This window comes from Cervus elaphus, chromosome X (genome assembly GCF_910594005.1).
Source record: "Cervus elaphus chromosome X, mCerEla1.1, whole genome shotgun sequence".
Classification (NCBI taxonomy): domain Eukaryota; kingdom Metazoa; phylum Chordata; class Mammalia; order Artiodactyla; family Cervidae; genus Cervus; species Cervus elaphus.
In genome coordinates, this window is record NC_057848.1 from 111,050,296 (window position 1) to 111,108,777 (window position 58,482).

Genomic DNA, 58,482 nt, shown 5'->3' on the forward strand with positions numbered 1-58,482 from the left:
ACCCCATTGTGAGACATCATCAGACTAGTTTGGTTTTAGTTTTATTGATTGCTTTGAATCTATTCAGGAATGGGGTTTGAGGGCAAAGGGGGCCACTTGCTGTTCTACTCTCATTTGCCCTCCCCTAACCATTTAGAAGGGCTGTAGGAAGTCTAAGGAGCTTCTCAGGTGGCTAAGTGGTAAAGAATCCGCCTGCCAAAGCAGGAGATGCCGTTCGATCCCTGGGTCAGGAAGATCCTCTGGAGAAGGAAATAGCAACCCACTCCTGTATTCTTGCCTGGAAAATTCCACGGACAGAAGAACCTGGTGGGCTACAGTCCATGGGGTCACAAAGAGTCTGACACGACTAATCACACATGCACATGAAGCAAAGTGTAACCTCAGGGAGCTGATTTCTTATGGAAGAGTTTGAGCTCAGTCATTCTAGACCAGTATAACTCACGCAGGAGGAAACCCTTAGGCCCGAGCTCAAGGGGGAACCAGACCTTTTCACTGTTCCTCCCTTGGCCACCCTAGAGGCTCACAGCAGTGTCTCTTGGTCAGATCTGAAAGAGAGCTCTTGTAGCGTCTGTTACAGATATTTAAGCCATTGTAAGAAAGCGTGAGTGGGAGGGGGGTGGAAAGAGGAGGACACAGCAAACATAAACCTATAGTCCTTGGGAAATGCACACATCTCCAGGGTTACTCTGAGGAAAATAGAAGCTTTAATGACAGAAAAAATGATGGCCAAGAGGCTTGACTGGAGCAGCACTTTCTCTTCCTCCATCTTTTTTTATGTTAACGCAGACCCCAGAGCGACTCTACCCTACTGGAAGGGAGCTAGCTTCCTCCTATAGATGCTGCGCGGCGCTCCGGCGCTCTCAACTTAGGAAGGAGGCTGCTATATTCCATCTCGGACACCAGGTGGCACCAAATCATAAGCATAACTCCAAAGAAAACTGGCAGGAAATGGACCTTGAGAGTCCTTGAACTATTTTTCTCTCCCTCCCTATTCCCCACATGGAATTGAAAATAAGTAACCTTTCAGATATGGTGGATAACTCTAATTCAGTAAAAACACTTAAATCTTTAATCTTCCAGCGGAAGGTTCCTAGGATTTAAATGGCGCCTTAGCCCCCACCCTTCCGGGAGACCTAGTCCTCAGCTGCAGATAAGGAAAATGGTGACTTTCCTGGAACCATTTCAGATGCCTCCAGCCTCCAGAAGAGTTGTTTTTCTCCAAGGTGGAAAGCTGAGAAGTAGCAGACATCAGACCTCAGAGGCTCTGCTCAAATCCTGGGCCCCCTTCTGAAGGGCCAAGTGCTCTGTCATGGATGTGCTAGGAATGACTATGTCTAAACAAATTGCAATGTGGCCAACCAGCCTCATGGCCTCTTGCGGCCAAACAGGACCGCTTCCAGCCCCCACAAATACGCTCCATAAACCCCCATTCCCAGGTTCCTCCACCTGGAATGCTGTCCTCTTTCAGCCATTTCTGTCAGATTCAAGCTACACGTTGAGGTGCAGATGGAAATCCATGAAGCCTTCCTTCATTTCCCCCAGTCTGAAGGGACCTCTGCTTTTCTAAATTACCATAGTGACTTGTGCCATTTGCCCTATTTGTTGTTGTTCAGTTGCTAAGTCGTGTCCGACTCTTTGTGACCCCATACTGCAGCACCCCAGGCTTTTCTCTCCTTCACTATCTTCCAGAGTTTGCTCAAACTCATGTCCATTGTGTCAATGATGCCATCCAACTGTCTCATTCTCTGTTGCCCCCTTCTCCTCCTGCCCTCAGTCTTTCCCAGCATCAGGGTCTTTTCCAATAAGCTGGCTCTTCACAACAGGTGGCCAAAGTATTGTAGCTTCAGCTTCAGCATCAGTCCTTCCAATGAATATTCAGAGTTGATTTCCCCATTTGCTCTATGCTTCTACTTCATGTCTCCCCTACAAAACTGTGACCTCCTCAAGGGCAAGGACCATAGCCTATGTATCTTTTTATACCCTATATCGATGAACACAGTAGGCACTCAATATATAATGATGATGGTATCTTACATTTGTATAGTGCTTGTGCTATGCTAAGTCACTTCAGTTGTGTCCGACTCTTTGCGACCCTGTGAGTATAGCCTACCAGGTTTCTCTGTCAATGGGATTCTCCAGGCAAGAATACTGGAGTGGGTTGCCATGCTCTCCTCCAGGGGATCTTTTCAACCCGGGGATCAAACCCACGTCTCTTATGTCTCTTGCACTCACAGGTGGGTTCTTTACCACTAGTGCCACCTGGGAAGCCCTTGTATGGTGCTTATAATTTACAAAATACATTCACATCCATTTTCCCATTTAATCCTAACTACAACCCTGTGAGGTAGACCATGAGCATCCTTATTTTACAGATGAGCAGACAGACTCAGAGAAGTTAATGAACTTGCTCAAGGTTGTACAGCTGGGAAGAAGCAGAGATGGATCTGAATGCAGGTTTTCTGACCCTAAATTCAGTTCTTCCAATTTCTCTACCTGAGCTGGTGGCTGGGAATTCTTTCGTGGAGACTGAGGTCATGGAATTCATCATGGGACTGGGGGAAAGGGAGGAGGGGAAGATCTAAAGGTTAAACTCCTTTCATCTCTGCTCCTTTTGTACCCCTTCCCCTCCCTTGCTTCCTTGTTTCCAAAGAGGATTTCAGAATGCAATCTTACTTTGTTTAAGAATGTCCTGGTTTGAGATGTCCTTGTGGATAAGAAGAAAATATGTAAAAAAAAAAAAAAAAAAGAAGAAGAAGAAAATATGTGAGGTGAAGATAGGACAGTAAAGGTGTATTCACAGCTGGTGACTAATGGATCTTTGGGGGCTTGAAGGGAGGTCCTTGGCCTGTCCAATAATTTAACTAATGACTTGGATCAGGACATTGACTGCATGTTTATCAAATTTGTAAATGATGCTGGTTTTAGGAAGATCCCAAGAGGCCATAATGAACCAGGGAAATGAAATGTAAAGTTTCATAGTCAACTTCATCAAAACCAAATGCTTAAGTGTAAGGTAGGAGAGACATGGCTCTGTGAAAAGGTTTCATGTGTTTGAGGTGCCTGTAAGCTCATTATTTTTGACACTAGCTGCCTGAAATGCTAATGAATTCAGGGCTAGAATGTGGAAGATTACATTTGTGCCTTTTTCTCTGCTTATTAGACCACAGTGGAGGACTGTCTTTACCCTTGGACACCACACAAGAACAGGAGCATTAGCAACCTGGAGCATGCACGAAGCACAGAGACCAGGAGTATGAGAGGACTTCAGAATCATTGTATGTGAACTTGAAGAAGGGATCAAAAAGGGGGTGGTGGAGGTTTGGGATCAAGTTTTCATATGTCGGAACCATCATCACATAGAAGATGGATTCATCTTGTTTTGCTCTGTAAGAGGGACAAAGGGCATGTGCTCTGGGAAAACATATTTTGACTCAACCTAAGGAAGAACTTTATGATGGTTCAAGATGACCAAATATTGTGCAATGGTCAGCTTTGAAAGGACAAGATAGTCCCATCACTGGAGGTATTTAAACAGAGACAAGATAACTATTTGGCAAAGGCCGCAGAAGGAATCAAGCAGCAGATCATAGGGGTGAGGAATTAGGCAACCATTAAGTTGGCTTCTGACACTGTAATTTGGGGATTCAAGTCAGGGGTAGGGGTTGGGGCCAGAGGTGAACATAGTTGTACCTCAAAGTAGGTACCTCTCAACTAGTTATTATCTCTGCCTCCAGGTTGCCCTGCACAGAGGCTTAAGAAATATTTTCCTGAATACTTTATCATGAGACTTTCCAGCTGACCATAGAATCTCAGTAACGCTAGAGGTCACTGGGCTCAGTCCTTTATCAGATGCTTTCTTTGCCTTTGAATCGCCCACAAGGAGTGATTATCCAGTCACTGCTTAAATATCTCTGGTGATGGCGAGCTGCCTACCATTTGAGTTAGTCCATTCTAATTTCAGAGAGTATTATTAGTCATTAGAAGGTTCTTCTTAAACATAGCAAAATGTTTATATCAGGATGTTGAGATTAGGAAGTTTTTTTATTCTCTGTTTTTGAAGTTGTTGGTAATAAATTTTAAAAGGACTTCAAAAGGCTGGAATCATGAGCCAAAACTTTTATTATCATTTTTTCATTATAAAAAAGAAAAAAAAAAAAACCTCTTCCTTCTATTCAGCCCAAATCTACTTTCCTGTAACTTCCACCCCATTAGATCTCAGAGCCCTTGGAGTCACACACAGAATAAATGTCCAGCTTCCTCTTCACTATGAGCCCAGTAATGATTTGCTGATAGTAGAGAAATTTCTCTGGGGATTTGCTAGTTCCCTCACTATTCTCACCATTCTTTCTCTGGCTGTACCTTTGTTGACATGTCCCTTGAAGTATGATGCCTGCATTGAACAGAGGGCCTCAAGTGTGGTCTGACCAGTACAGAGTAACACAAGACAGTCACTTCCTTTATTCTGGACGTTATGCTCTTATTAATATAGCTTAAGGTCATGATACTTTTGGTTACAACCAAATCACATTTTTGATTCGTGGATCATGATGAGCTTCCATTTACTCTAAAACCCTCTAAGTCACATCTCACACTTCTTAACAGTTACACTGTTACATTTTGAAAATAAAAAAGGTGACATCATCTTTGTCTTTGTAAACTCTGATTTTGCTATAGCGAGTCCATCATACCAGCCTCTTGACATCTGTACAAGTTCTTATTCTGTCATCTCACATTTTGGCACTTCCTCCCAGCTATGTGTAATTTTCAAAGTTGATCTAGTGACATGAAAGCCAGAAATCGCCTAGAATTCCCACATTTCTTCATATTGTCCTAAGAGTGTGGTGAGAGAATGTTTCTTTGAGCTCCAGATACACTGCAGCGGTAACATTCTAATCTACCCATCGAGTCAGCCTATCAAAGGAAATGAGCTTGAGTGGGAAATGGTTTTTCCAGAATCCATGCAGGGGCTAAGTGTTCTCTTCCTTTTTAAGTGCTCACCAACCCTCATTTGTTCTAGAATCTTGCCCTCAATCAATATTTAACTCATTGATCTCAGTGATGCAGCAGTGTGCATCCCTTTCACCCTCCATGGGGTTTTCAAAGCCATCACCAGTTGTCCTGCAACTGAAGCTGCAGGTCGTCACAATGCCCTGGGCTGTTATTGACTCAGACTAGGAGATGGAGTTGCTCAGAGCAGCTAAAGGCTCTCTGGGACAAGACTCCCTTGAGGAGCCTCTTTCTGGGGCTCACTTTGTCCTTTTGACTCTGAAAATCCTTCTCCTTGCAGAAAAGAAGCAGCACAGGAGTTGCCAAGGAGATTTTGTTTCCTGTCTGTGAAACCATTAGCAAATGAAAGAAAAATCAGGGCCCCCCATTATTCATCTGGCAACACCCAAACTCTTCTGCTGTTATGAAGACCTCCACAACCTGCCTTTCCAATCTTTTCAAATGATTTCCCATCATTTGACTTGAACCTTTTACTTCTGTCAAGCCAGTTCCCTCACTGCTCCTCAAACACATTTAGACTCTTACCTCCATGCTCTGGCTGAGGACTTTCCCCCAATTTGGAATGCCCATTATTCCACCACCCACCCAGATCTTACCATAGCTTTTCTTGCAATTTCTCCAGCTCTTTTTATCTTTAACATACAATTGAAGTCACAGAGATTATGCATTTTACTCATCTGATCACAGTTCAGTTTTGTCTTCCTGACACTATGCACCCCAAAGTGGGTATATTTTAAACCAGCACAGGGCCTGGCTTACAGTCCTGATAACCATCCTTGCTTCCCATGGAAATTTTCCAGTGACTGACCTCTGGCCCTTCACACACACCACGAGTTCAGATCCCAAGATATCTGCGTCCAGCTCCTCAAAGGACTAATATAGAAACTAGATAAATCTAGAAATGCAGGCTGGATCCGGTTTAGGCCCTAATGATTTTTGCCACCTGAAATCAAATCCAAGTATACCCTCAGTCCTTCAAACAAGAACCTGGGCTTTTTTTTTTTTTTTTTTTTTTGCTGGACTCGGGGCTGGCAGTCAACAAAGGGGCCAAGAATACTCAAACCACCCAGGCACAGCACTGACTGTCAATTAGACTGAAACTCTGCCTGCATTAGAGGTCACGCAGACTTTTTTTTAGGTGTGAAGACCAACTATGATCTCTCACTGATGAGTCCCAAATAGGGTTGGAGCTGGGTTTGCTATGGCACCTTTTGTTCTTAGAGGAGAGACAATGTTAACATCCTCCCCAACTAGAAAGCCTCCTAATTTGGAGACACACATACCCTCAGAAGAGGAGGCTCATTTTGGTATATCTGACATGGAGTAATCAAAGGATCATAATAACAAAGACTGAATTGATCTAAAATGGTCACATAACCCAGCCCTTTGCATTCAGAAAGATGAACACCGTTGCTTACCTTAGTCACTCACTCAATTTGGCAACTGTTATTAAGGACTTACTACATGCCATGATCAACTCCTATCTACAGCAAAGTTTTGCCTTGTGTCTAACTTAATCTTTCCCCCCATCACTCTCCGAAGAAACGGAGAACAGATCATCAGTTCTGTCCTGATTTAGGATATGATATATCTCTAGTTTTTTGATGATGATATGTCACACTTGTCATATAGTAGGTGCTCCACAATTATTGAATGTTATGTCATCAGCTTCCTCCTTTCTAAATTAAAAAAAAAATTAGTCCTTTGGCACATTGTTTTTGCTCTTCTCCAGATCCTCTCTAGCTTTTCCACATATGCTGAAAATGTGTTGACCAAGGGGAGACCCATTACTGTTTTCAAAGTCCTAACCAATGTTAGGTAGAGTGGAGAAAATTGAGGACCATGAGAAAGGCCTTATGTTACTGGACTACATTCTAAGTCTGTTTCTAACACTGTGACATTGTTTTTCTGAGCCCATTTCCTCAGTTGTAAAATAAGTGGGTTGGACTACATGATTTTGAGCTTACTTCTAAAAAACTCAGACTGCGATTACTTCCCAGTGACGCCATACTGAATTTTTGTTATTATGTGCTAGTATCCAAGTTAGTTTTGGAAAGAAAGAAGGAAGGGAGGGGGGAAGAAGAGAAAGAATAGGGTGAGAGGAAGGAGAGAAGGAGGAGAAAACCAGTTCTACATTAGGGATTCATCCAACTCAAGACCCACCCTGACACCCTCCCCCCAGTTCTATTTTCTTTTTTTAACTAACCTAGGTCAAGTCAATCATTGCCCATCTCTCTTGTCCCCACATACCATATTAGTATTTAATTCTTGGTTTTGGTCTTTTTACTACCTTGTGTTTGTCCCCTCTGAACGTCATCGTGTTGTGTTGGTTCATCTCCTTCATTCCATCAGGGACACTTTGAAGAATGCTATTCCTGGTTTCTGAGGTGTCAGCAACCCCGCCTAACTGTCACACTTGATGAGCAGACTCTTGGTTTAGTCCTTCAGGTCACTGAGGATAATACGAGATAGCATAATGCTAACTCTGTGGAGCCCACTGAATCTGTCCCCCAGGGTTGACAGGGAGCCACTGATCACAGTCCTGGAGAGAAATGCTCCCAGGGCCCCACTGACTTCTCCAATTCTAATTCACAGAACAGGAAACCAGTATCCCTGGAGAGGAGAGGGCCCCTGCTCTGTCAGTCACCCAAGGCCAGGGAGTCCACATATCTGATGCTGCACTGGATTCAGACATGAAAAAGAATTTTCAGCATATTAGAGGGCAGACCTCGTCCCAGCTCCCAGTCGTCCAGGATGAGGGCAGGGTAGTGGCGATGGTGGCAGAGGCAGCAGCGGGTGGTGGCGGCAGTGGCAGCAGAAGCCGTGGCGCAGTGGAGAAGGAAGTGTTATTTTTGCAGTTTCATTAGGAGGCCCCGAGGTGCTGAGAGAAGGCTTCAGCCGCAGGAACCCAGAGCGTTGGGGGGTGAGGGTGGGGGTGGGGACAGCAACCTGATTAAGATATGAGAGGCCTTCGTGTGCAGGGGGTCAGCAGCCAGCTGCCCAGACTCGTATCGGCTTAAAGGCACAGGATGCAGAGGGAGACTGTGAGTCCTCACCCGCAGAGGTGCCCTGCCAGGAGGTCTGTCAGGGCAAGGCCTGTGCAAGGGAGGCAGTTTGGGAGTGCTAACTGGATTTTTTATTTTTATATCAAGACACTGTGTTTAAAATTTTTACAAAGGACAAACTCCATGGGTTTCCGTTAGTGTTTTAAGAACTTTTCTTTAAAAAAAAAAAAAAGCCAACAACAACAAAAAACACCGTCTTTTTGAAAGAGAAATGACATACACGAAAGAGACTCTAAAGAAAATGGGGTGAATTTCTGATAGCATTACCCCAAGGGCAGAGGTAGGACCCAGCTTACACCCAGGGCCCCCAATAATGACATGGCCTCCACAAAACCTCCTTCACCAAATCTGGGGTCCCCTGGTCTAGGGAGGCTGATACTCCTGGGGAACGCAGGTCACCTGTGGTCTCCACAGCCCTCCACAGAGATAGAGGTGACTGGTGAGTTGTCCCCTAGGCCTTCCAACCCCATCCAGCGACAGCCCCTTCCTCCTTCTCCCCCATGGTCTTGCTCGAATCTGTTTCTTTCTTGGGGCTCACGTTCCTCAGTCATTGTGTGAGCAACTGGAGTTCCAAAGCCAGAGAGACCTGGGCCTGGAGCCCCCCCTTCCGGAGCCTCTTTGCACTCATGGGTTGGAGAAACATTTGTTCCAAATTTTTTTTTTAAAAATCAACAAAAACGAGACCCAGAAAAAAGACCAAGTCTAAGGGAGAAAGAGCTACTCTGCTCTTTAAAGCTCCCAAGTCTGGAGTTGGTGGGTGGTGCAGTTCCAAGAGATGCGGAAGGTGAGCACCAAGGGGTATCCAGCTGGTGCTTCAGGCTCCCTGGGAGTGTCTGTGGTCAGGTCTGGGAGCCGGCTTCAGCTGCTGTTCCATGGGTCCTCAGTTTCCCAAGGACTCATGTGTGTCTCCATTTGAAGGACTTGTTCAGGTTTACTTCCTTATTTGTGTTGTTGCACATGCAGGTGCATGTCCATATCTGTCTATGTTTGTGCACGTGGGTCTGCTGTTGGGTGTGGGTGCGTGCGTATACATAGATGTCTGCACGTGTCTGTGTGTGTGTGTGCATGTGTGCATGTGTTTTTGTGGATCTGGGAGGGGTAGAACCAGGATATAGGCTGTGCTCTGGGCTGGAGCTACTATACCCGGGTGGTGGAGTGTGAGTGGGGCAGCCCAGTACTGTTGAACCCTGCGGCAAAGGTGTTATAGGGGTGCAATGTCTGCAGCCCCACCAGGGAGTTGGGGATCATAGTGATGGTGTTGGGGGTCATGAGTGGAATGTCATCAGGGGAGCGCCGCAGGGTCAGCGTGTAGTCAGGCAGCGTGGTGAGGCGCAGGGTGTCGTGGGGGGGACCCGCCTCACACTCATGGTGTGTGGGACCCAGCTGCAGTGCTGCCAGCTCCTCCTCGGGAGCAGCTCCCAGTTCAGGAGCCCCGGCTCCCCTCTGAGGGCTGGGCTGCCGCAGGGGCTCCTGACGTCGCTTGTCCTTCCGATAGTAGAGAGCAGCGAAGGCCAGGACATTAAGGAACAGGAGGGAGGCCCCCACAGCGATGGTGACGCTTAATTCAGTGGAGTAGTCACGCGGGTTCTCCACCAGGAGTGGCCCTGCATCCTGGTCCCCGTTCCAGGACCCCTGGGCGTTCTCGTTGCTGTAGGCGGGGGAGATGGCTGGCCGCTTGGTGCTCCAGGTCTTGCCATTGGGCCTGCGGGTGATGTGGGAGCTGTGGGTGGTATCCGGGGGCGGCACTTTGGTGGTTGTGGACGTGTAGTGGAACATGTCGTGCAGGTTGTATAGGTGGGGCACCAAGTGTTTCCAAAAAGCCACCTTAGTGGCCCGGTAATGATCGCGGACCCTTGGCTTCAGCCCGATGTGAAGGTACAGCTGGTCTCGGGGATTGTATTTGGACCAGGCCACTTCCTCAAAGCGGTTGGCCTTGGTGTGAATGAACTTGGTATCCTGGGGGACCGGCTTGTTTGGATCCCTGAAATACCACATGGAAATCTGGGGTCACCACTCTATTTAATGAGGAAAAGGCCCAGATTCTTCCTTTCACACCCAGCCCTAAACCCCTTCCCCAGTCCAGAATGTCCTACCATTTCCATCTTTTTTGGGGTCCCTCACCCTGTCCATACCCAGACCTTGAACTTCTATTGCCCATGGCATCATGGAAACCATCACATCCTCCCCTGCACCCATCCTCTGAAATCAAGCTATAGGATGCTTCTTCTCACAAGTTACAGAGCATCCATTAATCTTTTCAGCTGCCCAGTTTTTCCAAGAGCCCTTTAAAGGCTTTTTGACTGTACTTTATTCCCACTTCACCTGGCCTCTTACCATCTAAACTCAAACCCCATAGTTATGCCAGTAATTCTCATTCCTGCTTGATCCTAATGCTGACCAAGTTCTGAGCCTCAACAAAAATTTTTAACGGAAGGAAATGGCATGAAAGACTAGATAAGGGGATGTACGGAGAGGGATGAAGGGGTTACCAATCAAGATTTGGGGACTGTTTTAGGAAGGGAGATGATGGAAGAGGTTTAGGTAGAGGAGCAGAGGGGAGGGCACACTAGGGTCCCAAAGTAGAACCCCCACCTTCTCCTTACCCAGTCTTGGCAAAGTTGGTCCAGTAGGTCATGACAACAGCACTGAGCATAACATCATTCTTGGAGAAGTTGCAGGGGAAGAGGTCAGTGGGGCCTACCATAGGGACACCGAAAACATAGGGTACTTCATCCCCATGAGCTGCGTCTGACCAAGCAGGCTTCATGAGGCTCTGGCAGTGATGGTAGAAGGCGTAGAAGTAGGTAGGCGAGCCATAGCGGGCATGCAGATCAGCCGTCACCACTGAGGGCTCCACCCATTGGTGGTCAGTGAAGAGTGCCACCAGTGTCTTACGACGGGTCTCAGGATTGTCACGGTCTGCCCAGTCTGTGTACATGAACTTGATGGTTTCCCGCAGGGTGTCCTTACCCTCAGGATAGCCATACAGATTGTCCACAAAGTTGGAGACTGAATAGTCAAAGTCAGTGCCAGAGACACCATCCTCAGGGTCCACCACCCCTTCCACAAACTTGAGCCCCTCACCCTGGTTGACACCTAGCATGATGTCATAGTTGAGGAACTCGCCCTGTTCCATGAGAATCTCTGGGTCATCAGGAATGACATCACCATCAATCACTGGGCCAAAAGCCACATGGTAGCGGGCTGGCTGGATGTCTTGCTCTACCAGCTCCTTGGCACTCTTTTGCCGAAGACAGTCCACCATGTCGACTGTGTCTAGCACATTACAGCCCACCTTGTCTGCCAGCAGGCTGGTGTACTTCACTGGTTGGTAGTTCACAGCCCAGCTGGACAGAGCAGAACCGCTTTGGATGATGGCCCTCTGGAAAAGCCCTTAGAAAATAGATAGCACCAAGTCAGATCATCATGTCACTCATGGCCTAGGCCTTGTCCCTGTGGGGCAGATCAAATACCTCTTCATTCCTTTTTTACTGAGGTCGCCCTCTGGGTTGAATGGGCTGTGAAGAAGGAATAACCCTTTTGCTAGAATGATGGGTTAGGACCAGAGGAGGGGTTGTTGGGCTCCTTCCCTGACTGGTCCCCTGCCTGTTTCTTGTCTCCTCATTCTAGGATGATGGTTGGTAACTTGGGGGTTAAGGAAATGCCAGGAAGAATTAACCCCTTGGGTCCCAGACATCAGTTTCCTTAGGCTCCCTCTCTTTATCTCTCCTTTTCTTCCCCTCTTGCTTCCTGCCCAGCTGGGCCCAGCTCTGTGCCAGCACACCACCAGGGAGCTGGCGCTTCCACCACAAAGGGGTCTTTTTCATGAGGGATGAGAAATGCAGGCAGGAGAGAGTTTCACATTCTGGGAGTTTGGGGAAGGATTCCTGAGGGCAAAGGCCCTGTGGTCTGAAGGTCTCCAGGGCATGTGTCCTCCCAAACTGTAGCCTCCACAGGGACTTTCCTTTTCCTGAAGCTACTGATGCCTCAGGTCCAGATTTTCCCCTCGCTAAGAAGGAGTCAGTCCCCCAAACTCAAAACATAGATGATTCTTCCCCTCTATGGAAAAAAGGTATCATTCTTTCTCTGACCTCAACATTCCCAAGTAAGGGAAAATCTGGCCCACAGGAGCACAGTTCTATTCCTCTAAGAGAATGAGTTTATGGGACTTCTCTGGTGCTCCAGTGGTTAAGACTCTGTGTTCCCAATGTAGGGACTACGGCTTTGAGCCCAGTTCAGGGCACTAACATCCTGTATGCCATATGACATGGCCACACACATGTCATATGTGTGAGAGAGTGAAAGAGAGTTTAAGGGAGTCTGCATGGGTGAAAAAGAGAGGGAGAGAAATATAGATAACTACATAAGAAAGCCTCATTTTTTGAAAGATTATTCTCCATTAATCAATTACAGAAAGACAGAGAGAATAAATCTTTAAAGCAGCCAGGTTGCCAGGGACACAGGCCCACTATCAGAGAATTAGCACCACACCAAGAAAGGCTTTCTCCTCCCAGGGAAATAGCCCCCAATCAGAGGAGGCACTGTTCCTCTTTCCAGACAGAGGCACCCTCACCACTCGTCACTTCACTCTCCTTGATGGAAAAAAGGAATTCCTGTTCCCGTACCATCACCTAGGAACACATTCTAAGCTGCCTACTTCCCACCTTAGTCTTCACTCATGGAGTCCCTGGAGGGACGGAGGCAGAATTTCTAGGTCAGAAAAGGTGATTTTTCTCCCTCAGAGAGACAGGCCTTCTTCAAAGAGAGAACGCAAGTCTTCCTGTGAGAATATCACTAACTCATAAGGTGGATTCCAGTGAAAAACTGTGTTCTCTCGCATTGTTTTCCTTACTTTAAAGAAGGACACTTATTTTGGGAAGCTCATCTTTGCCTCTCAGAGGTAAAAAGGGCTCTTAGAGTCCAGGTGGCGCTAGTGGTAAAGAACCCGCCTGCCAATTCAGGAGATGTAAGAGACACAGGTTCTATCCCCGAGTCGGGAAGATCCCCTGGAAAAGGGCATGGCAACCCACTCTAGTATTCTTGCATGGAGAATCCCATGGACAGAGGAGCCTGGTGGGCTACAGTCCATAGGTTCACAAAGAGTTGGACATGACTGAAGCAACTTAGCATGTACTCATAGTCCACAGGTGAAGAGAACATTTCCTGCTGAACACAAAAAAGGGTCTATTCGGCCCCCTTGGGAGGGTCACTGGCAGAGGCTTCCCATCAGGCTAAAAATTAAAGTCTCCCTTAGCTGGGATCATACAGCTTGGTGGTGGGAGAGATTTGGTCTGGAGTGTGATAAGAACTTGCCATCCCTCAAACAAAGCTCACCCACAGGTTTTTAATGCTGGCTTTGGCCCCGTCTCCCCCGTCAAGGGCAGTTCCTGTCTTACACAGACTTGCTCCTCAGAGATGAAGGCTGAGAATGAGTGTTTCTTACACCTAAAAACTAATTTCCACTCTAGAGCTCTACCCGAAGTCACGTGTCCTTCCCACACAGAAAGATTTCCCCTGCCCAAAAAGAGCCAGTGTCCCTTCAGAGAGAGAGAGAGAGACATCCTACTCCCACACTCCTCAATAAGACTCCCACATCACAAAGAGAACCTTCCTTTCTCAAGATATAAATGGGATTCTCTCCTTCCCTCTCTCACACTGGGAGATATACATCTTCCCCTAAAGAAACACTTCCCATCCACTTCTCCCCAAAGAAGCCTTCCCTAGTAGCTCAGCTGGTAAAGAATCTGTCTGCAATGTGGGAGGCCTGGGTTTGATCCCTGGGTTGGGAAGATCCCCTGGAGAAGGGAACGGCTACCCACTCCAATGTTCTGGCCTAGAGAATCCCATGGACTGTATAGTCCATGGGGTCGCAAAGAGTCAGACACAACTTTCACTTTCTCCCCAAAGGGACACTGAGCTGGTAGGTGAGGGTTGCTGATTCCCCTGGGTGCTCTTGGGACATGAAGCTGGGCACCCCGGAGCCTGGAGGGCCTGGGGTCAGGGTTGGCAGCCAGCACTTGGCTAGTTCTTGTGCTGTTCCAAGAGCTACTCACCCTCAGAATGATGCGACAGCGTGAGGAGGCTGACACAGGATGCGCCAATGCCCGAGCCAAAGACGGTGATACGGCGGGGATCACCACCGAAGAAGGCGATATTCTCGCTCACCCAGCGGAGGGCCTGGATTTGGTCAAGAAGCCCATAGTTGCCCTTGGCAGCCTGATCACCAGTGCTCAGGAAACCTGAATTCAATAAAGGGCACAAGGACAGTGAAGGTGGAGGGGTGGAGCATTTGGATGATGATGACTGTCAGGGGCATGAGGATGGAGGATGAGCATGCAGTGTAGCTCTTTTCACCCAGTTAGCATTAACCATTGCTCTTTTCTGCAAGGTCCAGCACCATCACTCTAGGGAGGATCAGTTCCCTACCTCCCACTCATTCCCCAGTTTGGAAGGCAGGGTCTCCAGACTGTCTGAAAGGGATGCCTCCAGTTGGGAGACTTAAACTGCAGGAACTGTAAATGGCCAGTATCCAGCATCCTCTGCCTTGATGTGCTAACTGATACATTACTCTAGCACCTGTCAAGACAGAGTAGAAAGAGCAGGGACCTTGGCTCTACCATTTACTGGCCATGTAGTTTTAGGCAACTTATTGAAAATCCCTGGGTTCTAGTTTCCTCTCCTGTAAAATGGAGATAAAATACTTCAAAGGGTTGTATCAAGGATAAAATGAGCATAGGCATCTTAAATATGCTCAGCACACTATACATCTATAGCTACTTCTCTTTTCCCTTTGTTCTGTCTCTGGAGGAAGTGAAGATTCCAAGAGACTATAATCCCTAAGCCCTCCTGGCACCCCCTATCCAAGCTTGTCCATTTCCACTTCCTTCCAGGGCCTCAGATGCCCCCTTCTCCTCATTCTCAGGGCAGGTCCTCATTTCCCCATCCTCCAAGACCTAATGAATCAGAAACTCTGGGGGTGGGGCCCAGCAATCTCTATGTTTAACAAGCTCTCCAGGTAATTCTGATGCCTGCTAAAGTTGGAAAACCACTGGGTTAGACCATCTTTTTCGTCTGGTGGAGAAATGGGGAAGTCAGTGCAGCTCATTACCACAGAAACAGGTCTTCCCGCCCACCCACTGGGATTTGCTGCTGAGGAGACATGTCACCATGGAGACTACCTTCCCACCCACCTGCTGGGATTTGCTGCTGTGGAGACTTGTTGCCATGGCGACTACCTTCCCACCCACCTGCTGGCTATCCCACAGAGATGTCCTATATTCCCCCCACCCCACCCTGCTTCCATTTTAGTCTGATCTTGCTGCTTCATTTCATCCTCTTCCCTGGTATTTAGGCTCCTTGGAAGGCTATCATCTCCTGCCCTAGGCTTTTGGAAAGGTTCTTTCCAGGTGGATAGCTGTGGTGCTCTTACACACTGAAAACCTATACCTGGGTCAGTATTTTTTAACTCCACAGTTAAAAGCTCATCCACAGCCCCTGGGATCAACTTTGTGGGAGGCCATGTTTGAGGAGGCTCCCTCAGCTCACAGAGAGTTCTCCAATGGGCCTGGTAGACCACGGGCAGAAGCTGAATTCAAACAGACTCCAGCGGGCACAAGACCTCATCACTGTCTTTCTTGAGTCCTTCTGAATCTAGCTACTGTGAAAGAGCTCATTTCACCCTCTTCAAGTATGTTATTAATTTACCTTTGGTGCAATTAAGTATGTAAAGTACTTAGTTATTCCTCTCAGGACCTAGTCATAAGCCCTCTTTAGCCCCAGGTTCCCAATGAGGAAATGAGAAGGAATTAGAGAATGCCTGAATGAGGATGAATGGAGGAGCTCTTGTGCCTCTAGACAAGGGAACCAGCTTCTTGTTGGCCCATTCATAAGCTGAAGTTGCTCCTGCAAGTCTTGAAAAGTATGCTGACCAAGATCCAACCTGGCTGTCCAAGCCTTGAGACCCTCTAGCAAAAATCATTGTATTTCTCTTAGCCTGCCTGTCCTCCTTCCTCTCTCCTTCCCCCATTTTCTCTCTGCCTTGTCTCTTATTTAGGCAATAGCAGACTTGGCTTTGGTCTTTGCCAAGGTATCATTCAGTGAAATGTGTCAAATACACCTGTCCTAATCAGCAGGGAGAGCCTGCATTTGGATGTAGTAAAGTAGATTTCGCCAAGATGTACCAATTTCCTGGGTTGGGAACAAAGGCCTGAAAGGGCTGAGTGGAGGATTTGAGCATCACTCTCTGCTCCCTCAGGTCCCATGAACCTCAGGATAAGAGGCACTGAAGCTTGTGGATGACGTCATGTCAACCATCCTACTGCAAGCGTCCTGCTTGAAGTGCTCTATCCAACAGGCTCAGGCAGATGATACAGTAAATGTCACTGACCACAAACACACAAAAAAACCTGGCAGTTTGGAAGAGCAGTCATTTGCTGCTGGTTCCCCAGTAACTAAGTCATCCAGAGAAACCATGTGAGAATGGGGGCTGAGACACCCAACTCCATAAACTGCTAGAGCAAATCCAAGCCAGTCTCCCTGGGCCCGAGTTTATACTGCAGTACATGGTAAGCTGCTTGTCAACAGAAGACAGGGGAATCTGGTACACTGTATCAAAACCAGATACATATGTCATCCATGGCTTGATGTTTACCAGGTTTTCAGTTTGCCTGAAGGTACCTGAGCAAGGATGTAGGATTCATTTCTGAAATCTGAAAGAAAACTCAGCAAGCCCCTACTTCCTCAGCCCCAGGGATATCCACATCCTATATCCTACTGGGGTCCCTTTCTTTTGTTGGTCTCAAGCCCAGTGGGGGCTTTTCAAGTTATAGCTACCTCTCTGCCTTGGATGGGATCCATGGACTCACCTATGACATCGTCTAATAAAATATGTGCATCACCTAAGATGTCTAAAAAAGCACCTTGGAGGGAACCGTCTGTTTGGGCTCAGGGCTTGGAGAAGCTGATTGGAAGGAGAGTGAATGAATGCCTATAATTAAGGTCCAAAACTGGTCACATGTTTTGGGAAACAAAACAACAAAGCCTCAGCTATACAGCAAAATCCCCAAGAAACAGGGACAAACCCATGTTCTATATCTAGCGCCAAGAGACAAAAACATCTCCTATGTATCCAGGGTCCAATCAGTGGCTTATTGGTTACATCTGTGTTCCAGAGCAGGCACTGAAGGGCACACAGGAGGTAGTGGGAAACTTCTGGCCAAATCTTACTTTATGGCTCTTTCTGAGGTTTGAGTAGTATTATTTTGATCATTAACTATTTAAGTCCAAAGAATACAAATGTTTATTTTTTTAAAATAAACATTTAAAAAATGTGCTGTTTTTTTTTAAACCCAAGATTTGCTGTTCTGGTTATGCAAACGAGAGGAGGTTGCAAGGTGGTGGTCTGGGTCTTAACCTGAATTTCGTGGATGAGTTTCAGTGGGATCCATGAAATAATTTCTATAAGTTTGTGTGTGTGTGTGTTTGTGTGTGTGTGTATGCACGCAAGCATTTTCTGGGGTAAGAGGCCATCATTTCTATCACAATTTCAAAGGGGTCCAAGACTCCCCAAGAGGTTAAAAACTTCTGATATACAAGCTTAAGGATTAGAGCAACTGATGGGTTGTGAAGTAATCACCAAACCAGGATATCACAGGGAGCTTGCAGCCCACAGCTCCCAAGTGACACTTCAAATCCTGAGTCTCTCCTCTGCCTCCTTTCTCTGTGTCACTCTCATCCTCTTTTCTCTTTACCATCCTTTCCTTCCCTTTCTTACTTTTCTCCCCTCATTTCCCCAATTCTCCACTCTCTCTTTGCCTTCATTCCAGCTGGTCAGATAATTTGGAACTGAAGCATATTCTTAGTATTCTCTGTGCTTTCCATTGGTCCTTAGAGAATGGAGCTTTGTGTTGATCATTTTTAAAAGCAGCTGAGTCGAACATTTTCTACCACTCTAATTTAGAAAATAAAGTAACAAAATTACTTCTGGCCTTCAACAACCATGCATGTGTGCCTGCATATCTGTGTGTGATTACATTTGTATATTCATTACTCTTCAGGCACTGGGCAGCCCAAGTGTGTGGGTTTACAGCCACCTGCATGGTACCATTTTTACTGTCAAGACTCCAATCCTCTTTCTCAATGGGACAGAACAGCTTACGAGAGTCTTGCCATGATGTTAGGGGCAACTCCGAGAGCCACAGGAGCAGTGGCAGAACTATGAAACCTGAAGCCCACTAGACTGTGGAGAGATCAGGGAGATGCCCCACATACGTCACATCTAGTATCTGGATCTGCTGAAGGGGACACAGGCTCCACTTTTTTCAGGGAATATCATTTCTCCAGCCTGAACCCCCAAAAGATGTCTTGCTATCCCATGTAGTATTAAGGGGAAGTCAACAGGAGGTGGCTTTTCTGTGTATGGAACTGCACCCACAAGTGAAATGCAGCTCTGGGGCCTCTGAGGTTCGAACAGGCAAAACTACATATTCACAAGTATATGAAAATAAGGTCCCATCAGCCAACCAGCCCTGAAGAAGCCAGGCCTACTTGTTGGTTCAGCACCCAGGCCTGCAGACCTGACAAAGAGCCCTGACCCCCACTGGGACTCTGAGGACACCCCAGGCAGGAAGTTGGCTTCTTTGTGCCACTCCAAGGGTATGGGGCTGCATGCACCCTCAGAGGCCTGTGTGCTTGATTGCCCTCTCTGAGGCACTTGTTTACCTCAAGACCTTGGCCACAGTCAGGCATTAACAGTTATCAAGGAAGGCACAGGGCAGAGGGGCACCCTAAATCTCCAAAATAAGCAGGTGGGTGACAAAGTATGTGTGGGAAGGGGATAAGGGTGTGTATGAGGAGGTATTTGAGAAGTAAGTGTGTATGTGTGGGAGCACAATGGTGTAAGGGATAGGAGTATATGGAGATATGTGTAGAGTAGAAGAAATGTGTAGTGTATGTATATGGGGTATGTAAGTGTGGGGTGTGCCTGAGTGTGTATGCATGTATGGATATGGATGACCAGGTGTGGGTATATGGATGCATGTATATTTGTGGGGTAGGAATATGTATACATGTATGTATTGGACATATATATGCTAGATGTGTATAGGAAGAGTATGTGTGCATATATACGTGTGTATGTGTGGGTATGTGCATGGGGGTCTGTGGATTTGTGTATAACGGGGGATGTATAAGGGGGGGACATATATTACATGTAGAGCATGGAATGTGTGTGTACATGTGGAAGCAGGGATATGAGGGATATATGTAGTATTTATGTACTTTGGGGTGGGGAGGTGTGGACTTGCAGGTATGGCTCCTATATGTGTAGGGAGGGGAACATTAGTTCCTTATGTAGGGAAGCTGAGGGACATACGCGTGTGTGTGGATGTTAGAGGAGAGTGGATACAGAAGTGGGGTGTGTGCCCTTATACATATGTGTGGGGTTTGGGTGTGGGTATAGACCCAGGGTGTGGGTCTTTGTGTAGAGTGCATTATGGGGATAGAGGGAAGCGTGAAGTGGGCATGTGTGGTGTATATGGGCATAGATATAGTGATGTGGAGGGAAACTGTGTGTGTGTGTGTACGCATGGAAGGTGAGAAAAATCTGTGTAGATGTGGGGTATGGATATGGAGTATAGAGAGGTATGCGGGTATCTGGTTATGTGCGCTGGGGAAAATATATGTGTGGAGTGTGTATGGAGTGGTGGAAGAATGTGCATATATGTGAGGGGGTCTGTAGATGTAGGGGTGTGTGTGTGTATGTTTGTGGAAGTGAGAAATAGTTGGACACATGGGGATGGATGTGGGCCATGTGGACATGTGGACATGTGAGGGTATATGGGTGTGCAGATGTGTGATTGACTAAAAGGAATATCTATGTATGTATAGGGTGTTTAGGGATGTGAGGGTGGGAGAGTAGGGATAAGGACAGGATACCAGAAAATAAACTGATTTTACAAAACTCAGCCATGCAAAAATCTGGAAGCAGAGACCTAGCTTGAGGCCTAAGAGAAGGTGTGAAGTTTGAACTGAATTTCGAATGGCATCTCAACATTCCAGGAAAGGACCTAGGGATGTGCATAAGCTCCGAGCAGTTGGGTAAGACCATGGATAACAACCTTGTGACCACCGTCATTAGGACCAGCTAGAGAACCCAGGGGCTTGTTCTCAGCTCCTCAGCCTTTTATCCTTCCTCTTTGAGAGCTCAGGCTTCCTTCTAGGCATCCAACAGGGAACCATACCTAGCACTCCAACCCGATAGTTGAGGGTGATGACGATGACGTTGCCATAACTGGCCAGGACACTGCCGTCAATCATGTTGCCTGTCCCTTCCATGTAAGAGCCTCCATGGATGTAGACCATGACAGGCTTAGCGCCACTGTCCCGGATGTCTGCAAGGAGAAGGGTTGAGATACAGGCTGGGTAGGCTGCCCTCTCTCCCCCACCCCTGCCAGCCCTGGGGTGGGGTGCGGGCAGCAAAGCTATCCCAGGTTCCAGGACACCACTGCCATCTCTGAGGGCAGGACTCAGGGGGCTGTTCAGCCCAGAGCTTGGGCCATCGGCCAGAGAAAGTCAGATTCTGGTGATGTTTTTAAAGACTAGTTTCAAGTGCCTCCCAGCTGAAGGCAGCCAGGTGTGCCTGATACAGTGAGTTCTACAGAGGCTGTGGCTGAGCCCTGGGGGATGGGGCAGGAGGAAGAGAAAGGGCTGGTCCCTTAGCTGGATCAGTGAGTCCCTGCCCTGGGCACCCAGGAGTCCTGGGACCTGACATGGCTTTAGAGAGCAGGTGCTGGGGAGCCCTGAAACCCCCAAGGCTAGACCAGTTACATGGAAATACGGCCATTGGCAGCAGCTGGCCCCCCAGTGCAGACAGAGACAAGAGGTGTGGGGATAAGGGGTGGCACAGGAAGAGAACAAGGGAAAATGTGGGGACAGGGGAGAGAATGGCAGAGATGGGGTTGGGGGGGACCTTACTGACATGGTTTCTCAACCATGTGCTCATTCACCCCATTCTCCCTGGACATCAGGCAGACTTAGCTGCAAACACTGGGGATGGGGAAGAGGTGGGGGCAGAACTAAGAATGAGAGAGCCCACCCCCCCCAGTCAGCTCTGAGATGAAGATGGAGCCTCCGTAGAGGCCACTCAGCAAGGGATTTTTAAGCGGTTGCTCCCAAGCCGTGACCATCCCAAGTGGGGACAGAGCTGATCGCCTAGATCGGCAGCACACCCCCTACCCCCAGCCTGGGAGCTGGGCTGCACCCCGCTGCCCCAGCACACCCTACCAGCCACCAGTGGGCCCCCTTGAGCTGTGTGGCCCCCAGGGGTGGGGGCCGGGGCATGGAGGTAGAAGGGAATGCTCTCTGCTGCCGCAAACACAACCTGTTTTCCTGAGGAGGAAGGAAGACTGGTTCAACCGTCACCCAAGGATCTTATGCCATCCACTGCCTGGTCTGTGGCATACTGGCCTCAGCCTGGTGTTTCAGCCTGGTCCTCGTGGCCGTCCTGAACCTAATACAGCCCCTGACCCCAGGCCATCTCTCTCTTTCTGGGCGAAGGCCAAGGAGGTTCTAGGTGGCGCTGTTCCCCAGCCCCTGCGGTCATCACTGCCTCACTCCTCACTTCCCTCTCCCAGGAGCCAACCTCCCCACAAAAACACAGGGGCTCCTGCCATTCAGGTTCTTCTGCTCCTCTCCTCACCCCCCGCCCTCCTCAGTCCTGCTTTCTCTCCACTCTCCCTGCTGCTCAGTCGGGGCAGGTGCCCAGGAACCACAGAAGATGGGGAAGGAAGCTGTCTCCGGGCAGTGGGGGACCCCATGGCTCCGCTCGTGGTCCCCTGCTCCCGCCAGCCGTGTCCATCACCCTGGAACTCCCAGTGGCTGACCAGGCCAAAGATGGATGAACAGCCCAACGGCCTTGTACAGGAACAGAAACACACCAACGGACAGACAGACAGACAGACGGGGCTTCTCCCCATTGAGAGGGGGAGGGGCTCTGTGCCATGCACCAGCCGCCACGCCCTGCAGCCCCCAAATACCTTCATCTTCATCCCCGTCATTATCCGCTAAGTCCTCGCCCTGTTTCTTAGCGCCGGATCCTGGGGACCAGACACGGGGAGACACAACAGCACAGAACAGAGAACAAAACAGAGAGAGAATTCAAAAACAGCATGACTGCAGTGTGGCCCAGCAAGCCAGCTCTGGGCCTGGGCCCAGGACAGGCAGGAGGGATGGCAAGAACTGAGGGAATGGGTGGGCTGAGGCCCAGACCTTCATCAGGATGATGGTGTTGCAGGCCCCTGCTGTGCTGGCCTCACTGCACCTCCCTACCTGCCTCTCTGTCCCCAAAAGCCTGTCTCAGCCAACCACCTTCCCAGTTAGGAAGGAGGCAGCAGCAGGTGGGCCAGGGCATGGAGCTGGAGACCATCTCAGGGGAAGGCCTTCTACCAGGTGGAAGGGGCTGCGCATGCGTACACAGGCCAGCTGAGCTGGAGCATGGGGGCAGGTGCCAAGGGTGAGAGGCAGCATCACCACCGTGTAGCTACAGACATGAGCTGTCAGGGCAGAGACAGGGACCCTAGCCCTAAGCTATTTGGGCCCAGTGGGGCAGGCTCAAGCTGGGTCTCAACTGATTCTGATTCCCACAGGAGAAAATGGGAGATGAAGCTTTCCCTCTGCTCTTCCTCGCTGGGACCTGCTCTGGGTAATGGCAAATGGGGTTCCTGCCCACAGGAACCAGGCCTGAGAGCAGCAAGCATTGCTCTGAGATCGAAAGAGAGCCAGAGAGGGAGGGAGGGAAGAGAAGGAAGGGGAAAAGGAGAAAGGGACATGAGAGAGAGAGAGGAAGAGAGAGGGAGAGAGAGAGAAACAGAGATAGGAATGATGGTAGCAGCTCCTACCATGTACCGAATGGTTACCATGTGCCAGACACTCTACTTCTGCCATATTGTTTGATCCTTACACCCCAGTGAGGGAGGGACTATCTTTATTCCTGTTTCACTGATGGGGAAACTGAGGATCAGAGAAGCAAAGTGACTTGCTTAAGATCACACAGCTAGGAAGTGCTAGAGGTGAGATCCAAACCCAGGTCTGCTTGATTCCAAAGCCCATGGTCTTTCCACTGCACCATGCCACCTTTCTGGGATGGGGAAAGGGAAGGGAAAAAATAAGTCAGGAAAAGAGGTGGAGCATGGGGAAGGGGGAAGGGAAGGAATAAGAGAAAAGAAGAAACTAGAGGAGAGAAGTTTAGGACCTGGCTGAGCTGGCGCCAACTCTCCTTCCCATTCTAAGGAGACAAGAAGTTCATCTTGAAAATGGCTTTGAGAAAGAAGACCCACTGCCCGGGTGCTGATCAGTGTGTGGAAACAGAGGTCATTCTATGGTACCCCAGGGCTTATCCTCTTGTCTAAGACATCAGATACTCTTGGCCCGGAGGCAGCAAATAGCTTTCTTTCTCAGCTGGTCTGGATTCCCTTACAGCTATTAATCAAAACAGGAGCCGCCCTCAAATTATAAAATAACTTTTCAACTAGGGCAAGAGCCCAGCCTGAGGGGCAGAAACTGCCTCTGGCTTTCTGAACTTCCAGTGGTGCCTATCGTCTTAACACCTGACGACAGCACTGCCCTCAGAAACCCTGTGGGGCCTGGGGCATCATCACGCAGCAGAAAGCCCCACCCCATCCTCAAACAGCAAGGAATCACTCATCCTTAAACATGAATTCCCTCCAATTTGATGGAGGTGGAGGTGGGGGGACAGGGCACACCTTCCCCAGGAATTTCTTCACGTACTCTGGACCCTGACTTAAAAGATGTGTCCCTTTTGTCCCCTTCTGGGAATGTCCCTGGCTTGCTGCACTGTCCCAGCCTCCTTTGTACAGATGCTTTGCTCCCTCTGCATAGCACTCACTGAGCAACTCCTCACTGCCATGCCTGTCCCCGCCCCTCCAGGGACCAACTAGACCACCATCCCCCAGTCCAGTACTGTGCTGCTGCAGGTGCCCAACCAGCCCTGCCTGCCCTGAACACACCACTCCCATAACCATCTTTGGGGATGGGTCTCCCCCAAGAGGCAGGCTTTTAAAATCTGTTCCAAATGGCCAACAGGCCCTGGATAGGGAACTAATTTGAGCAGCTAAATGACCAGATGCCCTCTCCCATGTTGTCTGGAACCCACTTCCCAGCTTGGCCTGTGGGGCTTCACTAAACCAGCTAAGTTTCAACACTAGTCTATGAGCTTCTTCAGGGTAGCGACCGAGTCTTTAGTTATTTCTAAATCTTTCCTCTACCTCATATCCCTCCACATCCCAACAGCACCTAGTACATGGCCTTGCCCATAGTCAACAATCACGATTAGTAAATGTTTGAACTTGACTGGTGCTTCCAGGTCTGGACTCTCAGGACTGGATTGGACTGCCCTAGCCTCTTACTGGTGCTCTGGGGGATCAACTGCTCCTAGGAAATGGTTAATGTCATCGCCTTCCCCTCCATCCCCACACCCAAGTAAGCAAGTAACTACTAGAAGCAGGTTTAACAGACCCTCTTCATGAATTCCTTTACAGGTTAAAGGATTGTTAAGATTGGAATAGTCCCCTACCACCTTCAGATGCAGAAACGGAGGTTCTCAAAGGAAAAGACTTGTCTAAGGCTTCACTGTGAGTTAGCAGCTGATATGGGACCCAGGCTTGTGGCTCCCAGACCCATACTCTTTACACAGCACCACCATCTCCTATCTTCATTCATGCAAAAGCGTGTTTACTGATTGCCTTCTGAGCTCGAAGCCCTAAGCTGGGTGTGGGGAGGTGGTGGAAAGCTTATCTCTGGGGCAGGGGACATCCCTCAGAGCTTCAGTGTGCATCAAAAGCACAACACATACATTTCTGGGCTCTTCTCCTAAGAGATTCTTACTTGGTAGGGAATATCCAGTCCCTGATGACCGCACCTGGGGGAACCCTGCCCTATGATTTCAAAGGAAAACAAACTCCAAGCTTGCCAAAGGGTTGTAGGGACCAGGCTGTGATTTTCCACCTGTTCCTTAGTCTGTTACTGCTTCCAATTTGATTCACCCCATCCGTATTTCACCATTTGTTTCAGAGTCAGGGAGGTGGGAATGACCAGATGGGAGTTGCCTCGCATGCTACAGTGGAAAGAACACTTCCCTGAGGGTCAAGAGACCCAGGTTTTGGTCCAGGCCCTGCCACAGACCAGGGAAGGGGTCTTGAGCAGCAGCAAGTCACTCCCCTGGGCCTGTTTCCACATCTGTAAAATTGGGAAACCAACTCGTGCTTTATAAGCTTCCAGAGAAGGGAGGGGGGTGGCTTTTCTGAGCTAAGTATGCAAATGCTTTGCAGAAAACATAAAGTGGTATTGGAACAGGAAGAGTTATTATACAGGTGGTGGGGGGACAAATTCCTCCTGGCAAGAGTGCCAATTTGAAATTTGAGATCTTGTGCCTCCTTTAGAGTCCACAGTTCCCAGAGACCTCCCAAGGTCTGCCACCAGGCCAGCCAGGGGCACTCAGCTATGCCCTGGCCAGAGGCGGTAGACAAAGTGGCAGGGTTACTACGCCTGGGTACAGTTTGGTCTAAGCTCCAGGGCTGGAGAGTTGAATCTCAACTTTCAACCTGGGAAAGAGCACGGAAGGATGAGATGGCAGCTTCCTCACCAGGAAAATGGCAGAGCCTCTGGCTCCATTTTGGCGGCTTAGAGTTTCTCCTGGGGTGACCTGGAGGAAAGCACTGGCTCTGTCTTCGGCACACACTTTAGGGTGGAATTGGGGGCCAGGAAGATTGAAAGAAACGGGGTTTTGCTGCTTCTGCTCTGAACCTGCCTTAGGCCACCAGAGCCTCCCTGAGGGGAGCCGGGGCCCTTGGATGAGGTGGAACTTATGCCTGCTCACCAACCGCCCCCTGAGCCTGGGCTACTTGAAGGAAGGCTGGGTCCTCAGGGGCAAGGGCAGGTGGGCAGGCAGCCCTCCCTCTCTCTCTCTCTCCCTCCCCGCCGGCTGGCTACCTACCTCCTTTCCTACAAATTTTCTTGTTGGGCTTTCGGGCGCATTCCTTGGAAATCCGCTTTACTGTAAAATGAATAAAAAACTAAAAAATAACAGGAGGCCTCTGCCCAGGGGCATGCACCCCCCACCCCCCAGGCCCCATGAGCTGCTCTGCAGGCGGCACATGGCAGAGAGCCTGTCCCACCATCTCCTTGTTTCTGTCACTTACCTTAGTGTGACCCCCGCGGGAGGAGGCATCAGCTAGTGAAAGAGGAGGCACCTAAGCACTGCTCACCAGGCTTGCCCCCTTTCCCCCCACACACACCCAGCTCCCTTGGCCACACACACCTACCACCTCTCAGAGCAGGCGGAATGGCAACAGGGGGGCCCGGTGGAGCCAGCATCCTCCCGCGGGGAAGCTGCCAGCAGTGACCCATACTCCCCCAGGGAACCCCCATCCAGCATCTGGCCCTAGACCTGTCAAAGCTCTCAGGCCTGGCCAGGCCCATCCTGTGGTAACAGTGTCACTCACACATGGGAGCTCAGACAATGCTGGGAGAGGAAAGAACAGGGAGGAGGAAGAGGGAGGCCAAGCCAAGTGATGGTTAAAAGCCTTTTCACAGACAGACAGATGCATGCTTCAGGGCACACGACCACATGCCAGCCACAAACACGGTGGGGTGGGTGGGAAGCAGGGAGGGCATAGCGCCTGGCCGCACTCACCATCCTCCGTGGGCACATAGACGTTCAGGTAGAGGCAGTCCTCGTTAGGCTCCTGGATGTAAGTAGCGACGATATCCAAGTTGGCGGTGAACCAGACAGGAAGCATGACTTCGGGCACAGCTGTGTGGATGTTCTGGGGGCACACTGGGGGAAACTGTGTGGCGTTCCGGATGCCCGACCAGGATGGGGGCGGTTCAGGGGGCAGGAAACGTTTCTCGCCGATCGGGGGAGCTGCGTAGGGCACCCCAAGGTACTGGTCCACAGGCCCCAGGATCTCACTGGGCAATGGTACCCGGGCACCCCTTAGCTTCCCAAAGTGAGTGTTGACTGTGGGTGCTGGGGCCTGGGTACTGGCCCTCAGCACCAAGCTCAGGAACCACAGGGTGAGGCACAGGCTCCGGCCAACTGTGGGCTTGGGGCTCAGGGACAGCGAGGATGGGCCAAGCCACAGCCACATGTTCCGGGCCGGGGGACTGGCAGGAGAGGCAGACTCCAGGGTCACAGCATCAGCCCAACAGGCAGCCCCTTCATGGCCACACTGACTTGAACCTCAAAACTGAACTCTCGAGGGACACCTATAGGTGCCCGGCAACGTACAGAGCAGGTCGTCCGAGCACCACAGCTTCAGAAAGGGGACTCCCTCAGGGCCAGACAGGCCTGTGGAAAGAGGGAAGTATGCGTCATCCAAGATGGTTGGGAGGACCGTGGAGTGGGTCTTTGGGGCCCTACTGTGCTCGGGCTGTTCTACAGTTAAGAAACGTTTCTTCACACCTGGGATTCCAAGGACCCTCATACTGCCATTCAGAGCCATTCGCTACACCCGGGGAAGTGGTTGGAAAAGCCAAGGGGATGAAGAGATTGACAGTTGTTGCCACTGTAAGTTGCCAGCCCCCAACTTCAACTTCTCAGCCAATGGAGTTCATCGGGGTCAACTGGAGCCAGAGTAGCATGTGGGGGAACAGGAAGTGGAGCTCAAGTTCCTGGGTACTCTTCCTGGACACTGAGCTTCTAGCCTCCAAGACCCATAACCCCCATAGGGTCCTCCATGTCAGGAGAGGGTAGGATTGTGCACCTCACTCCAGGACTAAGGCAGAATAAGGGAATGTGCATTACATAAGCAAAGGGGCCTCCAGAGAGACCCCCTCTCTCTGTGGCAGGGCAGGGGGCAGGACAGACATTTACGAGAGTCCCCAGGCCCTCCTGTACATTTCTCCAAAGCCCTTACTGCTTCCAAATACTTAAGCATCAGTCCTTTCTGGCAGTTATCTCTAATTCACACGGGGTGCCAGAAACTGAGGCAGAAAGCAGTCTGCCTAGCACCCTAGGCATTGTTGATGCTCAGCCAGTGTAAAATAAACAACGGAGGGCGGGGGACACACACTCAGAGACTCACAGAAATAAACTCACAAAGACTCAAGAGAGAGTGAGAGAGAGAAAGCTGGGATCACAGACACTGTGATATTCACTCAGAGACATATATTTCAAACCCACAGAGACCCCCTCATGTAGTCCCACCTTCTGAGACAGACAACTTCACAGAGCCAGAGACTCACAGAGAGATACATTCAGAGACACACACAGAGACTCAGAGAAACCTAATCACACATACCACATAGGTAAATATCCAGAGACAGAGGCAGCATAATGGTGACACATAGGTGGAGACAGAAGCAGAAATAGCAACACACTCGAGGCACACAGGCCTTCTGACACAACAGCTGTACAGTCAACACATAGACACAGGCACACACAGACACTCCCGCATGGACACACACACACAATTGAGTTTCCCCCTATTTCTCCCGCCTTCCAAGATTGTAGGCCTGCTCCTTTAAGAACTGGCTGAAGGGGTGGGGGAGGGAGAATGGGAACGCCCGGCCACCGCCACCGAGAGGGGAATGTGAGCGTGTGTGTGTGTGTGTGTGTGTGTGTGTGTGTGTGTGTGTGTGTGTGTGTGTGTGTGAGAGAGAGAGAGAGAGAAAGAAAGAAAGAAAGAAAGAAAGAGAAGAAAGAGGGAGAAAGGAAAAGAGAGAGGAGAGGGAGGGAAAGAGAAAAAGGAGGAGGGAGGGCGGGCAAAGAGACTAAAGGGAGGGCTCAGAGGAAATGGGGATAAAAGTATGGGTGGTTAGATCCCAGACACTGCCCAGAATGCACCCGGGTGGGGGGAGGAGGGGAAGGGGTAGGAGTAGGGAGGTGGGGCAGGAGGGAGTGGGTGTGCGTGTGTGTTTGGTGGTGGGGGCTAGTCCGCAGCTGAGTTCACACAATCCCCCCATTCACCGTCTCCATGGCAACTCTGGGGCACAGACCGCTCATTCACACGGCTTCCCCGCCAGCAACCCCCCCCACACCATTAACCCCCTCAGTGCTGCCCCTCCCCGCAAATTCCATTAACCCTTTTGAGATGCCTCCCTCTCCAGTAACCCTTGAGCACCAAATGCTGTTCTCCTGTGAGTCAATTTCCTGCAGCCGTTCCCCCGTGAACACCTAGACAAATCAACCGACCCCCAAACGCCCTCTGTACCCTAGGACCCACTGTGAGTCCCCAAGGCCAAGATCTCCATCCTGGTCCAACTTGCAATTTGGGAGAAGACAAGGGGAGGCGGCAAAGCCGGGGCTCAGAAAGCATCTGGGGGTACTCTGGGCTGGAGCAGTATTGGGCGGGGGGCATTGTGCAGGAATGGACTGGTGTCGAGAACTGCAGTATTGGGGGCTTTGCGGGTTCTGAATGGTATTGGGGGATGGAGCTGCATTGGAATGGGGGAGGATAGGATAAAGGCCTCCGTTGGGGGGGGCTGCAGAGAGTGGGGGAGGGAGTCTGGCTGTGAGATGCTATGATGGAAGAAGGATGGGGCTGCACTGCGGGGGAGGGGGGACTGGCAATGTGCAAAACAGAAACGGGGCAGGGGGCCCTCAGGAGGGGTATTTTGATGAGCATGCAGGCCGGGCAGTGGAAATAGAGGGACCATGGGCGGGAGGATGATAAGGATGCGGGATTCAGGGAGGAAGGAGGTGGGGAGGAAATGCGGGGGAGGATTGGGTGGGGGGTCAGGGGTGCCGAAGGAGAACATGGGGTTGAGGATGGGGTGCACTGGCTGGGAAGTGGAGCACCCCAGGATTGGGAAGGGATAGGATTGGGGCAAGGTATGGGCAGCTAGAGGATGAGAGACCGGGGCAGGCGGCCTCACCTGTTCCCCGGGCTGTTGCGAGCGACTGAACCGGGCCACGGACCACCCATATCGCTTCCAGGCCAAGGGCTCCGCACCCGAATCCCCGAGATCTGCTCTCCGGCAGCCTGGCTGCTGTGCCCGCGCACCGAGGGGGCGCGCTGCGCGTGCCCGGACAAGGGGGGGCGCGGTCCCTGCCATTAACTCCTTTTGTGCCAGAGATGGCTCAAGTCCTGGGGCATGGCCCAATTCCTCCCAGGCTCAAGCACACTCCCCATCCTCTCTCTCACACATCCGTCAAATCACAGACAGATGATCTTCCAGGGCAGCTAGTTCAAACTTTACCTTCAAAGCTTGAGACCTCAAAACAAAGGGAGAAACTGAGGCACTGCCTGCAGGAGTCCTCAGTCACACTCCATGAAGACCAGCCTCCAGCCCATTTGGTATCCCTCACCTCTCCTCAGCACCAGCACCACTCATGCACTAACAATAGGTGTGTATGTGTAGGGTGCACTTTGCCCTCATCCTGTCACTCTCAAAAAGGTCAGTGTTGTTCCTTTCTGTTGGGGCATGTCAGACTCCGGCTGTCAGCATGCCAGTTGTCCAACCATGTCAGTCTCTCCCACTCCAGACCCGGCTGTCTCAGTGTCTTGTGTTTTGTGTGTAGGGCACCTGTCCAGTTCCATTAGGCTCCCATCTGAAGCCCCTCTGAGTGTCCCTTATCCCAGCCAAGCCTCTACCCGTATAGTTCCTCAGAATGTTTTTGTCAGGATAACACAGGGCAGAAGAAAGCTTCAGTCTGTTATGTTCAACTTTATCCTGTTGGACAGTTCCTCTCCTTGTGCACACTACTCTTAAATTTAGTAAGTCCCATCTGAGCAAGGGCTTCATGGACCTCAGAGGGACTTTTTTCTGTAACTTGGGTATTGACTGGTGCTCCTGGTTTTACCAGCACACCTGACATTTTCCAGTGCTAGAGTGCAACCATGGCCTGGATGGTATCCTGAAGTTGTCCAATCGTCAGGTACCACCCACCTATGAGGTTGGGACTGGCCTCTTCCAGCCCCACCAGAGGGCTCCATGATAGTAAACCAGTTTCCTCTCATGTATAGTCTTAGATCTTGAGCCCCAAACCTGAAGGCAAGGGTGCTGAAAATGGCCCTGCCACAGTTCCAAATGTGACTCTGGAGCAACATTTTTGAGTTTTCTCTACTATAAGATGGGAGTGAGGAGGTCACTCTGGGTAACTGTGAAGATGGGTCGTGTGAAAACAAGCAGTTCCAGTAACAGAGCAGAGAGAGAAAAGGGTGCTTCCTTTCACTGGTTTCTTTTCCTCCTGGAACCATTCTGTCCTTCCCCCACCTGTGTGATGGCAACACTTACCAATGAAGGATAATGTTTTGCCCCAGAAATGTGACTCAGGGAACTTCTCTATCTAGGATATCACTTGGTGCGTGATGGGGACCATACAAGGTGGCCCAAAGGATAGGCAGTGTCTGCCACCCCCACCCCCCACCCTGAAGCTTATTCAAAATCCAGCGTGTGGGGTGGGTGGAAAGAGAATCAGGTTCCAGTGATTCTTCCCCTGGTCCAGTGGCTCCTCTCGAATCCCAGCAGTGTTTCCTCCACGGAGACAAGCTATACAGAAGTCACACCATCTAGATGAGAAGATGAGCTGCCCTTATTGAGAGACTAAGGCTCCAAGTCTTAATGTGTTGCCAGGTTAGAGAAAGGAAGAGATGGTAGCAACCCAATTAGAATTCAGAAATGTAGGGGGTGGAAGGTGAACAGGAGAGATGATCTGAACAGAATGAAGGTGCTGACTTGCTGGTCCAGCCCCCACACCCTTCCAAGAGCCCACCCTTCCCAGACACGCAGATTCACACACTTCCTTTGCAAAGAAGCTCTGTGTATTGGGTGCAACAGCTCTGGGGTCTCTATATAAATAATATACAAAACCCAACAGCTCAATGCCTCACATTAACAAAAATACTAAAAACTCATTAAAAATGGAGCCTAAGGGAAGAGCCCCAACCACTACTGGTGCTAGCCCGGGAAGAGGACTGGGAATTAAGAGGAAACGGTGGGGCCACATCCAGTGCACAAGCAGTTCCTCCAGGTGGCTCAGTAGCGTCCAAATATGTTGGTACTGGGCTGTGGCTGGGTGTCTGTGAAAAACAGAGACTATCAGGGATGGGCAGCCAAGCAGGGGTGAGGGGAGCCAAGCATGAGGAGAGCCGCTCAGGCAATGCTTCCCCCCACAAGCTGGGCCTGAAGCAATCACCTCAGCTACTTTGACCTCTACCCTCCACCCCTCTCCCGCTCCCCCAGTTATTCTGTGGGGGCACTCCTTGGGCAGGAAGGCAGGCTTACTAGAGAGCTGTTGTTGGAGCTGCCGGACCAAAGCTGCTGTCTGTTGTTGTTGTTGTGTCTGCTGAAGCCCCTGGCGCTGGAACTGAGATGAAAACAGGACATGGAAGATGGAACTCGAATGTTCCCCATCCTTCTCCATCTTCACGTCCCCCCCCCCCCCGCCCTGTAGAGGGCCTGGGCTTGCCTCCTGCCTCTCCCTAGCTGCACACGCTGCCGCCCCACTGGGGGCGGGGGGTGGGGGCTGGAGCCCAGCAGCTACCTGGGGCTGGGATTGGGGTTGGGGCTGAGGCGGTGCCGCCTGCTGCTGCTGCTGCTGGTGTGCCTGTTGCTGCTGCTGCTGCTGCTGCTGCTGCTGTTGCTGCTGCTGCTGCTGCTGTTGCTGCTGCTGCTGCCGTGAAGACAGAAGAGATCCATGTAAGGAGAGCAAGGGGCTGAACCTCAGTGGTGGAGGGACAGGGAGAGCAGAGGAAGCACAGGGAACTCTGGGTCTGCTGCCTTCCGTGCTCAGGCAGCTGCAGAGAAAATCTAATCTGGAGTGCCCAGCAGATGACCCCCAACTCTCTCCAACCAGGACCCCTGGAAAAGGGGGGAGGGAGGGAACTAGCTTCTCAAGGCGCCACTACGTGCCAGCTCCCCTGCAGGTACTTAAGGTACTTGCACTGCCACTATCTTTTTGTCTTTTTTTAAAAATCTATTTAAATTGAAGAACAATTGCTTTATAATATTTGTTTGATTTCTGCCATACATCAACATGAATTAGCCACAGGTGTACATATGTCCCCTCCCTCTTGAACTTCCCTTTCACCCCCTTCCCACCCCTCTAGGTTGTCACAGAGCACCAGGTTTGAGCTCCATGAGTCATATAGCAAATTTCCACTGGCTCTAATTTTACATGTGGTAATGTATGTTTTTCAGTGCTACTCTCTCAATTCATCCCACCCTCTCAATCCCTCTGATTGTGTCCACAAGTTTGTTCTCCATGTCTGCATCTCTACTGCTGCCCTGAGAAAAGGTTCATCAGTACCATGTTTCTAGATTCCACATATACGCATTAATATATGACATTTGTTTTTCTCTTTCTGACTTACTTCACTCTGTATAATAGGAGAACCACCCAGAAGAGCTTGTGCCTCTCCTTGCCCTCTTCCCCATCCTCCTCCTCCTAGGTCTCCCTGGTCCCAGATGAAATCCCAGGGCCTTACCCGCAGGATCTGCTGCTGCTGCTGCTGCTGCTGCCGGATATGGTACTGTTGCTGCTGCTGCTGCTGCTGCTGCTGCTGTTGTTGCTGCTGTTGCTGCTGCTGCTGCTGCTGCTGCTGCTGCTGCTGCTGCTGCTCAGGCAGGATGGAAGCCGACCGGATGCCGGCCTGGACACCCTGGGGGCCCAGTGGGGTCATGGTGCCTATCATGGGTGTTTGCTGCAGTGTCTGGTGGGAAAACCTATAAAGACAAGGAAAGGCAGAGATCAAGGCATGGGCTGTGGGGGGAGAGGGGCAGATGAGCCCCAGGTCTCTGACCCCAAAGAAACACCAACAGGCCATTTCATTCACTTCTGTCACCAACCAGAAGAGCCTTTTTGGCTTCTGACAGATTACTAAGTTGGGGAATGAGAAGCAAAGACAACTCCCTACTTATAGTGTCTCCTAACCTTCATGGTCGGAGAAGGCAATGGTACCCCATTCCAGTACTCTTGCCTGGAAAACCCCATGGACAGAGGAGCCTGGTAGGCTGCAGACCATGGGGTCGCTAAGAGTCGGACATGACTGAGCGACTTCACTTTCACTTTTCACTTTCATGCATTGGAGAAGGAAATGGCAACCCACTCCAGTGTTCTTGCCTGGAGAATCCCAGGGACGGCAGAGCCTGGTGGGCTGCCGTCTATGGGGTTGCACAGAGTCGGACACGACTGAGGCGACTTAGCAGCAGCAGCAACCTTCATGGTTAGGGATTTTTCAATTCTATTGTAGCTGTTTTTCTCTTATGAAATGAAACACAGCCTGAGCATAGGCTAGCTATTCTATCAACACTCACTGAGGTTGTTCAGCTTATTACTATAGTCAGGGTCTTGAAGACTGCTGAGTTCTACTGCTCCTTACACTTTCCTGACCCCAATCTGTACTTCACCTCAATAGGTTACTGGCTGGGTTCCTGTCTAAAGTCTTCTGTCTCCTTCCCTTTGCATCCTCTCCACGTGGTGGTGGTTTAGTCGCAAAGTCATGTCCTGCTCTTGTGACCCCATGGACAATAGCCTGCCAGGCTCTTCTGTCCATGGGATTCTCTAGGTAGGAAAACTGGAGTGGGTTGCCATTTCCTTCTCCAGGGGATCTTCCCAACCCAGGAATCGAACCCAGGTCTCCTGCATTGGCAGGCAGATTCTTCACCAACTGAGCTATAAGGGAAGCCCATCCTCTCCATGAGACCCACGTTAATTTTTCAACATACCCAAATCATCACATCATTTTCCTGATCAAGAGCGCCTTCTGGGATTGTGTCTCAACCCTGTGCCAAGCATTCCAAGCTCTCCCTCAACCTGTCCACTCCCAACCTATCCCTACTCCGTCCCTGGCATGAATCTTAAACTCTAGCCAAGCTCTTCTCCTGCCTGTCCTCCCAGCCACCCTACATGTCTTTGTTAATGCTACGTCCTCTACTGGGATCCCCCTCCTTCTCCTCTTTCCCACAAATCCAAATCACAGCTATCCTTCAAAGGCCAACTCAAGTCAGACCTCCTTCATGAAACTTTCTCTGATGACTCAGGCCCACAATGATATCATCCCCCACTTTTCCTGAATTCCCATTTTATTTCACAGCACCCAACTGCACAGCTGACTGTATCTTTCATTACCACGTTGTCTAGGTACTCTTCTGAATAAGTCTCTTCTTCCCAGCTAGAGCAAAAATTCTGTGTGGTGAAGGACTTTGGATTTTTTTTTCAAATAGCTTTCCTCACCCCACCTGGTCCTAGTATAGTGCTAGCCACACAATGGGCACTTAATCAGTATCTCTAAGGGACTTTTCTTCTGGTCCACCCCCCAGTGTTCTCAACCCTAAGCTGCAGAACCTCAAGACACGATTACAATGTCTTAAGTAAGGCCTAATTGACATTCAGTAAGGTGGGAGGATGTGTTCGCTGGTCCATTCCAGCACTAAACTGCTCTAATGGTAGCTAGATGACTCCTTCCCACACACTGCATCTATGAACTCCAGGTCTTTCCTTCTCATAAGCATATAAGTGATTTATCCTCTTCAGTTCTCAAAGAAATGTTGGGAAGCAGGCATGAGAGTACTGGCCACCAGTTCCCCTTCCAGCTCTGGCATTTTATGTCGACAGGCCAAGTGGCCAGGTACATGCTGTTAATGCCTCCAAAAGTTCTGACTAGTCTCACCACATCCAGGCCCAGGTTTTCCCAAATCGAAAGCCTCAGTGTCTCCGCCATCTCTGGCTCACTTGGGTACCTTTGAGTGGAGGTCAGCCCATGTCCGTAGGTTGGGGCCTGCTGGTGCACATAGCCACTGGGCCGCTGTTGCAGGTGGCGAGTAGGATCTACAAGAGTAGGATTGGTAGAAGGGTGGGTGCTCTGGTAAGGCTGGCTGGAGTAGCTGGGGGGCACCATGGTACCTGCAGGGCCTGTGTGTTGCTGCAATCCCACATGAGAAACATAAGGAGTATAGCCCTGGAGGGGAGGAAGAGAGCGGGTGTCAGAGCCAGGGGTGTGCAGACCAGCCTGCCTCAAGCTCCCCAAGTCTCCCCATTTTGCGCCCTTACCTGGGAGGTCTGCAAACCGTACGAAGAACTGGGAGTCATCTGATGGACAGATGACTGTCCCAACATCCCCTGACTCTGTTAGAGGGAAAAAGGAAACAAACTCAAACTCTGGAAGTGCTTTCTGCCACCTCGTTTCTTGCATCTCCCACTCTGCATGTCCTTGTGAAGACCCCAAATTCCTGTGACCTTCAAAAGCCCCTCTCCCTGACGGCCCTCCCTACGGCCCCTCTCACTATCTTTGCCTGGAGCTGTTGGCGAAGGCGCTGTCCTTGGGGCGCTGTAGGCTGCTGCTGTCGGTACACAGATGTCTTGTAGGAGCCAGGTTCCAGTCCCATGACACCAGTCATGGTCGTGGGCAGCACTCCAGGGTAAGGTGGGCGGGTAGGCAGCTTCTGCATCGGTAACCGCATGGGGCGGTATGGGTCCACGCGGGGGCCACCTGGAAAGGGGAGGTGGCTGACCTCTTTAGGCTCTTTGTCCCTCCGTCCCCTGCTCAGCGCCCCGCGCATCCATAGCTCCTGGGAGAAGTGGCATCACCCTTCAGATGGGAGGAATGTCTGGGTCAGTCCCTCGCACCCAGTGGCTGGTACTCACCTGCTGGCAGTGGCTGGTTCTGGGTGTAGAGGCCTATGGAGCTCTGCCTGTAGCTAAGGTGAGAGATGGAGCCAGGGTTGGCATGGTGCAGGAGGTCTGGAGGCACTGTCACTCCGTAGGGGCCGCTTCGGCCTGGGCCCATTCCATAGTCCTGTGTGAACGACAGGGGAGGAAGGTGAGAGGGCTGGGGTCAAGTGGGAAAGGAGGGCAGAGCAGGAGGTGGAGCTATGTGGCTCATTGTTTTAATTCTAAAAGTACCCCTTCCTCAAATGCCCCCAGCCCTCCCACAACCAGGATGAGAAAGAGAAGGGGGCTGGGAAAGACATGCACAGGGACAGCAGCAGCGGTGCTCACTTCCGTCTTGGCGGCAGGCTGGCTGCGCTTCTTGCCCTTAGTGGACTTCTTCTTGCGTTCCTCAGTGCTGGGTGGAGCAGCTCCAGGTTTGTCAGTTTTGGGGGGCTCTGGAGCCTTTTTTTCAGGCTCTAACAGGGTGGGGGCAGGGGGTTCCTCATCTTCTGGAGGCAGTGGCAGTGGCTCCAGGTAGTAGGCGCGGGGCCGGGGCCTCAGGTGTGTGTGGTACAGCAGCAGCCGCTGCTGCTCCTCTCCACGGGCCACGCGCCGGTCCACCCGGACTGTTCCAAACCAGCCCCAAGATAGTGGCGCTGATGGCTTCAAGCCCTCAAAAAGATCCCAGGGAGAGAGCTTTTGTTTGGTGGAAACCTGAAGACCCTGCTCCAGAAAATGAGAAATAGTGAGCTGCTGAAACTTGGAAATTACAACACAGACCTTGAAGGCTTGCAGGAGAGGGAAAAGTATCTGTTGGCAACAAAAGAAAAAAAAAGTTCATGGGTAGATTCAGGGAAGATGGTGAGAGGAAGACAGATAGACATGGATATACACACAGGGGAGGGAAAATGAAGAGGGGATGGTAGGGAGCAGAGGGAGACAGAGACAGACACTGACAGTCAGAGGGAGACAGATATAGAAACAGGAAGGCAGAGAAAGAAAAGGCAGTGAGAGACTGAAGGCAGCCAGAGAGACAGACAGAGACAGGGAGAGCGAGAAAAACAGGAAGAGAGAGACAGGCCGAGAGAGAGAGAGAAAGAGAGACACAGAAAGATAGACAGAGACAAATAAGCAGGAAAACAATGAAGAGAACACCTATAGGAACAGGTTGGGCTTCAGATTTGGAACCCCAGATCCTTATTCTCCTCTCCCTCTACTACACACAATGATGATGACTACTCAATAAATACTGCAACTCACAGAAAGAGGGGACAGAGAAAACTATGCTGAGATAGGTGGATGGGAGGAAAAAGATGCAGGGATTAAAGAGATGTGGGCCATCGGCCAGGCAGATAGGTGGGGTGCAGGCTGGGGTGGAGCAGAATGGGCTGTGGGTGGGGCAGAGGAAAGAGATTGGGGTGCTGAGAAATGGGTGGCAGGTACAAAGGTGGTGGGGATGATGGGTAGTGGGGAGGGGTGAAAGGAGAGACCAAGGAAAGAGAATGAGACTCCCAAGACAGGGAGAAGATACTTGAGGAAAATTAAGTGATTATCTCAACACCCCAGTGACGGTTCTTGCTTCCTCATGGAGGCCGATGAACTTGTTGCAGCTACAAGGTAAAAGCAGGGGAGGCTCTGGCCCAAAGGGGAACAAAGGTGGGAGGCAGGAAGCAGGGGGTAGGAAGATAATGGAACGTGCCTCCTTCTTGAAGATAGAGTCGAAGCCAGCAATCTTGTTGCCCTTGGTGTCGATAAGGGAGCCCTGCGGCTCACACGTGATCACATCTCGAGTCGGCTTGGGCAGTGGCAGCAGCTGGTAAACTTTTTCCAGACTATCTGACTGGCGTTCCGCCAATTCTTTCTGCAGGCACAAGAAGACAGGACAAGAGTTTCAGGACACAGGAAACAGGAATGGGACCTCTCAGGGGCCAGCACAGAAGCTGGCCCGAAGAAAACCCTCAGTAAATCCTCACTAAACAAGTAACAAAGAAGACACAGATGTGTGAGGGAAGGGTAGAGGGGCAGGATGATATCACTGAGGCTGGACTCCCTCAAGGAAGAGGGAGGAGGCCTCTAGGCCTCGCTCCCTCTGCTCACCCGCAGCTTCTTCACCAGGTTCATGTAGGCACGTTTGTTTTCCTCCATGCTGCCCTGGGAGATGCTGGACATGTCCGCAGCTAGGGTCCCATTGATGAGCACACTTAGCATGTCCAGGACAGTGGTGAAGAGCTCGCTATAGCAGGAAGCCAGGGAGAAAACCAGAGGAGAAAGAGTTTCAGACAGACAGAGATGGCCAGCTTGGACATGAGCAGGGAGCAGGCACCCAAACCATGTTAAGAAACCCCAGATCCAAAAAAAAAAGAAACGAAACCCCAGATCCTGGACTTCAGAGCCCAAAGTGTCAGCCACATCTACTGCCACGGTCATGCACCTGGTTTGGGGGAGGGGCTCCTCTTGGGGATGAAAGTGGAGGGAGGGGAGGGGGATGCTTTACTTGTTGGACTGCATGTCGACAGTGCCGCTGATGATGATATCCAGGAGGAGCACAGCCCACTCCGTGGTCTGCTGGGTGCTGCGTTGCACCGTGTCAAACATGCCCCCCACCTGCCGGGGCCACAACAAGTCAGTCAGATGGCTCAGGGGCAGAAGCAGCCTTTAAGGAAGCTCAGATTAGAACCTGGGCTACATGATCTCAGGCCAATGACTTAATTCTCGACCTCTCTGGGCCTTGGTTTCCTTACTTATATAATGATGGAGTTGGACCAAAGGACATCCAGGATCTCATTGAACACTCCACAACAGGTGTCTAGGGCTTCTCAGGCCCAGCCAGAATCTACAATACTGAGGCAGGGTCCCTGCAAGGATACAGTCTCCTTAACCACTTTCAGGTCCCACGTCCTCTAGGAGAGCTGGGTTAATACATGAAGATCCAGGCAAGCCTGGGTCCTCATCTGCATTCTCGCCTCCCCGGGCTGGGGCTTCTTTGTCTGAGGTCCTAGCTCCACCCCTTTCCTCCTTCTTCCCAGCTCCCCCTCTCACCAGGTTGAGCCGCAGTTTGAGTGCCTCATGCATTAGCTGCTTTGGTTTGCAATCGTCTAAATACTGGTCGTCTCTCCAATTATTCACAATCTAAGACAGAAACAAGTACAACACACAGCTCAGGGATTTCGTTGTGTCAAACAGGGTGTTCTTGTCAGAAAATACTGAAGATTAAGAGTACATAGGTGGCCTCTTGGCTGCATCCTCCTCTGCCCTCCTGCCTAGCTCCAGGCCCAAAGACCCATACCTGGTGGACCTGGCTGTAGAGGGAGGTAAGGAGTCCCTCACGCTGCTCATCCTGGCCCTTCAGACATGTCAGCACCAGAGATAAGAAGGGCTGCTGGCTCAACAGGGACATGCTAGAGACAGGAGGAGAAGAAAAAGAACAGGACCAGGTCAGGCAATTTCCAACCTCATTCCTCCAAGCCCCCAACTCTACTCTTTTAAGATCTAGCCTCTTGTTTGACCATCTCTCTTCTCCTCCGATTGTACCTTTTTCTGATTTTGATCCTCACCTCTTTGCCCCAACTTCTCTTCCTCCCTGGGCCTCCTCTCCTTTCCACTCCGCAATCCCAGCCCCACAACTGCCGCTTTACCTCTTTTGCTTTTGTCGATCACGTTCTTTGTGGGAAGAGGAGTCCAGGTGCTGGCCCTTCTCTAACTCTTCCCCAGCAGCCTTTAACACATGCCCCTGGACTGAGGTGGGCAGTTTGGCAATGAGAGGAGCCACCAGCCATACACCGGAGCGTTCTAGGGAGCTGGAGAGATGGCACACGCAGGGTTACAGAGGAGCCAGGCAAGGCTGGAACAATCCCTCCTCTCTTTTCTAGATGGACATGCCTGACATCTCCGGGCAGCTGAAATCATTTACACTACTGGAAGAGAAAACTCAGAAGTGGATGGGTCCTAACACATTTCTACTCAACCTGAGCACAGGCTTGGTCTTGCTGCTGCTGGGCATGTTGCTTGCAGCATTTCCAGAAGATGACCCTGTCTCTGCAGACTGCTGGAAAACCTCGATTGTGGCCTTGGCGATGTTCTCTAAGAGGGAGTTCATCTCCTAAGGAGGATGAAAGGCACAGGGCAGGTAAATAGGTTAGCCGCTGCCAAAGGCAAAGAGATAGTAGGAGAGATAGGAGATGAGGACAGAGGAAGGCACCCGTGGAGGCTGATGGGAGGGTAGGGACACAACTCTGTTGGGCGTCATGCCCTCCACCACCTTGTAGTACTTCTCCAGTGCCCCACTGTCTTCTTTACATACCCCCTTACAGTTGTGGCCACAGAAACAGCCTCTACTACCACAGCTGCCAACCTTCCCCACAGCTCACAGCCCCAGCACTCTCAACCCATGCCCCTTATCATCAACTCTACACATCCGCCATCTTCCCATCCTCTCTTATCTCCAGAACCCAAAGGTAGAACCTAGGCTCTTCTATGGCAGCCCCCTTCCCTGACACATATTGTTGGAAGTGAGTATGGGAGAGGGTCTGGGAACCACTCACATTGTTAGGGGTCTGCTTGATCATAAGCTGCAGTTCCAACGAAGACTGGCGCATGGTCCACTGGTCCAAGTTCTGTGACAGAGACCCCATCAGCAAGCTAGTCATCACTGTGTCATCCCAGCCACTTAGTACCCTGATGCCAGCCCCTGATCTCTCACAACCTTGAATCACATATGCCTGGAGGTCTGAAAGGGCCCTCGACTTCCACTCTTTAGGAAAGATCACACGTAAATAATCCAAAATGGCTGAAAAAAATCTATCCTATTTCAAAAGTGGTTTTGGAAAAATTTCACATCTTCCCCAGTTTCCTGCTCCAGAGCCTCACATTCCTCAGCATCAGGAAGTTCTGCTTAATGCTTAACTTAAATCTTTGATGTTGACGTTGAGGCTCGCCACTCCTGTTTTCAAAGTCCTTTACAGACCCGAGGGCTAGTCTTAGTTAATCTCTCTGAGGCATTATCTTCTCTCAGCTGAAGAGGCCTCATTCCTTTAGGTTTTCCTCAACAGCTTTATTTTTCCACCCCCCAGTCACATGAATGTCTGCAGCAGTGTGGTGAGGCAGGAAGGGTGCAGGCAGACCTGGGCTCCTATACTGACTCTAAACTTACCAGCTGCGTGAGTTACTGAACCTCGGGCAAGTTACTTAACCTCTTCAAGCCTCAGTTTCATTGATGCTCAAACAGGGATATTCATACCTACTTCACAGGGTTGTAAAGACTAACTGAGGAAATCTATGTAGATTACTGAGCACAGTACCCAGCATGAAGCAGCCACTCAATGAGCAGTAGCTTTCCAACAGCATTACTACTCATCACTGAGCTATGACCAACATGCCAGACACATAAGACCAAAACCTAGACCTCCCAGATGCTCTGTCTCCCACTGATAAGCCAAAGCCCTACTCCAGCCAGTTGTGTGCCCTCACCCAATGGTTCACTCTTGAGTCTAGACCATATTGGCCTGACTTCAAAACCCATGCTGGAGCTGTTTCTCTCACCACCTTTTGTCCATATCCTCGTTAATCTTCCTACTTAATTCCCCCTCTCTTTTTCTCTCAAGGTTCCCATCATTTCACCCCAGGTTCAGGCCCCACTGCTTCCTCCAGGGCCCCTGTCACCTTGGCCTACCTGAAGAATACGCTTAATGCGTTGCCGCTGCGGGTTTTCCCCATCCTCGTTGTCCAGCAGCCGATGTGGGTAGCAGATAAGCTGCATGAGGCGCTGGGCCTGGGCACTGCTCAACACTGGGTCTTGCAGGTCATTGCTGTCCTCACACAGTGATTTAAGGCAACGTTCTCCTACCCATTCCTGAGGAAGCCAAGAATCAGGGGACTGGGGCAACCAGTGAGGGGGTTAGGAATAAGGGGGATGAACCAGGGGTTGGTGAGGGACAAGAGGTGTGGCAGAGAGGTGGTGTGATCATGACAGGGAACAGGACTATATTATATAGCAGCATTTAAGAGGTCTTCGGGAGAAGGTGAGACTGACCTGCTGGCAGATGCTGCGTAGCACGTACTTGGCATAGACATCCAGACTGGCTGTCTCCACAGAGATGTTGCGGCCACCCTGCCTCCGACCACCACTGCCACCTCCTCCCTCCTCCTCTGGAAGTTCTTCTGTTCCTCCTGTCACAGTGAAGCCCGAACCCTTCAGTTCCGCATCCCCTGCGGTTCATGGGTGGGAGATACGGAGGGCAAAGTGAGATCCCAATGCTGTGTGGAGACCTGCCCCAGAGCCACAGAAGCAGCACTCCCCAAATCCTGCCCTATGGGACAGAAACATACTTCCCTCCTTCCTCTCCTCCAGAAAGGTCAGAGAGACCACCTTTAGGAGAGAGAAAGACCGTCCTTTGTAGTTTAGCTGGCGCTCCACCCTATACACACTTTTGGCACCACTCTTCCTATCCCCATACCAAGTACAAACACAGCCTTGAGAACAGCAAACACAGCTCCATCCACGATGCGGTTCTGGGAGGCAGCCAGCAGGTGGCGGTCACAGGAGGAGCGGATTCCTACAGTAGGCTTGTCTGGAGGAGAGAGCTGAAGTCAGGGGAAGCCAAAGTAGAAACGGTGGGGGTAGGGTAGCCACACTTTCCTTGGCAGGCTAGCTTGGATGGAGTCACTTACTTCCATCCGATTGGCAAGGATTGAGTTGAGGTGTCTTGAAAAGGTGGAGGAGGATGCGGCAGGTAAGCCGGGCCCCTGGCTCAGAGTCCTGTTCACTGCAAGCTACAGAGAAGACATAGAGGAGGGGAAAGGATGAAGGTGGGCTACATGTGGGTTTGTGGGTGGTGAGGCACTAAAAGGGTGGCTGAGGTCAGGCAAAAGGAGATAACACACTGGAGGAGAGGTGAGGGAGCCAACTGTTCTATAGTGTAGAGGGGAGAACCTGGACAGGTCAGGAACAGGAAAGACTGGGGATACAGGTGCAGGGTCAGAAAGAGGCCCCTCCCAGCCTGAGGCACACAACAGAATTGGCCTCTGGTGCCACCAGGAGCCCCACACTGAACAAGGAGAGTATGGTCATTGAGTGTGTATTGACATTGGGGGTCTAGACTTTCTAGGGGTCATGAATTGGTAGTTTACCAGCATTAAGGAGTGAAGGGATGGCCGCACAGCGAATCAGATCCTCCAGGAGCAAACACTGCCGAGCGATGAGGATGGCAACAAAAGTGGCCAGGGAGTCGTGAAAAGACAGGTCACTGACCTGGAGGAAAACAGCAGACACACACCAGGACTCAGTGTGAAGAGAGTTCTCCTATTCGGGGTGCTGGACCTCCATTCTGCAAAAAGCTGTCCCTCTGCTCTCACAGTCACTGGGAGCAGACTCCTGCCCTGGGGACTGCCCAGTGCACCCCCACCCCCAGTCTCACATCTACATTGCAGAGGAGGTCGTTGAAACCACAAGTGCCATTGTTAGAGGAGCAGCACAAGGCCTTAAGCACTCCCAGCCATTCTGCACTCAGTGACTTGCAATAGCCGGTCAGCTCTGCACACAGGATGGCGATGTCATTCACCCTGGGGAAAAGTACAAATGCCCTCAGCAAAAACCTTGTTCCGGCAAAACCTCAGACTCATTAACTTTTCATCTCTACCCCGGCTATAACCAAGGTTGTGGTACCTCCCAGGCAAGTCATCCCTCCCAACATCAGGCGGGAGCGTGGTGCCCATGCCTCACTCAGTACGCCCCATACCTATCCGAATCATGGTGCCCCACACAGACGTGCATAAGGGCATTGCAGACAAAGCTGTAGCGGTTAGCAGGGTTCTCACTAAGACTCTTGCCTAGCCCCGTGTAGGTGAAGGTGTGAGCGGCGGGGTTCTCTAAAGTGTCGATCATGAACTCGGGTGCCCAGCGCATGTTGGACTCTGATGGCTCCACATTGCAGTAGATGGTGTTCTTCACCTTGGAGCAGAAGTCACTGCAGGGGTAGGGGAGAGGAGAGAGCAGTATTGAGGAAGTGCTAGTGAGCCAGAGGGATGGTCAGGAAAGAGGAGAAAAGGACAAAAAGGAGAAAATGAGGGACCAAGGCCCTTAAGGCAAGAAGAGGGGAAATGGGACAAAGCCGACCAACTGGGCAGGAAAGAAACCCAGTGAGGGTAAGGCACAGGGGCCCCAGGAAGCGGGGAGAAGCGTGGGCCCTGCAGGCGTGGGCTGGAAGCAAGGCTGATGAGGAAGGAGGCCCACTTTTGGGGACCAAGAACACTTAGAGGACACTGTCCCCAAATGACCCTGCAGACACAGCAGGGTGGTAGGCTGTGTTCTGCTCCTGAGTTGGGCAGCAGCGAGGAGATGGGATGAGGCCCCACTCTCTACCCCTTACCTTCCACCTCTCTTACCTGAAGAGTTCCCCAAATTTGCTCTTTAAATGGCTACAGGAGGTGTACAGATCATAGAGATATGCAAGGATACAGCGTTCTGCAGAGGAACCATCAGACCGGTTCATCCCGTGCTTGACTACGCCACACAGCCTGTCAAGAAGGGACAAGGTCGTGCCTGGAGCAATGGCAGGTCTGTGCACCAAGATTCCTGTCCCTCCACAATGTTCTCTCCCCTCCCTACCAGGAAGGCATGCACTTCTGCATTGTGAGAGCCCTATGTGTTCTCTGCAGGTCATTTCCAACAGCCTTCACCGGGGCCCCATTGGTTTTGGTTATTCTGAAACCCCACTTACCCCTCAAAGACCTGTGCCATCTGGTCCTGGTTGAGGATGAGGCAGGCGTGATAGTGGCGCAGGACAGCCACGATGCACAGGCACAGGCTAGTGGTGTAGCTGCCCACCAGATCTGAGGATTTGAGAAGCAGTTCTGCTTCGACTACACTCAGTTCATTCAGCAGCTAGCAGAGCAAGTGGTTGAGAAACAAGAAGAGGCCTCGAATGTTATACATCATTCCCCTTCCTGTGAGAAAACTGGAGCCCCTTCCTGCTAGAGACGCCTCAGCCTGGAAGGGCCCCAGTGGCATATGCCACTGCCCTTTATTCTATTAAAGGCAAGCCACATCAATGATCTACCCAGTGTCCAGGATACAATCCTATGAAGTCCACAGCAGAAGGACAGTCCGTGCCCAGTGCTCTAACCCATCTCTTGGGCCTCCCCAGGGAGCACTTGAGTCTCTATTCCTGCTGGCTTAGCTCACGGGCCACTCCCACGACACTAGCCTTTTGGTCCCTCCAAATAACCTGGGACACTGGCTTGAGCCTCTGCTCTTGTCCTTGTGACCCTGTAATGCACAAACTCCCTCCTCCCTCATCTCCCCAACTCCCCCACCTGAATGGCAAAGTCGATGAGGCCACTGATGCTGAGTGAATATTCCATGAGGTCGAAGATAAACTGCACATGCTGCACCAGAGGCAAGTGGTACGACATGCCAAGGGCAAAGCTCGTGATCTGCTCCAGAACATTCCGGGAGACCTGATAAGGGCAGTGGGAGTGAGATGGGAGTGGAGAGAGGTGGGAAGAACCAGGGCAGCAGGAAAGGATGATGGGGAAAGGGGGTGAAAACAGGAGGCTTAGCCTGCCTGGGGGAGAAAAAAGATAAGGAGAGAAGGAAAACAGGACAAGGAGGCCAGAATGTGGGAAGCGGGCTGGACTTAGGCCCACACCTGAGCCGTGACCTGGTGTTGGTCATAATGTGAAAGGTGCTGGAACTTAGCAAAGATATCCTCGGCAGTGGGAAAAGCTTCAGGTCGGTTTCGTCGCCGCTTCTGTCCATCCTCCCCACCTGAGGGGACAGTTGAAAGGAACCAGTCAGGACGGGGAAGATAACCAGGCAACTGGGGGTGGGGGGTATGGAGAGAAGGCTATGGTGGGGAGGGAAAGGGGAAGGAAGGGAGGGAGGGAGGAAGGGAAGGAAGGAAGAGGGAAGACGGGAAGGGAGGGTCAAGGAAGGGGTGGGGGAGGGATGAAGGGAAGGGAACAGTGAAGCAAAGGTTTGGAGGACCACAGACTATGTGGACCTTAGAGGAGTACATACAGGGAGGTGCTAGGTTGAGGGAGGGAAGGGAGAGGGAGGGCGGGTAGTATGGGGCTTACTGTGAGGTACCTAAGAATGTCAGGTCTCCAGGATTCAGAGGCACAATAGGAGCAAGCTGGTCTGCAGAGGGGGGGAATGAGGGGGGAAGTTTCAAAAGGACTAGAGCTCTCAGGAGACTCCAAGAGACAGGACATTGGGACATGACTGGGAGTTCCCTATGCTGGGGAAGGGAAGACTGACTAAGGTGTTCTTTGGGGGAGATCCATTTCAGGTGCCTCAAACCCACCAGTTTCTGCTGTCCCCTTGCGGTTCAGAACCTTCAGGATATCCTTGGTAATTTTCTTGATGGCATGGCGGGCATCATCTCGCTGCTTTCCCACCCCAAACAGTACGACCAACCGCTGGTTGCACTCATGGCTGCATGACTCCTCCTGCATCCCAGCGGCACCATCAGACTCCAGCAGGGATCACTCTCCCTCCTCTCAAAAGCATGCTCCATGCCCCTCAGCACCCCAGCACTCCAACCCTTCCCAGCATACCACACCCTCAAGAACAGCTCCAACCCCTTGGCAAAGTCCTTGGACAGAAACCTGGGCTCAGAACAGAGGGTCGGAAGGTGTTGGCGAACGGTACCTGGGGGATAGGAAAGTGTGTGGCATACTGCACATGCCGCGGCTGGTCATAAAGAACCCCAAGGGTTCCTTCTAGCTTCTCCTTGGGTGGGGGCTTCACCTCCTTCTCAACATCTGGTTTCTCAGGGGATGGACTGCCCTTCCCCTCACAGGGCATAGTGGGGGAGAACAACTAAGAGAAAGGTGAAAGGGCAGAACATTTAGAGGAAGACAAAGGGATTGAGGAGGGCGCATAAAGAAACTCCCCAAAGTGGAGTAACGGAAGGACCTCAGGAGCTGGATGCTTCCACACCAGTATGTAACTTACTGAGAAATCAGGCTTCTCCATGTCCTCAAAGAGCACACTGGAGCTAGGATCAATGTCCATAGACTCTGAGAGCCCTGGATCCTGAGTGTAGAGAACAGAAGTGAAGCTGCTTTAGCCCTGAGGAGTTGCTCCCCACCATCTCGAATGGTTAATTGGAGTAGAAGAGAGGAGCCCATACTGGGAAAAGCACTGGTTCCAGATCCAAGCCTTGACTGGTCCCTTAACCTCTGCAGGCCTTGGTTTCTCTCAGCTTTAAAATGAGGATAAGGATACCTCATGGGGGGGAATTCCCTGGTGGTCCAGTGGCAAAGACTCGGCACATTTACTGCCATGGTCCCTGGTTGGGCAACTAAGATCCTGCAAGCTGTGTGACACAGCTCCCCCCAAAAGAAAAACAATACCTCACAGGTCTGTTGTGAGAATCAAATGAAAAAAAAAATAACTTGAGAGTGCTTGCTAAACTGCAAAGCACTAAGCAAATCCTACCCTCCTTACTTGGTAAAGTATTCTCAGAGGACTCCCAGAGCCAGGAAGATGGGGCTGTCAAGAAGAAACAATCTAGGACAAGGAAAAGCTCACTCACCTCCAGCTTGCTGCTGCTGCTGCCCTCAGCCTCCTTGCGCTCTGGGTCATCAGCTGGGTCATCAAAGGGAGAGGGAGGCCGGGGACCAGGGGCTCCGAAGGCAAGGTCCCCTCGGGAGATGAGGGTGCAAGTGTACATGTTGTGGGAGAAAACATCATGTCGAATCAGTTCACAGAACAGCAGTACCAAGTTAAAGAATTCCACTCGCTCACTCTCACTTCGGGGGTCCGCTGGAGAGAGGGAAGAAAAGATGAGTTAGAGGAGCACAAAAGAGACAGGCAGAAAGAAATACACTGAAGGCATGGTGCTCCCAGGTACCTGAAGTAGACAAGAATAGGAATGATTAAAAAAAAAAAAAACCAACAAAACCAAAACTATTGAGGGACAAAGTGTCGTTGGTTATCCTACCCCACCTTCTGCCCCACACACTGTCTCCTAAAGGAATACAGCATCTCTGCTATTTATACATGAAAATGCGTCAACTGCATGCTCTCATTCTTATTCTTGTCTTTATTTTTCCACTTACAGTTGAACTGTAAGATGATCAAAGACTAGAATTATGTCCAAAAGTCATTATGCTTAGAGCTCAAGACCGAAATATATCCCAGAAGGCCCTTCACTATGCTTTCTGATGACAGGATGGCTGAGTATAGGCAGAGGGAACCAGAGAGTGGCAGGTCCATACTCAGCATGGGAGCCTGTGTATCCAGAAACTGTAAGAGGACATCTTGGAAAATGGGAGCACTGGGAGCAGAAAGGGAGCCAGAGGCAATGGAACCCTTCTCATCTGCAGCTTCCGATTCTCCACAACGCTGTAAGATGAAAGAACAGACTGTAAGATTGGGTTTCGACTATTTCTTCACTTGCCCATGTGCAATCCTTGAACTACTGACTGTTTTGCCTCCATCCCCAAGGTTTTTACTTCCACTCCCCTCCCCTGACTCCCATTTTCTTTACCATCTCCCAATTGCACCTTGGTTGCTACTCTTAACTCTTACATGGTTCCGCTCCTTTCTACTTTTGCCTTATGTCCTCAACTTTCCCTGTACATTTTCTACCACTTCTTCACTCTCACAATTTCAACTTTGGGCCCACTACCAGCTCAATCTGGCTTTGATCCCAACTGCCACTGCCCCATGCGCTGCCCCTAACCTCAGCCTCAATCTCTGCCTGTCTCTTCTCCAGCAGCTTGGCTACCACCATCGCTCGATGCCGACCAGAACGCTTGCAGCTGACAGCCCATTCACACAGTAATGATACCACTGCATCATCATCTGAGGAGATCTGGAGACCAAAGGAAGACAGGGTAAGTAAGGTAGAGTTGAGGACAAAGAACCAAGTTCCAATTTCCCAGCAACTAAACTCCATCTATGGAGAAGGCAATGGCACCCCACTCCAGTACTCTTGCCTGGAAAATCCCATGGACAGAGGAGCCTGGTAGGCTGCAGTCCATGGGGTTGCACAGAGTCGGACATGACTGAAGTGACTTAGCAGCTGCAGCAGACTCCATCTTAAAATATCCTAGGCTCAGTAAGATGGGTTGTCTCTTCAGACATCCTCTGGCTTCAATGCCTCACCACACTTTCCCCTCATATATACTGGTGCTTTTGCTCTGTTTTTCACTTCTCTTCCCCTTCTTGCTTATTACCTCGTGCCCATCCTTGCTAGGCCCCAATCCAAAGATTCGATTACAGAGGGAATCGAGAGAGTTGCTGAAGTCAGAGCGTTCAAAACTATGGCTGTCCAACACTTCCAAAGTATGGAGTACTCGTCCAATGGTGAAGCCTAAGGAGGAAAAGTGGTAAAGGAGACTTAACTAGAGGCCTGGTCTACACCAACTCTCAGATCTGTATGTCCTTACCATCCTGATCCTTTCCTCAAACATTCTTCTTACTGTCTGTCTTCTGGCACCCACCTGCAGTAGCTTCCTGGCACTTATCAAAAGACCAGCGAACCTCAACGGCCTGTCCTCGCTCCTTGATCTGTTGCTCGATCTCCCGCAACTTTGCACGGACCTGCAAAAAGGAGGGCTTTAAGGATGTAGTAAGGCATAAAAAAAAGGCCAGGGCTCCAGGCTAAAAGAACAGAAGCAGGGGCTAGGTCACTATTTCTGAACAAGTAACTTCTCTCACATCCCAGTCCCCTGGGGGTACCGGGCTATTGGTCAGACTTACCTGTTGAGTGAAGGCACTGTTACCCTCTGGCATGGGTAGGTTGGAGGGCGCAATAGGCAGGTGGTCAAGTGGTGAGCCAGTCTTGATTCGACTATCAGTCAGTGAATAGTGCCAAACCAGGGCACTAGGACAACACAGGAGGATGGTCTGCCAGACAGAAACAGCTAAGTCAAACTCAGTTCCCATGGCTACCTGTCTAGAAGCCCACTGTTAAGACCCCACCCTTTGGCTTCTGATCCAAAGTCATTCTGAGTCCCTGGGGTGGCACCACTCCCATCTCTGAGCCCCTCTCCTCATCTACCCTCCTAAAGGCTTTGGGTCTGCTATTTAGGCTTGGATGGGTATTAACTGAAAAGGAACTAACACCCCATGAATGAGAAGCCAACAATTTTCAAGCAAATTCTCAGTGCCTACTTTTGCCCCCAAGTTAGAATCACTCCCATTTTCCAGGAGAAGCACGTGACTCTTCTCAAGATGCCTTTTAATATGAATACTTTCATGGGACCACCCAGTACCTACCTGAAGGATACAGCTGAGGCCAAAAACTAGGGGCCGGTGCTGAGGGCACATAAGCAGGTCACTAAAGGGTGTAGAGGGTGTGCTGCTAGTTGGGGGCTGAGGAGCAGGGGTGGTAGGCAGTGTGCTTGTCGACTGAGTGGACATCACATGAGATGAGTGACTGCTCACACCGTCCAGCTGCAGGGCCAGTCTCCGTGTACAGAAGTAGGCAAGGCGGCGGGAGAGGTACGCAGACTGAACAAACTCTCCAGAGTACTGTGAAGACATGATGATCAAACCCCCCCAGTTCTCTCCAAGGGACACAGCTCTTGTGCCTTATATCTCCTCAAACCCTCCTGAGACCCCCCCAAATCCTAGGCCTTACTCGAAGCAGCAAAGGCAGCAGCAGTTTAAGCAATTCATCCTCTCCAGGGCGGATTTTCTCAAAACACTCAAGTACCCAGGTCAGGAACTCATGTCTGTCCAGCATTCCGTCCTATGGACACCAGGGGTGGGAAGGGGATGAGTTTTGAACAGGGACGATTAGAGATGAGGCAGAGAAAGTAAATGAAAGGATGAGGAAAACCACGAGTGGGGCAAGGTGGCAGATGGACTCTGCTCCATGTTGGCAGAGTATGAGGTCAGGCTCATTTCCATGCCACACATGACACACTCTCCTTCCTACCTGAAACATGAACATGGCCAGCTTCTCATTGTAGTCCCACTGCCGGATTGCCATCTCAACATCATGGGGCAAGGGCCCTATAGTGGAGCCACAGCCCCCACTTCCAGCAGGTCCTGGCCGGTAGTATTCAGCCATCTTTTGAAGCTGCTCCCATAAGCACTTGGTGATGATCTGAGTCCATTCTAGAAAAAAGATGGGAAGATGGCTATTTTACAGTGTCCCTCTGCTTAGAACACCTTCTGTCCCCTACCCCCACTCCCAGTCACCATGTTTCTAAATCCTATTCATCCCTGTATAGGCTCTAGTCAAATGCCACCTTCAACAAGGTCCTACTGTATAGCACAGGGAACTACATTCGATATTCTATAATAAGCTATAATGGAAAAGAATGCAAAAAAGAATATAGATAAACACACACACATATGTATAATTGAATCACTCTGGTGTACACCAGAAACTAACACAACAGTATAGATCAACTATACTTCAACAAAATAAATTAAAACAAAACAAACAAAAAAAAACAAATGTCACCTTCCTAAAGCTTTTCCAGGTATCCCCAAAAGAAAATAACCTTTCTGTTCACTGAATTCTCAAAGAAATTTCTGCCTCCACTTTTTTTATATTACATAATATTATTTATTTATTTTTGGCTGCTCTGGGTCTTCATTGCTGCACGCAAGCTTCTCTGATTGTGGTAAGTGGGGCTAGTCTCTAGTGGTGGAGTACAGGCTTCTCATTGCAGTGGCTTCTCTTGTAGAGCACGGGCTCTAGGGTGTGTAGGCTTCAGTAGTTGGGGCACATGGGCTCCAGAGCACAGGCTCAATAGTTGTGGCTCACAGACTTAGTTGCTCCAAGGCATGTGGGATCTTCCAGATCAGGGATCAAAGCCACGTCTCCTGCACTGGCAGGTGGATTCTTTACCACTGAGCCACCAAGGAAGCCCCTGCCTCTGCTTTTGACACTATGTTTCTATATTTAATTATGGGATTTGTACAGAGGCCTTAGCATCCCTACTAGACTATAAGCATCCTAAGGGCAGGGATTAGGTAGTGATTATCTTTATAGCCCAGTACACATACAGTAGATACTCAAGACACTTGATGTTTACTGAGTGAACGCAAGATACAAGCAGAAGCAAGGAATATAGATGAGGAAGGAGGGTAATTTCAAGGCTTCTCTACCACTCTTTGAAGTGATTAGTGGTAAGACCCCTGGTATTAGGAGTTACTCACCTGTGAAGGGGTCAACATGTCTCTTCTTAACCTTGGTCTCTGAGATTGCTGCATAGTAGGCACAGGTCATCTTAATGAGCCAGGCGGCCCGCATCACAGGCACTGTGTATTTGGCTAAGTACCCAAACACTTCTTCCTTCTTACTGAAAATGGGGACCTGAATGGACATTGCAAACAGTGAGACCTCTCTTACCCCAGTGAGCTGACACCCATGTATTTCAATCTGAGAATCAGAGGGTACTTGGTACTCATGTTCCCCTCTTTGGCCTGAAGAACAGGAAACAGTACCTCACCTTTTTGGCTAGTTGTGTGAGTGGCTTGGTGCCAGCCAGATCAGTAAACCAAGTATTAATGGCACTCTGGGATCGTGCAGTCACCAGCCAGAAGTTGTCCTTCTGGTTCACTTGGGGCTTCCTTCGACCAGTGTCAGAGAGGGTGTTACAACGTAACTTCTCTGCAATGATGCTGCTGAAGTTGGAACTGATCTGAGGGAAGAAAACTACACCTCAGGGTGGGAAGAAGGGGCAGAAAGGTGGATGTGCCTTTGATGGGCAAATGCCAATGTGGTAGCATTAGGTTACGAAGGAAAACACCACCATTTAGGTCATCCCTTTATGTCTTCCCAACCCAGGGCCTTTGCTCCCTCTCAGATTCTTCCAGCCTTTTCCTTCAGCCTGACAGTGTTGTCTCACCTTGGCAGGATTAAAGTTGACATTCTTGGCGGTGCCATGTTCATCCCCAGAGACAGCGGGCTGGTTATTGAAACCTTGCTTTACATTCAAGGCGGTTAATTCATCCTGAGGCAGGAAAACAACATTTTAGCTTTTTTCTTCCTTGGGGGAGGAGGTGGTGGTGGTGGAAGAGGGCAGAAGAGAAGGGAACACGGGTGGAAAAAAATAGGAAGAGGACTGGGGAGTAGATAACACATTGTTATTTAAAAATAATCGCTTATATTCATTTGGACCCCACCCTCACCCCCACAGTACTAAGATTCCCAATCCCCCAGAGCTCGCTCAACAGCACTTTTCCCCTGCGAGTTTACAAGCAGCCTTACTTCACCCAGCCGTCTCAGACAACTTTCTGGGGTGTGTGTGTGTAGAGGGGGCGCCTCCAGCGTGGCCCCAACATCACTCCCGGTTCTAGTCCAGGAACCAGCCCCCACCTCCCTCAGGTCTTACTCTCCGACACCAGCCCACTTTACTCTTCCCCCTTTCGGGACTTTCGCTCCCACGGAGCCGCCCCGCCCCCGCTTCCCCGAGCCATCAGTGCTTCCTCCTATGCCGATCGCTGGCCCCTGGCCCCCTGGAAGCCCGAATTTCTGAACTCACCTCCTTCTGTTTGGGATCTTGAGGGTACACATCAGGAGGCCCCAGCCGCGGCCGCTTCAGGGGCCGGTGTTCGTAGCTCAAGATCCCGAAGGCCGCCATCTTGCCCAGCCCGTAGCGCCAGAGGCGCCAGTCGGGCCCGGCCGCGGGGGGGAGGGGGAGAGGGAGCCGAAAAGAGGGGCGGCAGTGGCGAGGACGGCAGCCGAGAGACTACAAGGGGCACGTTAGAAACTCCCGATCTTTGCCGGAAACTACCGAGGGAAACCGAGGGACGCCGGGAACCGTCTGACAATACCGACCGCAGCGGGGGCGGGCCCAGCCGGCCGTGGGGCGGAGCTCCGCGCCCCCGGAGCTTTTCGGCGCCCGCCGCGGGAGGTGGATTTCACTCAGTCAAGATTCCTGCAGCGTCCGCCAGTCGTGTGCTGCGCTGGGAATACGAACCTGCGAGGTGGGAGGCGGCCGAGGCGATGAGCTCCTACTGGAACTGGGTTCTAAGGGCTAGGTCGTCTGTAGGAACTCTTCCCTTTTTCAACCGCTTTTTCGTTTTCGCATCTGAAAAATAGGTATACTACTAACACCTCCTTTAAGGGACTATTGAGAAGATTAGAAACTATATATGCATGAGAAAGCACGTGTTAAACCCTGAAAGGTCGGCTCTAATCCCTCAAGGTCTTTATGGTCCATGACTGAGGTTCTTAACCTCTTGTGTTTCGCAATCCCTTTAAAATGCTGATGGAAGCTAAGGCCCTTCTTCCCAGAAAAAATGCGCATAGAGATATACAAAATAGATACTTTCTAAGAAAAGGAGTACGTCAAGGCTGTATATTGTCACCCTGCTTATTTAACTTATATGCAGAGTACATCATGAGAAACGCTGGGCTGGAAGAAGCACAAGCTGGAGTCAAGATTGCCGGGAGAAATATCAATAACCTCAGATATGCAGATGACACCACCCTTAGGGCAGAAAGCGAAGAAGAACTAAAGAGCCTCTTGATGAAAGTGAAAGAGGAGAGTGAAAAAGTTGGCTTAAAGCTCAACATTCAGAAAACTAAGATCATGGCAGCTGGTCCCATCACTTCATGGCAAATAGATGGGGAAACAGTGGAAGCAGTGGCTGACTTTATTTTTGGAGGCTCCAAAATCACTGCAGATGGTGATTGCAGCCATGAAATTAAAAGACGCTTACTCCTTGGAAAGAAAGTTATGACCAACCTAGACAGCATATTAAAAAGCAGAGACGTAACTTTGTCAGCAAAGGTCCGTCTAGTCCAAGCTATGGTTTTTCCAGTGGTCATGTATAGATGTGAGAGTTGGTCTATAAAGAAAGCTGAGCACTGAAGAATTGATGCTTTTGGACTATGGTGTTGGAGACGATTCTTTTTTTTTTTTTTAATTACTTTACAATATTGTAGTGGTTTTTGCCTTAAATTGACATGAATCAGCCATGGATTTACATGTGTTCCCCATCCTGAACCCCCCTCCCACCTCCCTCCCCGTTCCATCCCTCTGGGTCATCCCAGTGCACCAGCCCCGAGCACTTGTCTCATGCATCCAACCTGGACTGGTGATCTGTTTCACACTTGATAATATACATGTTTCGATGCTGTTCTCTCAGATCAACCCACCCTCGCCTGGAGAAGATTCTTGAGAGTCCCTTGGACTGCAAGGAGATCCAACCAGTCCATCCTAAAGGAGATCAGTCCTGGGTGTTCCTTGGAAGGACTAATGTTGAAGCTGAAACTCCAATACTTTGGCCACCTGATGCGAAGAACTGACTCATTTGAAAAGACCCTGATGCTGGGAAAGATTGAGGGCAGGAGGAGAAGGGGACAACAGAGGATGAGATAGTTGGATGGCATCACTGACACAATGGACATGAGTTTAGGTAAACTCCGGGAGTTGGTGATGGACAGGGAGGCCTGGCATGCTGCGGTTCATGGAGCCGCGGAGTCAGACACGACTGAGCAACTGAACTGAAATTTCAATCGCTCAGTCGTGTCTGACTCTGTAGGAAGATTCTTAGGCCCTCTCCTGAATTTTATTCACATATCCTCTAAGGGTCCATGAACTCTAGGTTAAGAATCCTTGCTCTATTGAGAGAGGCACCTATTAAGTGTCAGATGTTTTTCAGACATTGTCTCTAATCCGCCCGCCCCCACCTGGCCCGCCCGCCCAAAAAAAAAAAAACAAAACAAAACAAACTGAGTTAGGGATATTATTGTATCCATTTTGTGGTTGAGGAAGCTGATTTTCAGAATGGAAGTTCACTTGCCCTGTATTGTATAGCTACTATGTAACAGTTGAGACTAGGATTTTTTTTTCTCAACTCTCTCTCTAGCTCTCTTTTTTTAAGTATTGTATCATCTTGTTGCTATTCTTTTTTTCCTGCTTTTAATTTTTTTTTGTTTTTTTTTCCTGCTTTTTAAAGTTGACCTGCATTTGATGTACAATATTATATAAGTTACAGATGTACAATATAGCAATTGACAATTTTAAAGTTTACAGTTATTATAAAATATTGGCTATATTCCCCATATTGTACAATATATCCTTGTAGCTCATTTTATACATAAATTTGTGTCTCTTACTCCCTTACCCTATATTTCCCTTCTCCTTTCCCTCTCCCGGGACTTCCCTGGTGGTTCAGGTGGTAAAGCGCCTGCCTACAATGTGGGAGACCTGGGTTCAGTCCCTGGGTTGGGAAGATCTCCTGGCGAAGGAAATGACAACCCACTCCACTATTCTTGCCTGTAAAATCCCATGGACAGAGGAACCTGGTAGGCTACAGCCCATGGGGTCGCAAAGAGTCAGTACACAACTGAGCGACTTCACTTTCTTTCTTTCTTTCTTCTTTCCCTCTCCCAACTGGTAACCCCTAGTTTGTTCTCTGTATCTATGAATCTGCTTCTTTTTTGTTACATTCACTAATTGGTTGTATTTTTTCTTTCTTTCTTTTTTGACCATACCAAGCAGCTTGCAGGATCTTAGTTCCCCAACCAGACCAGGGATCAAACCTGTGCCCCCTGCAGAGGAAGTCCGGAGCCCTAACCAGTGGACTGCCAGGGAATTTTCTATTGTATTGTTTTAGATTTCACATATAAATGATATCGTACTTTTCTTGACTCTTCACATTCTTTCTATAATGGTATTGCCTTTTAGAGAAAAGATAGAGTGTTGTAATAAAAGTAACAGATGATAATAAATCAGTTTAGTTCAGTCACTCAGTGATATCCAACTCTTTGCAACCCTATGGACTGCAGCACACCAGGCTTCCCTGTCCATCACCAACTCCCAAAGCTTGTTCAAACTCATGTCCATTGAGTCGGTGATGGATCCAACCATCTCATCCTCTGTCATCCCCTGTCATCCCCTTCTCCTGCCTTCAATCTTTCCCAGCATCAGGGTCTTTTCCAATGAGTCACTTCTTCAGATCAGGTGGCCAAAGTATTGGAGTTTCAGCTTCAGCATAAGTCTTTCTGATGAATACTCTGACTGATTTCCTTTAGAATTGACTGATTTGATCTCAGTCAACAATAAATAAAAAATAATAAAACTAGCAAATAACAAGTAAAAGTAACAATAACAAAATGCTGTTGAATCAATGGGAAGACTAATTCTGGTTGGAGAGATGAAGACATATTGGAGAAGGTAACATTTGAGCTAACCCTTAGGAATTTTAACCCACGGAAAATTAACATGGGTTAGAAAATAAGCACAGTGCCTGGCACATATGAAAGCCTCAATAAATGTTTACTAAATAATCAATTTATGTAAATAGAGTCTCCAGTCAGATCTGTGTTTGGGGGAAGGTACATCTGGCAACAGAATGAAGAATGGATTTGAGATCAGGGCGCCTTCAGAAAGGGAGGCCAGTTCGTGGGTTCTAGTACTGATGGTGACTAGAGGGAATAAAAGGCTGATTTAGCACAGTGGCTGTGGCCACAGAAAGGACATGGCTGGGAGACACAGGACAGGAGAGCTGATTGGATTCTCAGGATGAGGGAGGTGGAGAAACTGATGATGACTTTGAGGTTTCAAATTTGGGTGACTGAAAGGGTGATGATACCATTAAATGAGATACAGACACAGGAAGAGAAGTAGATTCAGGGCAAGATGAGGAGTTTGAAGCTAGCATTGTTGTTCCTTCATTTCTGAAATCTTCTTGTAAGTCAGACCTCCTTGCCAGTCTCCACAGGGATCCAGCTCTGGAAACAGCTAAGGATGGATATTCTGATTTGAATTAGGTCGGAGGGAAGATAGCTATAGATGTGCTCATGGGAGCCAAGACTGCATTTTCTGTCCAGCCCAAGACAGTAGAGCTTTGATAGCAGTTTCAGGGTAACTGAG

At 50.1% G+C, this 58,482-nt stretch overlaps 2 protein-coding genes across 13 annotated transcripts; both read right to left on the reverse strand.

The window, feature by feature from the left end:
- Window positions 1-8,120: 8,120 nt before the first annotated feature.
- Window positions 8,121-30,607, reverse strand: NLGN3 (neuroligin 3). Of its 4 annotated transcripts, none has more exons than XM_043897069.1 (8): window positions 29,964-30,607; window positions 26,779-27,435; window positions 26,080-26,139; window positions 22,106-22,165; window positions 20,312-20,461; window positions 14,126-14,311; window positions 10,676-11,465; window positions 8,121-10,053 (listed from the first exon to the last, which is right to left on the reverse strand). In XM_043897069.1, the coding sequence occupies exons 2-8, from the start codon at window positions 27,233-27,235 to the stop codon at window positions 9,210-9,212; spliced, it is 2,547 nt and encodes an 848-aa protein (XP_043753004.1). In that variant the 5' UTR covers window positions 27,236-27,435; window positions 29,964-30,607; the 3' UTR covers window positions 8,121-9,209. The 4 variants fall into 4 exon arrangements, with proteins under 4 accessions (XP_043753004.1, XP_043753005.1, XP_043753006.1 ...); XM_043897070.1 differs by lacking the exon at window positions 29,964-30,607 and adding an exon at window positions 27,550-28,696; XM_043897071.1 differs by lacking the exon at window positions 26,080-26,139 and having other exon boundaries at window positions 29,964-30,419.
- Window positions 30,608-31,834: 1,227 nt separating this feature from the next.
- On the reverse strand, window positions 31,835-54,440 carry MED12 (mediator complex subunit 12). Of its 9 annotated transcripts, none has more exons than XM_043896207.1 (46): window positions 54,139-54,440; window positions 53,503-53,607; window positions 53,104-53,295; window positions 52,811-52,967; window positions 51,576-51,757; window positions 51,276-51,386; window positions 50,912-51,166; window positions 50,393-50,539; window positions 50,134-50,233; window positions 49,867-50,003; window positions 49,371-49,502; window positions 48,904-49,030; window positions 48,219-48,448; window positions 47,636-47,716; window positions 47,330-47,500; window positions 46,983-47,127; window positions 46,766-46,816; window positions 46,326-46,444; window positions 45,991-46,134; window positions 45,396-45,559; window positions 45,061-45,192; window positions 44,415-44,642; window positions 44,094-44,238; window positions 43,807-43,927; window positions 43,348-43,449; window positions 43,134-43,247; window positions 42,710-42,885; window positions 42,350-42,529; window positions 41,223-41,294; window positions 40,647-40,780; window positions 40,317-40,478; window positions 39,968-40,079; window positions 39,721-39,810; window positions 39,176-39,285; window positions 38,779-38,914; window positions 38,381-38,542; window positions 37,030-37,491; window positions 36,676-36,826; window positions 36,315-36,520; window positions 36,082-36,156; window positions 35,935-35,989; window positions 35,772-35,859; window positions 33,518-33,755; window positions 32,575-32,703; window positions 32,316-32,397; window positions 31,835-32,110 (listed from the first exon to the last, which is right to left on the reverse strand). In XM_043896207.1, exons 1-46 carry the CDS (start codon window positions 54,235-54,237, stop codon window positions 32,067-32,069), a joined length of 6,555 nt encoding a protein of 2,184 aa, XP_043752142.1. In that variant the 5' UTR covers window positions 54,238-54,440; the 3' UTR covers window positions 31,835-32,066. The 9 variants fall into 9 exon arrangements, with proteins under 9 accessions (XP_043752142.1, XP_043752146.1, XP_043752140.1 ...); XM_043896211.1 differs by having other exon boundaries at window positions 37,030-37,404; window positions 54,139-54,439; XM_043896205.1 differs by having other exon boundaries at window positions 35,772-35,989; window positions 36,324-36,520.
- Between the last annotated feature and the right edge of the window lie 4,042 nt (window positions 54,441-58,482).

What these genes read in the sequence shown, in the direction of transcription:
- NLGN3 (XM_043897069.1), bottom strand. Translation starts at nt 27,235, where the DNA reads ATGTGGCTGTGGCTTGGCCCATCCTCGCTGTCCCTGAGCCCCAAGCCC. An exon ending in TGACGGGGATGAAGATGAAG is followed by an intron (nt 20,462 to 22,105) that starts GTATTTGGGGGC and finishes TTCTCCTTGCAG; the next exon opens with ACATCCGGGACAGTGGCGCT. An exon ending in CTATCGGGTTGGAGTGCTAG is followed by an intron (nt 14,312 to 20,311) that starts GTATGGTTCCCT and finishes TATTGAATTCAG; the next exon opens with GTTTCCTGAGCACTGGTGAT.
- MED12 (XM_043896203.1), bottom strand. Translation starts at nt 54,237, where the DNA reads ATGGCGGCCTTCGGGATCTTGAGCTACGAACACCGGCCCCTGAAGCGG. An exon ending in ATGGCACAGGTCTTTGAGGG is followed by an intron (nt 45,193 to 45,395) that starts GTAAGTGGGGTT and finishes CCTTCTTGACAG; the next exon opens with GCTGTGTGGCGTAGTCAAGC. An exon ending in AACAGCTCCAGGCAAAGATA is followed by an intron (nt 36,157 to 36,314) that starts GTGAGAGGGGCC and finishes TCCCTCTAACAG; the next exon opens with AGTCAGGGGATGTTGGGACA.